General features: G+C 44.9%; 5 protein-coding genes across 6 annotated transcripts in view; 4 read left to right on the forward strand and 1 right to left on the reverse strand.

Moving 5' to 3' along the window:
- Nucleotides 1–4104: 4104 nt before the first annotated feature.
- On the forward strand, nt 4105–34005 carry LOC128276725 (sestrin homolog). Of its 2 annotated transcripts, none has more exons than XM_053015195.1 (8): nt 4105–4162; nt 5927–6547; nt 30999–31154; nt 31255–31437; nt 31527–31776; nt 31858–32164; nt 32391–32685; nt 32758–34005. In XM_053015195.1, exons 2-8 carry the CDS (start codon nt 6497–6499, stop codon nt 32842–32844), a joined length of 1329 nt encoding a protein of 442 aa, XP_052871155.1. In that variant the 5' UTR covers nt 4105–4162; nt 5927–6496; the 3' UTR covers nt 32845–34005. The 2 variants fall into 2 exon arrangements, with proteins under 2 accessions (XP_052871155.1, XP_052871147.1); XM_053015187.1 differs by having other exon boundaries at nt 4144–4162; nt 6442–6547.
- A 2480-nt stretch (nt 34006–36485) lies between these two features.
- LOC128268520 (uncharacterized) lies at nt 36486–37411 on the forward strand. Its single transcript, XM_053005640.1, has 2 exons — nt 36486–36515; nt 36629–37411. The coding sequence occupies exon 2, from the start codon at nt 36644–36646 to the stop codon at nt 37409–37411; it is 768 nt and encodes a 255-aa protein (XP_052861600.1). The 5' UTR covers nt 36486–36515; nt 36629–36643.
- Nucleotides 37412–37669: 258 nt separating this feature from the next.
- LOC128269112 (eukaryotic translation initiation factor 4E1-like) lies at nt 37670–40853 on the forward strand. The gene is made up of 4 exons (XM_053006477.1): nt 37670–37796; nt 38904–39308; nt 39391–39478; nt 39547–40853. Exons 1-4 carry the CDS (start codon nt 37767–37769, stop codon nt 39702–39704), a joined length of 681 nt encoding a protein of 226 aa, XP_052862437.1. The 5' UTR covers nt 37670–37766; the 3' UTR covers nt 39705–40853.
- Nucleotides 40854–41323: 470 nt separating this feature from the next.
- On the reverse strand, nt 41324–42286 carry LOC128278860 (fas-associated death domain protein). Its single transcript, XM_053017586.1, has 2 exons — nt 41941–42286; nt 41324–41876 (listed from the first exon to the last, which is right to left on the reverse strand). Exons 1-2 carry the CDS (start codon nt 42284–42286, stop codon nt 41497–41499), a joined length of 726 nt encoding a protein of 241 aa, XP_052873546.1. The 3' UTR covers nt 41324–41496.
- A 2007-nt stretch (nt 42287–44293) lies between these two features.
- Nucleotides 44294–71010, forward strand: part of LOC128278861 (uncharacterized) — a gene marked incomplete at its 3' end in the record, with an annotated part of 28640 nt that continues 1923 nt past the window's right edge. Inside the window, exons 1-3 of the mRNA XM_053017587.1 lie at nt 44294–44373; nt 68409–68640; nt 70850–71010. The exon at nt 70850–71010 is cut by the window's right edge and continues 105 nt beyond it. Coding sequence (XP_052873547.1) covers nt 44294–44373; nt 68409–68640; nt 70850–71010 — 473 coding nt within the window. The remainder of the gene's footprint in view (nt 44374–68408; nt 68641–70849) is intronic.

Raw genomic sequence — 71010 nt, forward strand, 5'->3', positions numbered from 1 at the left:
ACTTTGGCAGCGGCTTACCATCGAGGGTGTGCGTTGAAAAGGACAGAATTGACATCCAGGCCACATTGTTTTCGAAGATGGAAATTTAGGCCAAATGTAGACGGACTGGCTACTGCGCAGTGAACGAGGTTTACGCCGACGTGCAGTCCTTATCTTTTGGCCCGGCACGATTGCGGTTTGCCCAGCGAACGACGACCAGTGGCCGAAAATCGGACTGTCCGATAACCGATGCTTAGTGGGCATTACTTTGGGGGCAAACATGCGGATGCACTGTTGCTTGTTGCTTAGACGCGTCACACAAAGTTATCTCCTGCACGATGGAAAAGCATTATTTGTAAGTAGTTATCGCTTTTACCGTTATTCAAATATGTTTGGTTGGGTACGGAAAGGTACTTTCTTACTCATCTCGGTAAACTGTAAAAGATAGTAAAGTTATTGCTTTTCAGTTTCTTGCGATTGAGCTTTGTACTCTATGTCCTCTATTCACGTCAACAATGCTACCCATCAATCTAGGAACGTCCAACGTAGTCAAGTCTTCACATACTTCAGCGCTGTTTGCCACTCATAAGATAAACGTAATGTATCGAATTCTTATTAAGGTTCACCGCACTCATTTACTGAACTGTGAGTTTCAATACAGGACTTTTCTTGTGCATTAGTAGCTGGAGTTTCCGCAAACAGCTTGATAATTAAAATTCTTTGAATTTCCGTCACGATATCTTCTGTTATCCAGTCGCGTAATCCCCACATGCGTGTTACAAACATAATCTTGTTAAGTTACATTAAGTTAGTCGTAAAATGTAAATTGCATAAATACGGACAGTGCATTCTTCTTAGATTACAAAAACTTCAAAATAATTCATATTTTCTAAATGGAAAAAAGATTTTTGTCCATCGACAAAAATCATCACAAAGAGTTGGATCCCAATGTAGAGGGGGAAATGGGTAAATTACAACAAAATACAACCGACTGTACGATGTGTGCGTTTTCACTAAGCAGAACCATTGGCCGTTCGGTGCGTGTGTAACAATAATTAGAAACAGGTTCCCAAAGGATAGCGGTTAGAGGATTGCGATCCGCTTCGCTGTAATGCGCATTACAGGCCTTTGTGTAAACTTCGCTGAAGGCGCAAAACTACGTCGCCGTACGCACTAATACCAGCACGTGCCGCATAATAAGGGATCCCGATTTGCTCCAGGAATCGATTATTCTAACAAACCAAGAAAGACAGCATCAGCCCCACATCCCCCCCACGGGATGAGTTCCGTTTGTCGGGGTTATTAAGAGAAAGTAGTATTTGCTGTTCTCTTTTGTTCGTCCTATTTGCTTTACACCCCGAACGACCTTGATGCGTTGGCATTTATGCTGCGTTGCACCGGAATAGGGTAAAGTAGAACACACAAGCTAAGACGCAGAAATTCTGCGACTTTTCTAATACGGAACTGGATTACCTTGCTCTGAGAACACGTGCGCAGCGGTCAAAATCGGCAAAGAGGCAAGGGGGGCCAAAAGAAATAATAGGAATAACAAAAAACGCATCAAATAAAATGTGACAAAAGCCGAATTAAAAATATGCCACTTTTTAGCCGAACTTTTGTGGTATTTTGGTGATTGCAGATTGTACCTACGTTGGCCTTCTACGAAGAATGTTCTTTCCAGTTTAATGTGTACATTCCCGATCCACAACGCAATACGTGATGGCCAACCGGCACGCAATGCTTCCTAGGCACGTGCTATTGATTTTCAGTTTGCCATGCTTATGCTACCTATGCTGTTTATGCGAATGCGTAACTGCGAACGACGCAACATAAATAGCATCGCACATGCCGTATGCTTGCGTTCCTATTTGGCTTCCGCAGACCCATTTGCTGATGAGGTAGCGAGGAATGCGAGTCAATTGTAAATCTAGCGAATAATTTGCTTTCGGAAGAAAGCGGTCAAACACGTACTTGCAAGGTCACAGATAAACAGCCGTGCGTGGAGAAGGTCAGAATGAACACAAAGGCACGAAAAATGGGCAAGGGCGTTTCGAGGCCTCATCTTTCCTTCCAGGAAGCCACAGAACCCCTCAATATAATGTTGCGCCCATCGGCCCACGGCGGTCATTAAGCCTATGTGTCCGATATCGGCGTTTGAAGGATACAAAAAAGGCAAAAGGGTGAATGGGGGAAGATACGTCTTCTAGACGCGAGGCTCACGTGTCCTGGAATTGGTCGGAAGTAGGCTTAAGCGCTGTTTCAACAAGTTGTTCGTTGATGGCTGGACTTCCGAATCTGGCTAATGATGTTGCAAACAATGCGACACGGCTTTGCTTATGTGTGTTGATGCATGATTTCTGTAGAATACTGTGTGCCTTTCAAAATCCGGTTTTGTATTCTCCTTCGTTATCATTGTCTCAATCTTTCTCTCTCTGTCTCGTTATGCTATCACTTAAACCTTTGTTTATCTGCAATCTAACTATGTTGGCCTTCCCTGTCTGGTACGTTATCTTTGGTGCTTATGTTGACGATTGGTTTGCATCATCCTTGCGTGCGGCAGGATGTTGTTGGTGCCATTGCACGCTGCTGCACTGGTAAACAAAATACTTCGTGATCGTTCCTGTTGCCTGTCGCTTATCAAGCAATGTTATCCGTAAAAACTGGGTGTTGCGGGTGATTGTTTACGTCCAAGATACGGATGAGCATTCCCCTCTCGCTCGTACCTGTTCCAAATACGGGTTTTTTTGCTCATATTTTTCACTCTTATTTTCTTTCCACCGGTAGTGACTCACGCACACAATCATACAAACAACGAGTTTTCGTGCATATATTCTTTGCATTGTTCTTTGTCCGATCAAAGCGGCTCATCACTACGTTTTTGTTGTTTTTATCATTTGGGAGATTTTGAACTTCTTAACACGAGACCAGGGATAAATAGCTCATAATAGCAACAGCAGAGAGATAGAGAGAAACACAATTTCAAGAGCGTTCTCGTTCATCGTTCACGATCATCCGATTCCGACCTCTCTCCGGAGCACTCGACACCCCGCCAAGCACAATTTACGAGCCTTTGTTCGCTACACCACACTATGGCGAAAAAGGCCGTCATAAACCAACGTTAAAAAGTGACGTTTTTAGTTATATTTTCTTAAAATAGATAAATTATCTATGACCAATCCGAAATTTTAGCCTTCTGCGTTGCGGTGATTCCGAGAATTCTGTCTGTCAAAGTGGAAAAAGTAGTAAAAATTATCGCAATTTTTATGCCTTTTCGATGTGCATTATGGGTAACTAAAAATGTGTTTCTGTTCGCGCATATGCATTTTAAGGTAGTCGGTATAAGGGAAGAATATTTGCAGATCCTGAGCGTGCAAGTACTGTTCTCAATGTAGATAAAGATTTGATAGAAAGGATTAGTAATGTCTTAATAACAATTGGCTGCCAGAAAGGAATCAATGCCGCAAAATTGGACACACACAGAGATAGATGTATCAAAAACTGTTAGCACTTATAGTTGATTTAAAGTACCTGTTACTGGAGGGCCAGACGAACCGTAAATCCGAGCGTAAAACTAATTTATATTGTCAAATCGTTTATGCTTCTTGTGGCAGGCAAAATATGAAAACGGCAAAATATGAAAACGTGGTTACCGAAATGTCAAATGTGTTTGCATTTGTGTTATTGGCCAGAGAAAATAAAAATCGAAAAGGTAAGTTGGTTTCTGAATAATGTTTTCTATTTTTTTAGATTTTGTTGCTGTACCAGCGAATAAGAACTTACATTATCCTCTGTTTGTGAACAAACTCTTGGTTTCACGCCTGGTTTTACGTGTCCGCTGAGGCACAAACGGTTTGACATAAGCACATCGATGTAACATTAAACATTTATGTCAAATAGAGTGTTTACGGTTCGTCTGACCCTCCAGTAAGTGACCTTTATATCCTCTTTTAGACTCATATAAAACCATTACCTATAAAAGCATTAATCTTCCTAAAACGAAATATGTCCACCTGGGCGATACAAATTTCCCAGTGTGCGCTCAGAGCCCGGGAACGCAACAGAGAACGGGAACGTAGAGCTACATAGAAACAGAAATTATCAGAGAAAGAGTTGTTGCATTTCAAAAAAAAGTTCAAGCGTGCGGTTGTGTTTTGCCGGGCGTCGGACGTGTCTTAGTAGACAGGTAGTGCAAGATTTTCAGAGGAAGAGCGCGAGAAACGCGAGCTTCTCGAAAGAGGCTGGTGAAACAGGCACTAACCAAAGAAAGGACAAAAACTGGTCGATATACTACAACCGGCTACCGATGGAACTGCTGTGCGCGCGTTTGACTTTTCGCTAAGCACACTGGTGCACGTTATTGGAACAGTCCGGCCACATTTTCCATTCTTCAAGCGCACGGCTGCATAGGGAGTGAATTTTATTGATGAAAGTGTCAAGCTAGAAAATGATGCAATACGATTAACGGTTGCTAAAATTGCGCGTGTTGCGAGAGTGAAAGTGCTTTTACTTGAGAACCAAGTGAAGGTGCCCGTGAAGCCGAAGCTACTGTTTTACGTGTTGCGGAGTGCATTGTTTTACCCGCGCACCTGATGATCGCGTTAGGGCTCTGCTGAAACCTGAAAGAGAAATGGTGTTTGTCGTGTGTTCCATTCCGTAAAAATATGCTACCAATGCGCGTGTACGATTTATGCAGCAGTGCATGAGTTTTGCGCCGCTAATCTCAATTAGACGCAAACAAGCGATTGGCGAGTAGGATCTTCTCTTTAGCTTTTCTAATATGAATTACCTCAAGCACGCTACGAACGGATGATCCTTGCCAGGCGCGTTGATGGTCGATCGAAAATAAAATGGGTTTCCCGGTGCCCCACGCCACATTTTAAGGGCTAATAAGAGCCGGTAACTTACTTAGTCACTTTATCTGTTCGATCACATCGCTAACGATTTTATTTTGAAAATGAAAGACAATACAAATGCAAACTACTTAAATAACTACTAAAGTAACGGGAATCGCCATCGTCCAAGCCAACTGATCCACTGGTGGTCGGCTAGATGTCGTCCTTATGTCCTTGGGCTTAGTTCCAATTGCCTGCCAGTCTTCTTCCGCTCCAGGGTTGGAACCGGTTCGATGAACGATTGACAAAAGCGAATGGATGAAGAAAATCGATTAAATGCGGCATATTTTGGAAACTTTTCTGTTCCTATGTTGCGTATGTAAATCCCGGCATTTGATCGAAAAAAGAGGTCCTATTTCTTTACGTTGTGCGAGGCAGATCATCAAAGTAAAGCTAAGTGAAGCTAAGTAATCAAAGTAAAACGCCAAGATCTGACACAACACAACAATTGAACTCGCTTAGCGGGCGAATGAGGGCGGTGCGGGACGTCCCCACGTGCCTCTTGCTTGCCTTTTCGATGACAGCGTATCCATCGATTAAAGCGACCGGCAAGAAACGCACTCGGGATCCCGGCAACAGTGTGCCTTTAGTAGTGGTCCTCGCATGAGGGAACGGGACGCAAACACCGATTACACCGGTTTCGCTTTGGCCACAACATCGGGCAATATCGGGTGCTTTGCCGTAGCCGGTGCATCTCGTTGCCCTTCGGGACGGTCGAGCGTCTCCTAAAACAAGTATGGACAATAAAAACAAGGCAAACGCGCTGTGCACGATGCTTGAAACGTTGTATGCTCTAAAAAAAGGATTGAAGTAACACTAAAACGAGGGTGTTAAAAACTATCATTGTGTTAGTTGGCAGGGATTGAAGGTTTTGTGCGCATAGTCCTATGATAACCGCAAAGGAATGAGTTTTTGCTGCTCAGACACAGTGATTTAATTTTCTCTCTCGATCTCCGAAAAGAAATGCGATTAGTAGAAGTACGTTTACACGCCCTTTGGACAGTCATTTGTGGTCCGGTTTTATAAAGTTACGGAACGTGATTTTTCGTCCGCAGAAACCTGTAGCGTCAATCTGTGTAGTGCACCAGAAGAGTCCCACTAAAGCGCGGGGGGTTTGAAGGAACGCGCAAAGAACAAACTAAACACTTTTTAGCTGCTTTGGTGTCCAGATACAGTGACAGTGTGCAAAACGCCCGAGTAATTTCGTACGAAAATCAGTTCACAAATATTGTTACCCATTGCCATCGAACGAGAAGTGTAAGTGTTGCGTGAGTCGGGTGTTGCGTCCTGTTGTTTGTTTTGTTGTTAATCGATTTACAAATTGCGTTAAACACAAGCCGCCGATAGACGAGCGAACCCCTTAGCGTTTGGTATCGGTTTTGGCAAAAATGAAAATTTGACGAAGCCTGACAACTAGCAGCAACGTTCGAGACGTTCTTTCCGGCAACGACACGACACGGTTTGGTCGATTCCATCATCTGGTGTTGTTTTGGTTGTGATTTAAGTGAGCGCTCCGAGAAACGCTCAGCCATACACGCAAAGAGCTGATAAGAGGTGAAATCTCCCACAGCAGCAGCAGCAGTATCGTGGGACAAAAAAAGGAAAAAAGAACGTTGTAACAATTGATGTTCTCTATGGTCGATTACTACAACGATATGGGGCAGTTCGAGCAGGATGTAAGTATGGGTTTAGATCTGTTGCCCCTGATCCGTAGGATTACGATACCGGAGCTTTTATTTGAAGCCTGCAAGATTTCTAACCTTTTTTACGATTGTCTAACGAACTTCTATATTCTTTTAAATAAAACCTAAAGTGGAACTAATAGAGCTCGAATGTGCGGCTAAAGTCGTAAAGTATTTAAGTTAATAATTTGCCCAATAGACTGACAATGTAGTGTGTTCGGGGATTGACCGGCGTATGGCGCTCCTTACCCCAGAGGAGACGCCCCGGGGCCAATCATTCGAGGGTCCCAATTTGAACGCTTCGCTCGCTGCCTTCGTCTGTTGCTAAGCAGCCTTTTCAAGCCGGTCGGCCTACCTAAGCTTTAACGTTCCGTGATAAGAACCTGTGTTTACTGTCGGTACTAGCGGGGCGGGTACCAGCTGGTACGGGTACGGCAAACGCAAACAGACCACCAAAAGTGGTACACCCGGAGACCGCTAGATGATTACTACATGTTTTTTTCATCATTGGAACAACACAGATACTATACAGAGATATAGACACCGTGTGTATACAGGGCCAAGGTGTGGGGGTTTCTGAAGGCGTGTCCGCGTATTTGACAACAATCGTTGGCATCGAACATAAGACTATCTCAAGCGGCAACGTCTCCACTATCTTCTTCTTAACCGTTTCTCGTCCAATCTGGCAGCAGCAGCTCTGTTATCTCATAGGAGCCTTACTTTAAGTGTGTCGTTTGTTTGCAACTACTTTGATCATATCTTCTTTATGCCCTGCCGTTGCCTTTATCCGTTATGTCCGAGAAGCGCGGGGTGCGTAAATGATTTGTGCTGACGAATGCACTCTCCAGTGTCACAAGGTCACTGAGCTTGGTTCTTGTGTCCTGGCGTTGGGCATTGAGCTTGTGACAGCAGGAAACTTTTACCCTAGGTTGTATGGATTGTACCCGGCGTGTGGTACTCTTATCGGACATAGTTTCTTAGTCATACAAGTTGCTCTCACATTCATCTGCGTCCCGCCGTCCGTCCGACACATTGAGACATACACGGTGGCTACTTTGTGCCGTTTTGTATAACCAATAGCCTATGTTTGACAACAAATCGACCACAAACTTCAAGTGTTGTGTTAATCCTGTAACGGTTTGTTTGGACGGTTTAAAGTACAGAATAACAACGAATAACCAGAAAAGAAGATTTGCTACAAACTGCAGTGTAATCTGTACTCTCTCTGGGAGGCCATTGGCAACAACCGGAATTGAGCTCTCTGACAGTATGACCTCTGGCTTTTTAATGTCATACGTCAGTTGACGGTCAGTTTATTCGTTCAAACGAAGGAGTGATGAAAATAGCTGCCTGTTCCTCTCGTCTCCACCACCAGAGAGACTATTGAATCAATTACCAGTCGGTCGGTCGGTCGGTCGGAGGTTTGTCTCTGCCTCTGCGGGATGCGGACTTCGCTGCGGACTTCAGGCCACAGGCCATCGCTTTGCTTGCTGATCGCGAAACTTGTTATTGACAAGACTGTTCGGAGATTCGGCTTTCGGCTTTTTCGGAAAACAGTTCGAAACTTTTCCGATAGCAGCTCGAAAAATAAATAATGCAAAACTTTGTTTATGTTGTTTTTAAGAGCTGTCAAAGTGCTAGAAAATTAATGTCTTTCATGGCTTTAATTGGGTTGTGGCCACCCCAATTGAAGGTGAGCAAAACGTTCAATTAGCGACGATAAGCTTCGTCTGTTTCGGTCGGGAGGAAAGCGGGAACGCGCGGCTCCGTTATCACTCTGGCCTATGCAGTAGAGTCCTGGGCGGATAAGAATCGTGATTAGGTGTTTCTGGTGAGGACGCTTTCGATAGGCGCCCGACAGAGAGGGTCTCCGGGTGACGAGCAGTACCGCCGCCGACACGGAACACGCACTCGGAGACTGCTAGGCTCTGCTTTCTATCACACGTGAGCCCTCCCCGCCCGTGCCCGCCTCTTGTGACTGCAGCTGGACATAATTGGCGGCGGACCCGTTGTTGTCAAGTGACCGCCGCCCAAGTATGTGTGCTTGCCATTTTCATATCGTGCACTTTTATTTGTTCCGTTTCGCTCCGTCCTCCTGCGTGTCTATGGTTGTAGTAGGTCAGCGCGCTTGGTGCGTGTGTTTCGCTGAATCACGTCCGCGGTCTTCGAAGTACGGTTGGGATGAGCCACTGTTATGCACTTTTTTTTTGTTGGTAGATATCACGTCTTGCGGATCGCGCGTCGTCTTGACGCGCGTTGTCACTCCATGGTTCAGAAATCGTTCGTTAGAGAGTGATGCGAAATGTGGAGCATTGTTGCTTCGCACATCACACTACTGCAGCCGTTAGCACCGCGCCGGGGTCAACGACTTCACTTGTTGCCTTATCTGTCTGCTGCGCCGATACGCACCGCGTCGTGCCGCCGCCAGTCGTGCTCACACTTTTTTGTGCCGCGCTTCGTGTGCGTGTGTGTGTGTGTTGCACGATAAGTGACCGTGTTGAAGTTTCAGTTTAGTGTGTGCCCCATAGAAACTCGTGAGTACAGCTTGCGGGGCAGCTGCCTTGATTAGCATATTGCCTCACGTTGATAAGAGCGATAGCGCTGGTGTTAGTGACGGACGGACGGGTTGTCGGTGAAGATTTGGCCGCGACCGCAAACCGCCGATACTCAAATATTTCCAGTTCCATCGAGAGCTCTTCCAACGACGAAGCTGTGTCGCTGGTAAATTGTCCTTTGTCAGAGACAAAACCGTCCTCTGACCGTAAGCGCTTGTCATCGTTTGTGGCGCATCGTATTTTGATCACCATTTTCTTGGAATGGAAGATCCTCAGGTCAAAGGATCGATATTATTGCATTACTTTAACAATAATCTACAAGCAGGAACTATGTGTTCATTTCAAATGATGTGGATCTTACAGATAATTTAATTAATTAATTAGACAATTAATAAGACGTTCTTGATGAATTACTTGTGACTCAAGTAGATAATTAAATCATGGGCCAACATTTTATTTTATTACTGTGCTATTAATTGACGAATGGTTTTTAGTCAAAGTACATTATTGTTATTGTTATTTAAGCAGCAAACGATTGTTTCATATCGTATCTAGCATGTACCAGGCTGTTCAGTAAGTTTTGCGGTTCGAAACAAAAAACACAATACTTTTGATTTGAAACACCCTTTATTATTCAGTATAGTCTCCCTGAACATCAAAACATTTGTTATAACCTTAACAACTTCAACTTAACAATTCAATCCCTAAAGTGAGAAATGTAATGTGGAAGTAATTATTTGATGAAAACTCGTTTGGATTTTTGCCATTGTGAAAATGCTCTTGTGACACGGTGCATTGTCCGCGAGCCTGGTTTTCCGATTTTTTCCCCTTCTTCTACTTAGTTTTTTAATCTTAGAAGAACGGACAGGGCAGTATTTATTTCCTTCTTCTACTTCTTACTCGGCAACAACCGCTTAGCGGTGTTGGCCTGCACCAGAGACAATGTTAATCTTTGTTATTCACTGTAACGATGTGTTTTTACGAGTAGGGTTGTTGGCCCCACGCCGACATCAGGAATCGAACCCATCGGCCAGCTACGTGACAACGACGAGCTTTACGTTATCAACGGGGGCAAAGCTCGTCATTTCCTTCAGCATTTGCTTCAGCTGGTGTAAAAGGTTACAATGATATTTAGAATTTATTGTTTTACCAGTTTGCAAGTAATCCACAAACATAATTCCTTCCGCATCACAAAAAACTGATGCCACCAACTTCTTGGCTTCTTCTGGACGAACGAACTCGTTGAATAAATACTGTGACACGTCGATACCAAATGGTCAGTAAACAAAGAATAAATTGATAAATTAAAATGAAATGATAAATTGATAAACTTCACATACGTGCATATGAAGAGTGTACCAACATATTTAAAAAAATTAGGCTAGTAGCCGGTGACCTCTGATCTAGAACAGCTAGGACAAAACTTATTGAACACCCCAGTATCTATCAATACTGCAAACAAAACAAACAAACAAAAGAAGGGTTCGTTCGATATTTTACGTTAGCATTTTTGAATAAAAAATATGATACTAATAATTATTTGAAAAGTAGCATGGAATCGGAGCAAAATCGTTTAGATTATATGAAATGATCAACGAACAGTTCAGAATCAAACATAAAACATGTTAGTCATCATTCAAATAATAGCAAAACATTGAGTGTTTATAGATAGTGGCGGCAATGGAAATACCTTCAATCGTATCCATGTGCTCGCGTCGATGTTACTAATGCTTGAATACGCACAGACGCATGCGCATGCAATCATGATTAGTAAGCGATGGGTACTACTAAGCCCCGGGGGCTCAATCGAGCTGTGGATGACGGACAGAAGTCGATGATGTGTTGGTGTATGCAGTTGCAACACTTAAGCTCGTTGTTTGCAAAGAAAGTATGTTCAGCCGTTGTCTACCAGGTTGAAACTACCAAGAGGTACGGTTAGTACAATCGGGGGATACTTCAACTGCTATCCTAAACGTGCGTTGCAAGACTAGATTTTCGCGCTTTCATCAGGCGGCTTTTTGTATAGCAATACTCGATGTCTACATGGATTCCGTACCCTCCTCAAACGATTAATCAGAAGAAATTATTATCTTTATTGGACTACAAACTATAAAAGCTACTTATGGTCGGCTACTGCTAGAGTCCATCGTTGTTGCTCTGTCTGGACACACACATCAGGGTCATTCTGACAATTTGGCAACTTTCTTAACATTGTGAGAAACTATTCCGATGTATAAAAAGTTGGAAACGTCCAAAAACAATCTGCAACAAAGTGAAAGATCAAAGATAATGGCTGCCTCATAATGTTTTATTGCTATACAATAGATAGTAACACGTGCGAGTAGAAATGATAAAAAAACCATCATCAACGAAAACAGCGCACCGTGTGAACTGGTCCTGACCAACCCAACTACTACACGATGAATCTTCTCACCACCTAATCATAAACCCTCGGCACACACACACCTCATTTAGCCGGGCGAAGAGCGAACTCGATAATTGCTTAATTGCCGACCCAATGAGCAGGTTGCACAGAAACCGGTGGACCGCAAATGTGCGGGGTTGGACAGTTTGGGGATTGTTTTTGCTGATTCGAGTCATGCTAAGCATACGAAGAGAGGTTGAATAAGTTGTGGACGAACAGCCACCGGAGACAAAAGATCGCCGATCACCGATAGCCGATCGTCTAAATCAAGAACAACTCCCATTCCATCGAACCGCTATGCTATCCTTTGCGTGCTTGATCTTGACGCTGGTGATGTCACTGGATGTCTCCGTCTTGGGTCGTTCGGCACAGAAACCGGTTCCAAATGGCTTGCGACGTCTTGCCGATGGTCGATCGTCCGAACGCGTGTAGGTGTGTGGGGCACCCACCGGCAGTTGTTTGTGACGTATAGGGGGTAGCCCTTCTATAGTGTCTGGAGCCTTCAGATCGCGGTGGCGAAGGGTGCTGCGATGTTGTTTGCGTTGTGGAGGTCAACTAGCCAACCAAAACGGCCACAGCCGATGCCGATGGCCTACCGACAGAGACACTGATTGATAGCGTCTGAGGAGCATTGCAAAGCGTGGCTACTCAAAGTGCGGAAGTAAACCGACGGTTCCGAAGGAGGTCTTTTGATTATTTCGATCGAGCTAGCCAGCGCCAGCGATGACTTGCCGCGGGATGTGGAAACTTCCATCGCACCGGCGCCAGCCGAGCTCACCTGCCGCGCGCTGCCCAAGCAAGATCCCGTCTCCTGTCGGGTGGTTGCCGCGATTGCCGGTTTCGTTGGCACACCAAGAGGGGGCAATTAATATTCCACACACAGCAAACAACAACGGCCCTCGCCGATATGCTGTTTCATGGTTTCATGCGCTCTCTAGAGTCGCGTACCCGTCCGATCCTCTCGGTCCCCTGGGGCTCTGCTCTCTTGCGCCGGCCTCTACGCCCCCGGCAGTCGAGTTTTGATGACGGCACAACGGCCAAAGGGGGGATGAACGGTTATGGTTTCTCAAGGTTACAAATTAATTGGTGTAAATTAAGCTTTATTATCGTCGCTGAATATTTGAATATCTCGCGCGCGCCACGCGTGTTGCGTTCTTGGGGTGTGCCGGGGTTTCCGGGAACGAAGACCTCTAACAAGCTCTAACGGTCTATTTTGGGATCCATCAACCTTTTCGGCCGTCACTAATTCTCCATTTGTTTACTCTGTTTATCACGTTGTGCCGGCCAGCGCTCGCCAGCTAGTCGCCCGTTTTGTCAACCAAAGAACGACGTGATCGGAAGCTGAAAGCAGCATATTTGGTTAGGATATCCTCACGATATTAGCACTTCATGCTTCGTTTAGTCGTTGGTAAATATGGTTGACCTACAAAAGCGATCTTCCACTTCTGGAGAATTGTGGATTACTAGGACAATGCTTCCAACTAGAGGCAATTGTCGATGCCATCTTCCGAACTAGATTTACTAGAGAACCAATCTGCTAAAATACAGGGTGGCAACGAGAAAGTGATACACTCATTCGAGTGCCCATCGTTTTAATTTTGACAGCTATAGTTCCGATCTTTGTTTACTATTTGAAGAAGTACTATGTTTACAGTCTATTCATACGTGATAAAGTCAGTGTTTGTATTTCGTTCATCAGAAAATTGTAATGGATTCCTAAAGAGAACAAATCAAGATCTTGCATCTTCAAAACATCACAAACATTCAGATATGGAGGAAGCCATATGGTCACATCTGAACTTGACCAGATCGACGAAATCCGGCCCGGATTTTTCAATCCGGAAAAATGTCACGTGAGATGAAAATCACACACATACAGTCACACCTCCACGCAAAACGTAATCAAAAAGGATCTTGGATATAGCCCTTTTAAGAAGCAGAAGATTCATGGATTATTTCTCAAAAATATTGCCGATAGGGTTGCCAGATCTCGGATGCTCCTGAAGACGCACGCTGCTCACAAGATAATTTTTCCGGACGAACATTTTTTACTTCAGAGGCAACTTTGAACAAGCAAAATGATCGTGTCTATGGCGGAAGTCTTCGTGATGTACCAACCGAGGGGTTGAGAGGTACCAAAATGCATCAGCTGTGATGGTTTGGGGAGCAATATCAGCAAAAGGGAAACTACCACTGTTATTCATTGATCTGGGCGTGAAAATCAACAAGAAGTACTACTTGCAAAACGTTATCAGAAGCCATTTGCTTCCTTTTGCCTTCCTTAAAAGTTCCTTACTTTTTGGAGATGAAGATTTTTGCTTTCAACAGGATTCAGCACTTCAGGTTGGTTGTTCAGAAATGGTGTAAACAAAATTTGCCATGTTTTATCACTTCCTCTGAATGGACCCCATCGTCTCCAGATTTGAACCCACTCGACTTCAGTATTTGATGATACATGCTAGGAAAGTTAGACGACGTAAAGCATATTAGTTTGGATACTTTAAAGAATCGTTTAGTCAAAATCTGTGATGAAATGCCGAACGAAGTCGTGCGTGCGGCGTGTGATGCTTTCGAAAAGCGACTTCGGGCCGTAATCAAACACAAAGGCGAAAGATTTTAATTGAACCAAATAAATTGTAAGTTTACTACTGTAACATGTTATTAAAACAGCAAGAGGAGTGAAATAAAGTATATCCTGATTTTTATGACATAATTTAGGTGTATCACTTTCACGTTGTCACGCTGTAGATCAACTTCCTCCACGACGTTGAGCATAAACAAAATGCGAGCGCAACATTTATCTGGCAAAGGATAGTGGCCTATATTTGATTTTCTTGGAAAAAAGTATAGATATAAGTTGGTCGTGTGTGTGTTTTTGAGTAGATTAGCGATCTTGAGTCCCCGTCGCGAAGACGTTTTAGTAGCCACACACGATCCATAAAGAATGGCCACAAAAATACAAATTGCTGGCGTTATGCACAAGAAATTTATAGCTCAATGTAGCTCAATGTAGCTCGTTTTGGCCTTTTTGGCTCAAAAGGTTTAATATACAATTGCTGCACATCTAATAAATGCCCAAAATTTTTTGTTGTCCACACTGCCCTAAACCGTATCATTTTGGGGCTTCCTCCGGTTCTACGATATACATATCTCAAGAGAGTTCTTGGAGACCACATGTTGCTATCTTGCGTGAGAATCGGGAAACGCTTTTTTTCTGAGTCGTGGAAACACAAAACACTCCGGCCGGTTCGCCGGGGATCATAAGTGTGGCATCTACAAGAAGTATTATTAAGCCAACTGCGCCATAAAACGGGGAATCAGCCAGCCGCGAGTGGTGGTGCTCGGCGCGGAATGGTATCACGTTTGGTAAACATACCCCCCGATTACGGTTTTCAAGTACTCGAGTTGTCAATCTCAAATGGCAATCTCAAGTGTCGGCATTACGGTTTTCAATTAGAGAAGCTCCGAGTGCTAAATGTGCTAAAATGTGCTAAAAAGCTTAAATGTGAAAGCTTTTCAAGCTCTTTGAGTACGAACTGTCATTTCTGGTGCATTTTTGTAAACATTGCACACACAGATACACATACACAGGTAGCAGTTCAGCTGTGCGTGCGATTTTTGCTATTACATTTCTGAAATTTTTAGATGTGTAAAAGGTTGTAACTCGAAATATTGTAAGCTGGTTGATCACCGAGATCACGAGTACAAGTTCGCGCACGAAATAATGAACGAAATGCGCGACGGCCTGTGTGGTTAGTTCCGGGTCACACAGCGAGTTCGGCTGCTAGCAGGTCCCGTTTTCCAACGCGATGAAAGTGATCGGCAAGCAACGTTCGGATTCGGTGCGGCTCTGTTGCCGGCCATAATAACGAGACAGTTGTTGGTTCAACGTTTACGCGTTTACAATTACGCGTTCTCGGTGTACATGATTATTTGTTCTTGTTGTACACCAATGTGTGAGCCACTGAGTTCCCTATCTATCTATCTATCTATCTATTGGTGGCGCGAACGCCCGATTCGGGCTATGGCCGCTTGTATCGAAACCCTCCAGCTGTCTCGGTCTGCTGCCCTGCCTCTCCAGTCTGCTACACCGAGCAGGTCCTCGCTGGCCTTACGGACGCTGTCCTCCCATCGGGCTCTTGGCCTACCGACTGGTCTCCTGCCGTGTACCGTTCCCAATAGCGTTTTCTTTGGTATCCTTGTTTCGTTCATCCGTATAATGTGGCCCGCCCATTGCAATTTTTGTTTCTTTATCATGGTGGAGACCTCTGGGTCATCGAACACTGCATAGATTTCACTATTATCCAGTGCTCTCCATCCTTCAGTGCTCTCCATCCTTCACTGGGCCTAGTATCCTTCTGAGGATCTTTCTCTCAAAGGCATTAATTTTGTTTTCTTGGGACTGGGTTAGGACCCTGAGTTCCCTATCACTTATCCTATTTGCTGTAAAGCAGGCTCTTAGTTAGGCAGACCTACTTTGGACTAGCGACAGTGGCAGTAAAGGAACTGAAAATACTAAGATTCTTCGCAAAATATTGCGATGTAAATTTGACAAATTGAATTTTTCATCACCAAAATACAAACTATCTTTGAAAGTATCACTATCTTTGCACGGCGCAGCATAAACAATACAAAATAATTGATAAAATCAAAGACATCCTAACAGAACGGCACTTTCCGTTACAAAAAGTTGACGGAAACTCGATTGTCAAATTCGAGTCTCCGTTTGAAAACCATAATGCCGTGACAACTCGATTAATCGAGTGAACAAGTTCATCCAGCCGAAAGCTTTCCACAGAGAGCGTTCATCCAGTTTGCGTTTGAGCGTTTGAGAACTCAAACGGTGCGCTAATACCAAAGTGAACTCAGATGACCGCTTGAGTAGTCAATTAGAGAATGATAATCAGGCCTATAGTCTTGTTTCAGCTGCGCGATGGCGCGGCTATTGATATCGTTGGCGGTGCGTTTAAAAATAGTGGACGCGTCCAACGTCTTTGAAGGAAGGAAAGTGAAACGAAATACACACAAACGACGACGGCGCGGGGGTCAGTTGGCCCTAAAGTGTAAACATGATGATTCTAAATCATCGGTTCAGCACATTGTAAGCAATCATCATCGTCATCGTGTGTTGGTTGGACCGATATGAGTTGCTAAGGTTCAACAGGAACCGTTTCGGAGCACGATAACGAAGGTGTCTTCTGTCGCCTTCACCAAATGGGTTCTATAGGAGTAAAGAAGAATATATCTCGTGGGCAAATTATTGTTACTGTTATTGTGTTTCTTGGGACGGGCGGCGCTTTATTATCATCAAATTAAACTCGTTGCAGTCAAGTTGCTATCAGGATTCGAACTCTGACACTTCCGAATGGTAGCAGCGTGTGGGCTGGGTTTTGTTGGAGTTGGTTTCGCCATCTTTTGTTTTGGTTATGGATTTGCTCTCGTTTTGCTTCTGATCTGGCGGGCCAATTCTGAGGGTGTGTGTGGAAAATGAACACCCTGCGGGGCGTCGTGCCCGTTGGTTCAACGAACCCATTTGTGAAAACTTTATAACACCCGAATCACCAAACAGCCGAACCACCACCATTCTGCCTCTCCCCGGGTCCGGGTCCGGGGCATCTTCAACAACAACCACAACAAGCCCCACCCGCGAGGCAAATGAAACGAATCAAAATAAAACAATTTACCATGCGTAGAAAGCTCGCTTAGCACAGACGTCTTGGCGCACTTGTTCCTTCACCCCGGGGGCGCTGGCTCCGGCCGAGAGAGCCGATTAGCGAGGGGGTGGTGCGCCGAGGGCGTATTGTTTGTGTTACTACTACACTCTCTGGCTGGGTTAATTCGAGTGAGTAAAACGAGCGTCGCAAAGTAGGGCTACGGCGCGAAGCTGCGGCGAAATGTAAATAAATTTAATCAAGTGCCAAGTCCCTTCTTTTTGAACAAATCGAGCCAAAGGAATTCCACGGCACGTCCGTTCCGCCCCAATATTCGAACTCAACTTCGCTGCGGTAGTAGAAAGTGGCGCAAAATTAAAAACCGAAACCGAGTAGAATTTCCCAACTATTTACAGTTAACGAACTCTAAAGCATAACTAAAGCAATATTGTATTAGGTACTTGAATTGAAACTTACGATTTTACAATAGATGGCGTTACTCACTAAACATGACAAATATTTTTTTTATGAAATATGTGCTTGATAGCTACTGTCATTACGCATCTAACACAGTATAGGTTTTTTTTGTTAAAGTGTAAACAACACTCGTTTAAACATTTGAACATGTCAAGTTTTGTTCCTTTTCGAGTGTTTTTGAGGGGAGTACTTTTTCATTACTACTCGCACGGCAGCAAAAGGGGTTCTTGTAACGAATCGTCACTGGTGATGAAAAGGGGAGTTATTACAAGAATCCTAAACATAAAAAAACCCTGGATACAGCCTGATGAACTAGGTTCATCGCCACCAAAGCGAAATATTATGGTGGGATATGAAAGGTGTGGTATACCTTAAACTTATAAAATCTAATGAAATTATTGATGGACAATCCCATCGGCAAGAATTAATGCGTTTTAAGCAAGCTTTGGCCAATAAAATGATCAGAATGGGATAAATGACATGATAAGCTGATTTTTCAAAGTGACAAAACTCGACCCCAGATTGCAAAACCGGTCAAAAACTATCTCAAAAATGTCCGATGGGAACTGTTAACCACCCCGCTGTATTCTGCAGATGTTGCCCTTTCGAAATAGTATTTGTTCCGTTAAAACTTATTATGAAAGTATTGACAATAGGGTCTCTGATTGGATCGCTGATAAAGATTAGAAGTTCTATCGACACGGAATCGAGGAACTATCTAAAAGATGGTAGAAAGTAGTGGCTAGCGGTGGCCAATAAGTTAAAGAATAAAAATAAAACGTTGTTAAACAAAATAAATCGTTTTTGTTGGGCCAAAAAATCGTAAATTTCAATGCAAGTACCTGATAATATTGATGCTCATATCAAAAAGGGAGTTTCCGAAGACGGCAAATGAGATGCTTGGGCTGGATTGATGTTTGAAACAACAATGTCAATTTTTCTCTTTGATATTTTCATCGTGAAATTAAATTGAACTAATCACATTCGGGCCAATTCGGGGTCTACTGCTTCTTTCAAAATTAATTAATGTCCACAACACACTATCTCACATTCATTCATGCAATATTTTAATGACGATATTTTGCAGTTTTAAAAAGGTTTTAATCTTCCAAATTGCTGACACTCGTAGGCAAACGGAGCCGTTACTCAATTGCTTGATACTTCAAGAAAGCCAGCAATGTGACCGTGTAAAAGCCACACCAATCTCCAATATTCACGGCCGGGCCGCGAGTGATCAGTTCCTTCTCTTCCGATACACACCATAATCGGACGCCATTTCGGTATTTCGCCGATACGGATGCTGTTACGGTGTTTATAAGTCGCGCATGGGTCGCGAAACCATTCGCCAAAATGATTATTTTAAATCTTTCGAGTTTCGAAAACTCGAAAGGAATCCGTGCCAAGCGACAACGAAAACAAAAAAACGAAAACGGAAAAAGGATGGTTTGGGACAAATAAAGCCGACGCCGCGCGCTCTCGGGGCGCGCCACTGTGTGGTGTTGTTGTGACATAAGGGATTCGCGAGAACTGGTTTGTGACGAATAATAATGCGTGGCGTACCTCGGTTTTCGATGGCGACGAATAAAGATCGCCGACGGCCTGGCCGGCCCACAAACGAATGCGGCGGTCCTCTGGTCCTCGTCGTCGTCGAATACGTGTCGCGGGGACGGCGTTGGTTGGCGGGAGCTGAAATGAGCTCTTTTGCTAAAATATGTTTCTTCTTATATACACATATTTATATCGCTTCTAGCGCCGACCTTCGTCCGCGCGAAGTGTTGTGGCCGTATTTTTGTTTTTATGTTTTGTCCACTATTTCTCGGGCTCTTGAGCGCGGCGGGATTTCCATTTCCCACCGAGACACACACTCTCTTTTGAAAATGATCTCTGGAGGAAACTCATCGGGCGGTCTTGACCGCCCGCGGCACGAAGAAAGGTGAAGGTGAACCAACGAATTAAACGAATAATATTGTTTCAAATGTTTACGCGGCGACGACGACGGCGACGACCGAGAATCACACATCGGAGATCAAGGAAAAATGCGTCCCAATGAGCATCGGAAACCAAGCAATCCTTTTTTGCACAGAGGAGCAAAACAAAACACCGCAACTGTCACCGCGCTGCTCATGGCATGCTTATGTGCACGTGTGTGTCTGTGTGAGAATGACAGAGAGAGAACGGCGGGGTTTGCGTGAAACGACACGCGATGTGTTGTGATCCAATTTTGAATAGTTGTTTACCGTCGTTCGCGGCCGCGCCAGTTGTTGCTTCGGTGTGTATAAATAAATACTAATTATAGCGTGGACCACTCTCCAATACCCCACCCCCTGCGCACTCCTCTCCGAGAGGCGTTGATTATTTATTTTATTATATTTTCTTCCTTGCCTCTCGGCTGGCATTGAATCGTGGCACGCGGCGAAAGGGGAAGAACCAGGTGGTGGCGATAACGAAGTGCCTTTTAAATCCTGTTTTCAGTACCCCCCCCACCCGGCTTGAGGATCCCTTTTTTGTGGAAGTATTTGATGGTTCTGTATCAAATCCGGTTTCTTTCGCACCAATCGTCCACTTGATGGCTACTTGGCGGCGCCTCTAGTCACGGGAACTACCTGCGGATGGTCCGAAAGAAATCAACGTTGAGACGAAGGAGTGTAGAACGACCGCCCTCAAACAGCCGTCAATGCGCTGTGTGTGTGTGTAAAGGTTTCAAGACTGGGACTCCAACGTGACATCCGTGTACTACCTCCTTTAAGTGGTTGTCAGGCGCCGCTCTCTTAACAGAAGAGAAACATTAACCCCGGGGGAGACTCGGGAGAGCGCGACGGACTGATCTTGGCCGGGGTGGTGGTTGTTTACCAAACCGGAATCGAAGACGGTGGAGGCGCCTGGTCGCAAGGCGCGTTGTTGACTAGCGAGGCGCTTTCGTGATGGTGATAACGCGCGCCGCTGGCCATGCTGCTGCAATCCCGCGGCGAAGTTACATCATCCGTGCGCCGCGCGTTGGAAATGTCCTTAAGAAGTTTGCTGTTAACGGGCGTGCGTTTTGCTTGCCTCGCCTCTTGGTTTGCTTCTGTGGAGTGCGCCAATTACGTGTGGCACTCGACGAAGCGCGCGACTGTGTTCGTCACGGTTGACCGAGACAGCCGAGAGGAAGCGGCGCCTAATCAAACTGACCTAGTCTTCCCACTAGCGCACTTCTGCTACGAGCCTCACGAGTGGACTGGATGTGGGAGTCTGCCCTGGGAGGGGAGCCGCAGCCCTCGGATTCATCGGTCCGGAACCGGGGTCATGCGGAACTGGACTACGCATTTGGCTGGAACCAACCAGCAACTCTTCACCAACAGATACGGAATTGTAGCCTCGACTCGGTAGCCTCGTCCACAGGAGGGCGCGCACGCACTGCGGAAGACTCGTCGGCGTATGCTAATCGAGAGACCTTCGAAAGAATAACTTTCTGACAGCCGAACGCACCACCCCGCCGTCACCCACACACACCTGATGGAGCGGAGTATAGAGTCGCCGCTTAACAGGTTTACTTTGTATTCTAATCATCCAACGCTGGTTTTGCTGTGGACGGCGCCTGTTGTCCCCGTCCCTGAAGATCCAACAACCTTGGGCATAAATTGCCCATCAAGGGGCACGGACTGGGGCACCAATCCCGCGTTGCGGGGCGGAGATTGACGGGTGGGGACACCCCCGTTCCGGTAGATGGTTTGCCACGGTTTCGGAACCATAACCCGTATCCTCCTCTCATCAAACAAGCCCCATTGTGAGGTCATATTGTCACGCAAACTGGACTGGATTCCGGGTCTTGGCAGGTACGAGGGCGACCGCCGCCTGTGGTGGTGTTCCAATTGAAAGTCCAAAAGTCCATTCCGTGAGGTCCGTGCGATTTCCCATCGCATACGCAATGGGGCGTTTGCTCTGCCGTCGGTGTCACGATTTCTGCGGCCAGAACAACCCAGCGAGCTGTGGGATTCTGTAGGGCTAGAGTTCCTCTCGTATATTCGGTTCGTTTTTTTTCAGCCAGAGTTACGCTCGAGTACACGGCCGTTGTGTTCTCCATCCTTTTGAGATGTTGGATAGAGTTTAAGTTTAACGACAATAAAGGCTAGAAAAGTTCGTTGGACGAAAACTTAACAGAGTACAATCAATTCAATCAATCTGTCAGATCTGTCAGATGCTGGTCGAACTTATGCCACTGCTTCCCCATACCGGTCCTAGCTAAGTCTGTATGTTTTTATCGCCTGTTGTGTTCACCACCTTAATATTTTGAAGATCCCAAAACCGAGATATTAATCTCGCTTACGTTGAATACACTGTGTTCTATGTCATTGTTTTCCACAACCCTAACACGCCAGTGATCTCTGCTGGCAGATGATCCGAGGCATGCCGTTCCTTCGGAATACTGGAGTGTACAATAAGTTTTGCCGTTCGATACCAGAGTGCGCTGCTACGAGTTACTTCTTATGTTGGTACACTCTTCATATGAACGTATGTGAAGTTTCATTTCAATCGGTCACTGCATTCTATTTTTACAAGCCATTTAGTATCGACGTGTCACAGTATTTTCTGACAAAGGAAAAAAATGAAGTATGGTGCTGTAGACCTCCTGTAGCGCGGCACAGTGTTAACGTAGCTTAAGATCGAGCTCTGCTGACAAACCTATGTTCACGTAGCTTAAGATCGAACCCTGCTGTCAAATATGACATTTGTTAACGGAAGGAGAATAAAACGCACTTCATCGTCGGAAGTCGACCGAACCAGATGTCTTTGTCTTAAGTCTTGTGTCCCTTTGTTCTCTTATGTCCACGTGTTTGAATCTTGCGTTTTCTGTCCCGCTGTCCTTTTTGTTCAAGTGTTCGAATAACTGAGATTCAACGTAATTTCACGTGTTTTACGCCATCCTTTACAGAGCAGTGATTGAATTTTTATTTTTGGAAGGTTTAAAAGCAAATTAAATTTATGAACGAATGTTGAAAGTGTATAAGGACTTTTCGCCTTCAATTAGGACATTAAAAGTGGGGTTTCTGAATTTAAACGTGGTCATACAAGCCTCCAAGACGTCCAAAAACAGACACAATACCTGAAAACGTAGAAAAAATACAGGATATCGTATTGGAAAATCATCGAATCACTGAAAGAGATTTAGTATAAGGCCTAGCCATCCCATTGAGCAGTATAACCAATATTTTGACTGAAGTATTGGGTTTCAGAAAGCTGTTTGCAAAATGGGTGCCGCATTCGTTAAAAAAGGAACAAAAATGCAAACAAAAATGGAACAAATTCGAATGCAACTTTCTCGGCAACATTTAGAGCGTTTTCGAAAGGATAAGACCTGGATAAAGACCCGGTTTGCGAAAGCAAAAAATCCTTTTTCATCGGGACCATACACCGTGTTACAAGAGCATTTTGAAAATGGCAAAAATCCATGAATTTGAGTTCGAATTGATGGAGCGTCCACGTATTCACGAGATTCGGCACCTTGCGACTTCCATCTGTTTCCAGATCTAAAAAACTGCGGCATGTGTGGCAAGCGAGTTTTCATCCCTTCTAATCGCGTAATTTGAAGCCCTTCCAGTTTCTCACTTTAGGGATGGAATTGTTAAATTGCAGTTTCGTTATAACAAAAGTATTAATGGTTCAGGGAGATCATACTGAAAAATAAAGTGTGTCTCATCAAACCATAAAAGTATGTTTTTCTTATCGAGGTTACGAACCTATTGAACAGCCCAGTGTTCGTCGATCCCCCAATCCTTACGGCGGATGCTGCCTTGCTGAGAGCAGGCGGGATTGGCAGGTAGCGCGCGCCCCTTGTACCCACCGACGCATTGTGTGTCGTTCACGTTTGGGGTGCAGCGCGCGCTCTCCATAGCAGTCTCTAATGTATGTTAATTGGTGTGTCGCACTCCGAAATTAAAACAAAAAAAAGGAAGATAATCATTCGGCAAGAGCGATCCAAGCAAAACGTGATCATCGTTGTTCGCCGGGGGGCGGCCGGCATATTATTATTCCGCGCCATGCCGAGGCGAGGCGTTCCTAGGCGTGTTTGATTGGCGGTGAACTATATGGACCCCCGTGGCGACCGATGCGATCTCCCGCCATTGATGGCGCATGCTGGAAGAGTCCATTTCTGGGAGGGTGCCCTAAATGTGTTGCCGGGTTCGGGTTGATGCACCACTCAACCAACCAACGCCGGGGACGTTTAAGGGCAGCAATGCATTATGCATTCTCCCTCGTTTGCATTGCCTCTCACAAATAGGCGATCCACTGTCAAAACCCCGAACACTCGGATTTTACGATCGACCCCACTGGTCGGCCTACGCTTACCCTCCGATGATGCACGTGCGCGCGCGCGGGTCCCCTATTGTCGCATTCTACATTGTGGTACATCCAAATGACGGTCCTCTCGTGGTTTGCAGGCAGGCAGTCGGGCGGCACTACGTGTCTCGCCTGTTCGATGCATAAAGTGATTTATGATTGATTGTCTATTGTGTCTGTCGCGAGCGCGCACGATGCGGGACGAATTGTCGAAAGTAATGGATTATAATTGTAGCTGAAATTTATCGTCCATCCCCACCGTAAGCGGCGCGTATCCAGACCGATCAAGTTAGAGTGTCGTTAGCCGATCGAGTGGAGCGGGCAGCAGACAATCCCATCACATGAAAAGAATCGACATTTACTACGCAGCAAACTACGACGGCCGCGGTGGGTCGATAGCGGTGGGATCGGAAGACATAAATCCCGAATTAGGAGTGGACGAAGCTCGCTCCGCACTGTGTAACTCAATCTGCGAGATGCGACCGAAACAGTATTCGGTACGCCAACACGTGCGCGTCCCAATTTTCTGGAATGGACCCGGAATCGTGTGGAGCAACTGGCGGCCGCCGACAGAAGCATATCTGCTTCTCAAGGCTTTGGCTTTGGACTGTTTCGGTCGTAGCGAATTTCGGTCCGAATTCGGTTCGGTTTGTCGGAATTTCGATGATGAGAGCGAAAAGAGACTCCAACTTTAGCGCATCTTTCATCTTCATCGTCTCCGCTTCTTTTTCGGTGCCTCCGGACCAACGATCTCCGTTACACATAAGACCCAACTGTGGACGTCGCTTCGGACGAGGTTCAAAGTTGCGCGGCGCTGCCATTTCGCTAGCCGTTCATAATTTATCGCTTTGTTTTGATTTTCCAACCGTATACGAGACGGCGCCACGGCCGAGAGCCGCTGATCCTCGCGCTGAGAACTTGACCGTGGACCACTAAAGTGTCGCGTTTGAGGGTGCGTGGTCGTGGTCTGTGAACGCGGGCCGTTGTGTCGTGATCAGCAACCGGCAAAGTCTGTGTAGAGAGAGGCGCGCTATTAAATAACTTTCTGGTCGGCTCGTTAAGCCCCCAACGGTCGTCGCCGCTCCCCGCTAGATTATGCTCAAAATGTGTCGAAGGTTACCCATCCAACGAGAGCTGGCGAGAGAGAGAGCTACGGATTTCCGTACACACTCCTGGGGGGGGGGAACCAGATCTTCACGAAACTTTGTTCTATCGTTGACACACATCCTTTTAAGGTTAATTGAAAAGAAGTGTTAAATTTATTCAAAGCGACAGACTGAAAAACTTTTTTGTAGAACCTCTTTATTCACTGAAATCTGATAATCAGGAGGAGGAGCTCAAAAATTATAAGTCTTTCTTTCTCCACTGTCTGTCGCGAACTGGTGCGATGCTGCTAGCGGTTAGGACGTACCATGATATCTGTTTTTTACGCAACAAGAAGAGTTGGTTTTTTGAGTTAAATTTCCATCCTGCGGTCCCCGAATCCGGTGACCAAACTGTGACCGACGACCCTGTATGGTGTCCACTTTTTTCCCAGTATCTTCAGAAGAACCATTTGTGGGGGACTGGAACACGGAAGGCGTAGAAACCGTTCTACGCATGGGTCGTGCGGCAAAGGTTTGGTCTAGGAAAACAAACATTGTGTGTGTCTAATGGACTGATGAAATATAGAAGTTAAGTCGACAACCCAGCTCCAACTCCGCGTCTCTCGTCCGCCCTGGTCCGCAGTTCAGGAAACCAATGCGTCGTGGGCCACTTAATTGCGTTACCTTTGCGAACGGCGGCGACGCAAACAAGACATTTCGGGTGATCTCGAAATCTATCTACGCCACGCCACGCCGCAAACACAAACAGATTACCACCTGTGGTGGTGGGGAGGAAACGGACATTCAGATTGAAGGTTATCGCCGACTTGAAATTGGGATCTTCTGGGGAACGGGTCAAGTCGAGGATTGAGTGGTTGGAAGTGGTCGGTGGAGCCCTTTGACATGTTTTCCCTCCTTCTTAGGGGGTAGATACTTGCTACGCTAAGCGCCAGCATCTGGTGCCCATCTTGGCCTGGACGCTTCTTCCTGTCGCTGCTGCCAACTTTTGGCGCCATTAATCGGTCCGACTGTTTCTGCTCCACACAAAGAGGACGTCATCTTTTTTGAGTGAGGAGGTGCGACTTTCCTCTACACTCCCTTTAACGTATCTCACGTCAGATACCATTTAAATATCCGCCACTTGGAAGAGTTCCAACCCAACACATGCTGTGTTTACTTGTTGTTCTGACTTTCCGACACGTTAGTCCGAGTGATTTCCAATTGAAACACCACCCTGGGGCGTGTGGCGCATTATCTTAATTGTAGGACTCGTGTTGTGTGTTGGGTTCAGATAGTGGCATGTAGTTGCATTTTATCGCTCCGTGTAATACCGGCGGATTATCACCGTCATATCCAGTAGTGGTACGCTAGATGCTTAGGGACACGGAAATCACGTCTTGCTCAAGGTACATATTTTAGGATGGCATCTCCGCGGGCAAACAATGCGCTTCTTGGCCTGGAGCCGTTGTTGGCTTCAATTGGCCCACGTGTTTTTCCACATTGTAACGCGAGTCTTGGTGAGGAGAGGCACCACCGAGGGTTGTACAATAAGGAAGTAATCGTGTTGTTTCGTCTTCGTCGGCGGCCCGTGCCCAGATCGTAAATTATTTCCCCCTAGAGTTGCCCTAGTCCGCGCGGTGTACGTGCACCGGAAGCCAACCGCATGTGCATATTTTGGCACATGCCTGATTGGCACAATTTCGCTGGTCAGACATCTGGTGGGCACATCGGCGCAGATGCCGATGCACACGTACCGATCATTTCGTGCCGCGCGAGGGAGAATCAGATCATAAACTTTTATCGCCCCGCTGGTGAGGTGGTGGCCACCACCTTGCAACAGTGCGGATGAAGAAGAAGAAGGATATTGTGCAAAGCGTTAAATGTTGACAGGCGAACAGTGTCCAGCTGATGAACACAGCTTGCGCGGAAGTGCCGACATGTCAACCTTTTTGCCTAAATTGGCCAGTTTCCAAAATTGTCGTCAACATCCTCCCTGGGGTTCCAACATGTCGCTCTTTCTTTTGGCGGTTCCTATCTACGTAACTCGCATCATTGTGGTCGGTATCCATATGCCCCGGGCGCACTGTGCAGATGTGGTCTCAAACTGGAAACAGGAAAGGATCTTTCAACACAGCGCAATCGTGTGATAAGCGCAACAGACTCTCTCGGAAAGAAAACTACGAAACAAAACCGACATAAAGGGTGTCAAAAATTTAACTACTTCAACGTATGACGTTGACGTTGACGTTCAACATTGACGTATTATTTTTCAAAGTGCATCAAAAAATCCTGTACAGCTCTCGTTTTGTAGATGTTGTTGTATAATACGTATTATTCGGATTTGACATTTGCTCTTCATTTGTGGAAATGGCATCGAAACAAGAGGAACATCGTTTCAAAATTTTCCACCATCAGCTCGAAAATGCGAATTACTCGCGCGCCAAGTTAGCGAAATTGATGAATGTGGCAAAATAAACTGTCACCAATGTATTAAAAGTATTCGGAGAACGTTTGACGACAGTCAGAAAGACTGGATCAGGTGCAAGTCGAAACCAGGAGACCACGAAAACGACGAAACGGGTGATCAGTTGTGTCAAGCGGAATCCCAAACTCTCCGTCCGAGATGTCGCAAGCAAGCCAGAAGTATCGTCTTCAACCGTGCGATGAACTAAAACACGAGCTAGTCTAGCATTCTAGAAGAAAGTAGTGACTCCAAATCGTGACGACAAGCAAAACATGTCGGCCAGAAAACGGTCGCGAGATCTGTGCATAAAGATGGCAACGAAATTTTCTGCGTAGTGCAGGATGATGAAACCTACGTCAAGGCAACTTTAAACAGCTTCCTGAACAGGAGTACTATAGTGCAACTGAAAGAGAAAATGCAGGAGAGATTTGCAAGGACATAAAGCTGTCGAAATTTTCAAAGAAATATCTCGTATGCGGGCTTTCTGTTCCTATGGTTTAAAAAGTGGAATTTTCCTCGCGATCGGGACCATCAACCAGGAAATTTAAGTCCGAGAGTGCCTAAATAAATGCCTGTTGCCTTTCCTAAAAAAGCACAATGGTGCTTTCCTCTTTTGGCCGGATTTAGCATCTCGTAATGGAGTGGTATGCCGCAAACAACGTCCAGGTGGTGCCTAAAGACATGAACCCCAGTAACACCCCAGAGCTCCGCCCAATCGAAAAACATTGGGCCATCATCAACCGGAACCTCAAAAAGACTCGTAAAACAGTTGTCAGTGAGATGGAATTCAGAAAAAAACTGGCGTTCTGTAGCAGAGAAAGCGACCAAGAAAACGGTGCAAGAGTTGATAAAAGAGGTAAAACGAAAAGCTCGGCAATTCGCATTCCTTAGGACGGAGGGTTGAATGATATTTTTTACATATTCTGTATAAAAGGAGCTTTTATAAGAAATAAAACTTGATTTTTTCATAACTTTTTTTGATTGATTTACAAATTTTTTTGTTCGTCCAATTTTTGACATAGACACCCTTTAACCACTGCCCCACCCAACGTCGCCTCATGATCAAATCCGGATGGTAATGAACCTCTACTCTAGCTCCGCCGCCACTTCGGGGGGGCTAACCGGTCAGTAGTCTGCTCTGTCTGGCTAGGGTCAGCAAAAATGATTGATGGCGCACAGTGCGAAGGTACAATCACTCCCGCTCTACCACCTAAACAGCTGGTGGATATGTTCGGAATGCGGTGCACTGTCTGGCGTTCCGGAATCGGAAGCAACCGTTCTAATTCTGGAGTGAGATGTTGTTGATGAGCGTGCGATGATAACACGCTGGCCACTTCGTGTGTGGTGTTTATTTTGTTGTCGCGAATCAGAGAAACAACCATTATCGATTGAGGAGGAGTGTGATTTTTGCCAACAACACGTAGCTGTGTATTTTTGCACTTAATGCCTGCGGCGGCGGATTGCCCAATGGATAAACACAGAATTTAAACACAGCTGTACACGCAAGTAAGGACCCCCGAGTTGTGACCTGTGTCCTGTCTTGGGAAGCAGCTTTCGGTGTGCTGCTTTGCGATTGTTCAATGTCCAGTCTTAATAAAGAAATCTGAGAGGGGGTCAACGGGTCAACGGCGAGAACAGGCTCCACTCAGAGGTTCGGAGGAGTTGTTGGTCACGTTCGTACTACTAGACACAACCCGCGGCCCCAGATAGTTATGCTTCCGATGCAATTTCTGTAAGGAACACATACGTGTCCCGGCTCCGATTCCACCAGTCCCAGAGCAATGTGCTTCCGTCTAATCGCCCGGCGGGTGCAACATCCCTCGAACTGTGACGGTTTGGGACGCGTGATTTGTTTTGCAAATAATCTCTTCCACCGCGCGCTGTCTCTCTTTCCCTTTGGGTACCTAAAGTGGGTTAATGGAAGTGGCCACGGCGCGACTTGTGAGAAATCGCCCACCATACATTGTTGCTGTTTGCACTGGACTGTGCACGGCCAGTCGCTGCCGCAGCCGCCGCCACCGCCACCGCCACCGCCACTGCCACCGCCACGCCTAGTCTCGAGAGTAGAACGCTGATGCAACCATGTTTGCCTGCGCGCTTATCACCTTCTGACAAGAACGATGCGCTGTGCGCTCTGGCCAGCTCTAGTGGTCGGCGCGCCGAGCAGGCTGAGAGGGGCAGGGTTGCGGAGCACCAACAACAAGTCTCAGCTCTTATCTTACCCAACGCTCAAACAGTCGAACACAGGACTCTCCGTTGTCGGATCGCGTTGTTTTGCTGAAGTACGTCGAGGTTCGCGTCAGTTTGCGGAAGGAGCGTTCGATCTGATGATGTAACGAGTAAAATAAGTTTCATTATAACGATTTGGATTTCGGGATTCTACAATGCATTTCCGCAACAATACTCTGATCAATGTATGATTCACTGATCGGGTCGCGATCGATAGAATAGTCCCGTCGTTGCGTGGCTGGCCCGGGGTCGATTGCCTAGACAAGCGTGACGGTGGGGTTGGCGCGGGGCCGACAACCCCGTCCATAAAAACGTAACGTTACAGTAACGAATACAGATTAACATTGTCTCTGTTGCGGGTTAAGATCGGTCGGTGGTTGTAATTGCCAGATAAGAAGAATTACTTATCCCGACAGAGAGAGGGCTAAAGAAGAGGAAGATCGCTGTCGCTTGTTTACGCCAAGCAAAGTCCCGACAAAGTCCCTTCTACTTTGGTGTTCGATGATGTTCGCGGCGTTACAATTTCCCGTTACTTCCGTTAGCAATTAAATTATTCACTCGTTTTCTGAATGCATTGAGTGGAAATCTAAGTTGCCATTATGCCTGTTTTCAGCCCAGGACAACAAGGCAACTTGCGCGTTTCTTCATCAAGTGATGGGCGAAGCATCACCCAGCAGCAGCTTATGTTATCATGCTCCTGTTATCATCTCCTTACCGATAGGCACTGTTGTTCACCCGGGACAAAATGGTAATTGGTTTGAATAAGAAGGTCGACAAATCTTGCGCAAATCAATCGAACGAGGAAGCGAGAAAATTTCCCGACCCGACCGAAAAAAAAAAACGATGGCAAAAGCGCAAATCTTTCACTAACCGGCGGCTGTTGTTCCCTGCCATGACCCATCATCATCGGGTGGCACACGACGCCATTGACGTCAACATTCCGGCGGTTTATCAGGACATTAGCACGCTGCGCGGTCGCTGCGGGTCGACGAACGTCAAGATAATTTATGGCCGATCCTCATTTTTGCACTTTCTTTCCCTTTGCACAGTGTTTTCGAACGTGGTTTTGTGCTTGGTTTTTTTGGTGCGCTTTGGTAAAATACGATCGCAACGGGGGCGTGACTGAAAAAGGACGAAAAACATTTGCTGATTTTTCGCGCGCATTTTTTTTTGTTGTTGATTATTTTATTGTTGCACCGCTGTCAGCAGTGTTTAATATTGTGCTCTATTGTTTCTTCCCCCAGTACGGCTCGAAGAATTCGCCAACGGATTTGGATCATGTGACCAAAGTGATCGCCTACCATCCCCGCTACTTTAATCACTTTCTCAAAACTCAGCGATTTGTAATGCAGTCCGATGGCCCGTTACCGTACGACTATAGGAACTACATCGCAATCATAGTGAGTGGGCATCAACATCTGAAGAGTATCGTACGACCCGCCCGTACGATAGTCTCGCGTGTGGAGTGGATCTTTCCATTGTTGATTGCTTCGTTTCTAGGCCGCTGCCCGGCACAAGTGCACGTACCTGGTGAACCTCTACGAGGATGTATTTGTGGCGAATGGAGGCGATCCGAAGTGGCTGAACGGACTCGAACACATCCCGGCCAAACTACGTGCCATTGCAGACATCAACAAAATACTCGCCCACCGTCCCTGGCTCCTAAACAAGACACACGTGGAGGTAGATAAACATGCGCCTAGAATGCGTGTACCAAAGTGTAAAGTCACACGAGATCAACTTGCTTACTAATGCATTTTTTTCATTTTTAGCGACTAACGAAAGGACAAAACAGTTGGTCGTTGTCGGAGGTGGTACATGCGATCGTGCTGCTCGCCCACTTTCACTCCCTCTCGTCGTTTGTCTTCTCCTGCGGCCTGACACAGGAACTAGATGCCGTTACTAGTCACAAAGTAGAAAACAACAACACTCTCACCCAGAAGACTGCCTTCGATAGTCTAGACGATCTGTACAATGCTCAGCAGCAGCTCGAACTTTTGCCACAACACGCCGATGATGGTGGTAAGCTATTTGTCGTTTTATTTTGCAATGTCTCAAATAATATAGATTAATCATCGCTCCCTCCTCCGACCACCTGTGCAGGAAATATCCGTCCAGAGGTAACGGTCGATGCGCTGATGCAGCGTATGAAGCGGCTGTCGGAGAAGAACGACGAGTGCAGCGAAACCGAGCTCAGCAATCGCTTCAAGCACGTCGAGATGCAGACGGCCGAACTACCGGCAGTTGTGCGAGAGGCACCGACCGAGGTGCCGCAGCAAATTGGGCGCTACGTCGACGATCCGAGCTTCATGTACCAGGACTTTGCGAGGCGAGGGGCGGAAAACATTCCGCAAACGTTTCGGATACAGGACTATTCGTGGGACGACCACGGATACTCGCTAGTGAACAGGTAATATGAAACGTGACTGGCCGGAAAGCGGAGTGGCCGCGACGTTCTCATGCTACATCTTTTTTACCGCTAGTTAGTCGGCACCGAGTGCGCGTAGGCCCTTTTCTGTACTCAAAGCTATTCAACAGCTTCAAATAACAGACATGCTGATTGCGCGTGTTTATTACCTTTCATCCTTTTTACCGTTCATGTGGTCGTTGTATTTAATACGATGATTCTGTTACAGGTTGTACAATGATGTAGGTTTCTACCTTGACGACAAGTTTCGTGCGGCGTACAATCTGACTTACTACACGATCGCTGGCCGTAAGAACGTCGATACATCCAAATTTCGCCGTGCCATCTGGAACTACATCCAATGCATCTTCGGCATCCGGCACGACGATTACGACTATGGCGAGGTGAATCAGTTGCTCGATCGCTCGCTGAAGATGTTCATCAAAACCGCTTGCTGTTTCCCGGAGCGAATCACTAAGCTGGACTACGACAACGTGCTGGTGGAGCTACAGCATAGTGAGAAGGTAGGCAAAATGGTGAAATGAAAGTAAATTAATTATTACTTGAACTTGAATCGCTTCACTTGTTTGTTGTAGGTGCACATCAATCTTATGATCTTGGAAGCCCGAAACCAGGCGGAGCTGCTGTATGCCTTACGAGAAATTATGCGATACATGACATGATGTGAATGCGGCGGCCGTCGCCACTCGCAGCAAAGAAGAAGTGCCTTGGCCAGTAGCGAAAGAAGTTTCGATGATAATGCGTGATATGAGACTAGATGGAGCACGATGAAGGGATGGACAATGAGAGTGTGTCATGGTAAAACGTATAGACGATGCGCGGCGACGAGAGACATTTTATAAAACAGTCAAAGCAAGAAATATTCTGTTATCGTTTTGTTTGTTCCCAAACGAATCACAAACTTTGTTGGCTCCTGTTGAGTCGCTGTTTTTGTTGTTGATTCACAGGAACGTGTTGTGCGATTCGAAGCGTGTAGTTGAGTGAGAACAGCAGGTGTGCAATGAGCAAACAGAAGGATAAAAAGCGGTTGTTGCAAGCAACAGGAAATATGCAGTGTGCCACACTCGTTCGTCAGCATGCGTCGGATATTTAGAAGGGTGATATAGTTTTAATACATTTTTAGAGGTACCTTTTATTTGCTTTTGTAAGTCGTGCTAGATTTTAACAAAATCAAAACGAAAACCTACCAAACGTTAGGTCACAGAGACACATGCAATAAGCGGTAGTACGGCAAACGGCCGTTTTATGTCACGATTACGTTTCGAACGCCAGTAAAGCTTGGACACGTTTTCACCGTAACCTCAGGGCCAGCGAAAGATCAGCCGTACAGAGAATAGTCGAACGTGGGAATGCCAGTTATCCCGAATGTTGAACCTTTAACAAAAACGGTAGTGCAAATTGAAACAGTACGTGTATCTTGATGCAAAGTTTCGGAAGAGGTCTTGAAACGATGCGATACGAAAAAAGCTGAATGTAATTTAGATATCATTTACGTGATAGTTGACAGAGAGATAACCTTTTGATCCCAGATCACGATTGCATCGCAAACAACCAACAAACCAGAATTGCCTCTAAACCGACGATTATCCGACATGCATTTCATGCATGCGTTCTGATGCTAGTTTTCTTTATTTCTATTCTTTTGGCTTCACAATGCGATCTTCTATGTCCTATGTGGCGTCGAAAAAAATTTCTTTTCGGTTTTATATTAAATATTTGCTCTCATGGAAAAACAAATTTCGAAAAGTATAACATTAGTGTGATTTGCTAAGCTTAACGATAAAAAAAAATCTGGAATGTGTCGCTAGATTAAATAGTGGCACTTATGCAAGCGAAAACCTGCTCTGATCTCACTGTGATAAGGTTTCTCTTTGCTTTCCACTAGGCGCACCAATTCTGGCGTCAGATGATATGATAGAAATTCAATAAAAAGTCATTCAAACTGCCAGGCTTTAATTTTATAGCAGAGTAGATGATCAGTCAGCGAATCTTTTGTAATTTCAAGAAATGCTTTATAGACTTCATTCGTTATTAGCGTAAGTTTGTTTGAAGCAGATTCCGTTGGGAACAAATACAACTGCATTATAGCGCACACATTAATAGATTCTTTTGTTATGTAAACAAGACAGGAAGGCCAACCGTTCATGTTATGTAATTGTAACGTTTAACAGTTTTTATTGAAACCCCATTGGTTCCGTTGACTCACTTCTTATGACTGAAGGTAGTAAGTTGCGCTTGCTTTAGATTTCGTACTTCATCACGATGTTCGTGGTAACAGAGAACATGATATTAATTTTGTTTCATTTTGTTCTGCTGTTTGGTTGAAAGATCTTACCACATCTCATGCTGGCCCGCAGAAGGACCCAAGCGAAACCACATGCTAGTCTACTGTTGAGAAGAGCAATTATCAAATTATGTCTTTTGTTGGTGCCCTTTTGCAGAAAGGTGCGGGTGCAATCTATGATGAGTTGATAATAGGACTGGTAATTCGTACCCCAAAACCTGTACCAATCTCTATGCCTAGCTTTGAATGTGTATTACTTAAAATTTGTAGAACCGAACCGAATCTACCGAAGGCCGTTTGTCGTTCAACACGTTTTAAAGTCCGTTTTCCACTGTTTCGAAAAGCAAATGTTCAAAATACACATGAACTACATCCAAAAGGCGTTTATCGTTTTGTCGTCGTTAATCGTCAAGAACGCTAGTGCATTACTGTGTACAGCGAGCGTGATGCAAGCAAACTGTGTTTTTAATAAAAAAAAATCCACTGTAAAACTATGCAGGTTTTATTTTTGTAAGTCATCGCCATCGCATGTTGTTTTCTATCGCTGGTGTATCGCATAAGATGAATAAACACATTTTTGTGTATAGGGCTCGTTGTTATCGCAATAGACAGACAAAGAAAACCGAACCACAAAGCGGTGTGGTATTCGACATGTGATTTTATTTGTGCCAAAAGAAATAAACAAAAGCAAACTATGCAACTCGCGAGATAATACAGATGATAATGAATATTGTGAAATAGAATGTTAGATTCATCGATAGAATCTACGAGTTTGCTTTGTGCTCCGATAAAGTATTTTTATAATGGTGTACTACGTTATCTAATAAACATAGCATTTATGGGAACAAAATAGCAGCCTCAAGAAGAAATCAATGCTATGGTTTTATGTCTACAGTGCCTTTAAGGTCAATCTGTGCAAGCAACCGAAAACCGCTACCGATAATGAAAAGATTATCTTGTGTGACCGAGTGTGAGGCGTATCGATCAATGAAAATCGGATATTAGCAGCAACACACTTGATGCCTGGCAGACTTGGCAGCGATGTACAAAAACAAAATGTTCAATAAAAAGCGCACCGTTGGACATAAACATGTTACAATCATTTCATAATGAAATACGAATTCTACAGTCGTATGTAGATCATACCAGATGATATCAAATATAGGTATGCGCTTGTTCAGTGTTATGTATAACGAATAAAAAGTCATGTTTTCTCAAATATCTGTCTTTTAGCGCGAGTCCTTGTCTTTTCGCAAAAGACAGTTCGAATGCCTTTTTGTAATTAAAATCACGAATTTCATGCCTGCACGAACGGCATGAGAAAAATGAAAATGAAATAATTTTCGACGTGTTGTGTTACATCAAACTTCGAGGTTTTGTTTTGCACTTCCAAAAAATGTCTTTCCAAATTGTTTAGGTAATGTACTTTTTATATAAATTAATCTAAACATTGATTAGATTATCGAGTGTGTGAGTGATTATATTAAATTGGCGCGCAATCTTTATCGATTAAAATGATGATGATTGCACAATACATACAATTAATAGCACACACATCAAAGCAAAATTGGAATGTTTTTTCTTGACAGGAAACCAAATCTTAACATCAAGTATCGTGTTGACAAACAAATTGCGCAACTCATGATGATTGATTCATGTGGGGTTGTTAATGTAAAAAGTGATCGGTGGACAGTGAGTTCAAATCACGCGTGCCAGACTTTATTCTAAAGAGCACAATCGTGAAGATTAAAGCAAGAACACGAGACACGTAAGGGTATTCTCAGGTGTTTGTAAGTAGGTACCGAAACTGATTTTCGGGTAACGGATAGTTAGCCTTTTTTCTTCCTATTAACGTTTATTACAGGTCTACAGGCAGAGCTTGGCTCATATTCTAAATCACCTTTACATTCAGGTAGCGGCTGTTTCTCGTATGCGTAGTTTGCAGATGTGCGGAACTCATCCTGTGTTTGCTTCTCGCGACAGCCCTCAGTCTTCATACAGTCCTCCTTCACGATTCATCATAGTACTTAGAACGTTTCCCAAATCGAGGTAAGTGGCACAAAAAAGTAAACTTGTTTTTGGCCTGCAATCAATCGGGTGTAAAATTTTCGCAAAACCTTTGAACTAATGGATAAACTGCATATTTTGTTAACATTTAATAGACGCAAACTAAGCCAATGGAAAAGCAAACCGTGCAACAAGAGGAAATTGCTGATCCCATCGTGATTTTCCGCTATAGCGATTCACCAGGACCAATGCAGCCGAGCGAATGCGCAGGCCAACGAATATCGGATCTTCTCGATTGGTCCCGGCTGCGGCGGGAAGCTTCGCTTGTTCCACTACCATCCGATCGTGATCAATCCCTGGAGGACAAAAATGTTGATTTATCGTTGCAATCAGCTGGAACGACCAGCGACGAGAGTGTAGCAGATGAGAGGCGCTTGCAAATTTCCTGGGATGGTGAGCACAGCGAAGGATCGTCGGAATCGAACCGTTCCACAGTCGTTTCTCCAGCGTTTCGGAAACGCTCCCGATCTGTTCCGTACACAAACAGGCGGATGTTGAAATCCTTGCCGGCAGATATGCTGTCCAAGGTAACCCGTAAGGCTTTGGTCTCCACATCACTTGGGGAGATGTCGCTGGTGTACCATGGGAACATGGCTCGTAAATTTCCAGGTCTCGAGAACCGTACCCCGGAACAACAGAAGCAAAGACAGCGCAACACCGAAGCAGCACGCATTAGTAGACGCAAGACGAAGCTCCTTGAACAGCTCGTGGAGAAAGAAACGCAAGAGGTTTCGTCCACAAACACGCGTAGCAAGCGCATGGTGGCAGCACAATTGGTTTATGTTAACACTCTGACCGATCTGCTTGATCTGCCGCGTATTAGACTGAAAGCGTTCGATGGTCACGCAACTGATGATATAATTATACATGAAAAATAAAATCGCATATTATTATTGCAATGTGCTTTATCCTACTAAAAGCAACATTTAGCTATAACTACGGGTAACAGCGGCCGATCTTGACTGTTTGAAATAAATTACGATACCCGTTTCCAATGAGTAAATTTGAATCCTATGTCGACATTTCCCATGGTTCCTACGGAATATGACAGCCAAATCGTTTTTAGGTTCTCTAAGCCGTAACGCCGGGGTCGGCTGAATGACGCTGTCAAATGATGTAACGCGGCGTAACGGTACGGTTGCAATCGTCGACAATTCTAAAGTTTCTCCCGCAGTTCTCAAAGCGAGCAAAGAAAAGTGTGTTGTACTGCTGCAAAACGTAGTGATTATAAATATGGCTGGAAAATCGAGTGAGGAAGTTGAGGTAAAAACTAACTTTTGTGTCATTGCTTCGACAGGCAATGACTGCTTCTCGAGTCGTTCGCAATTTCTAAATTGATAAAATGTGCTTCGCTGGCAAAATGCAAGATGGGAACGCACAGTTGCCTTTAGTACGGGCCGTTTTCTTTGCATAATGTTACATCGCTAATCAGCCCAATGAATCATGGTGTATGCGATTCGGCCCCAATTATGAGTACAGTAGTTGTGCTGTGAAATAGTTCGACATATCGGATAAAATCGTTGCTATTGCTATCGTTGCTGCCGCAGCAATCTTTCGGTGTCATGAACCATGAATCACTAGGCCCTACCAAATATGGCATGAAATGTGCGAAGTCTTCCACCGGCAGATCCTTGGCATTTGCGAAGAAAGTACAAAATTGCGACAATATTCGAAAGTGTCAGCGGAAGATAGCTCACGCACCCGGTTCCGAACCACGCGACACCCGAGTGACTGGCATGTATTCCCGGGCTTTCTCAAAGTGGACTTTGAGGTTATCTTAGGAGCAGTCGTGCCATTCTCGCTCTCCGGTCCACCTTGACAAGCCGACAGGTCTACGCCTAAAAGAGAGAGAGAGAGGCCGACAAAGGATGTAAGAAAGAGACGGAGAAACTCACTTGGACAAAATGCACATGTACGAGATCATGTCGGCACAAAAAAGGTCTAAAGGATTTTAGCAGTTTAAATACCCCTTTAGAACCATTTCGGTTGCTACGATATTCGTCCCAGTAACCTTTGTACTGTTGTAACCGTTCTATTACACACTTTGCTTCAATTGCAACTCAACCGCGGCGTGCCGAACAGAGAATATATTTTCATCAAGCGTGTAGTTAGATTGAAAAGCTTGAAAAAGATGAATATGGGAAGATTTGTTAATCGCAAGACGTCGGTGTTGGGGAGATTTAATACTCCTCCGAACCCAATTGCCGTTTACGCCTGTGGCGAATCAGCATTATTATCAAGCCAAATGCTCGGATCCCGATTCTATGCCTATCGACCGGTAACGGAAGTGAGGAGTTTCACAAAACTGCTAATGGAGCTAATGGCAAAGACAACGGTTTCTCGATTTATTGCCTTTTCTTTTTTTTGCAGCAACAACAGCAAGATCAAAGCGAAAACTCGGAGCAGAGCCAAGCAGAGCCGTCGGCGGAGTCGAGTGTCGTTGCTGCTGCGGCAGCTGCACCGGAAGCAGTTGTTGATCCGGAATGTCTGATCAAGCACCCATTGCAGCACACCTGGACCCTCTGGTATCTAGAGCTGGATCGTTTGAAAACATGGGCCGACTCGATGAACGAAGTAACCAGCTTCTCGACCGTGGAGGATTTTTGGAGCCTTTACAATCATATCCGCGGTCCGTCCGAAATCAAGGTTGGCGGCGATTACATGCTATTCAAATCACATATTCGCCCGATGTGGGAGGATGAGGCAAACATCCGCGGTGGCCGGTGGACGGTCAGCATGAACAAACATCTTTCGGACAAGTACTGGCTGGACACAGTAAGTAGCTGTTTGGGTGTACGAATTCAAATTGAATTTGCTAACAAAAATTGACAATTCTTCTCTTCCCGCCTCTTGGCAGGTTTTGTGCCTGATTGGAGAAGCGTTTGAATATTCGGACGAGATTTGCGGTGCTATTGTGAATGTTCGCCAGAAGATCGACAAAATATGTAAGTTCCCAACTTTGTTCCAAAGTAAATAATTGAGGGCACTAACTTGTTCGAAATAATGTTCCCAGCTATCTGGACTGCAAACTCTCAGCATCGTGAAGCAGTGATGGACATCGGACGCACTTATAAAGAACGGTTAAACCTACGGGGAACGATTAGTTACCAGAATCATAAGGACACAATGATTAGGACGGGCTCAACGACAAAGGCCACCTATTCCGTCTAAAAGACCAGGATGAATTTTGAACGGTTTAGGTTTTGCTTTGTTTAGGTGAGAAAAACTCGGCAAACTGATGGGATTATGCTCTGCAGCTGATGGCAAAACCCAAAACATAAGGAGAGAGACCAGGAGCAGAGCAGTAGATTTAGATTTAACCATAGAAATGGCAGCCGAAGGCATGGAAATAGCAGAGGAAGAAATACAAGAATTTTTTTACCATCAACAATATCCTTAGCTAGAACGAGGAGCGAATTCGGAGCGCAATGTTCAATGCGCATTTGAGGGGCTCTTAAGTGTAGCTCAAATGGTTTGGCACCGAAAAGCTGGGAGCTACGTGGCGTCGTATCTATTCCTTGTTGCTCAGAGCATCTGCTGGATTCGAGACCGCTAGTGCGCATTGCACATTGTAAGGAGCAGGTAGTGAATCAAAAAAAGTAGGGTAGGTCGCTGAATCGAATTTAAACGGTTTTTCGCGGATCGTGACTGAGCGGCCCGCGTATAACGACGACCCGTATGTGTGTTCAATCAGCAACATCTCTGCCCCATTTTATCGCTTTCTCTTTACGTCGTTTACGCTTCGTGGCAATGGTTTGTATTGCAAAGAATAGATGAAAACCTCGTTGATCTTTGCCTTGTGTTTGGTGAACCTGCAATCTCCGGTTTGAGAAGGTTAAACCCAAAATTAGTAAGCGTTTTTTACGCCACCGGATTCAGGTTGATAAAAGGTTGGAAAATCGAATAGAAAAGCGGCGGAATTTTGGGTGCGGAAGATTTTGATCCGGTAAAGCGATATGCAACGGAACAAACGACGGAAAATTCACTAAAAGATGAACGATCCGTTTCAGTCGAAAGGTCTTGCGCTGGTACGTACCGAAAACTTGTTTAGGGGATAAGTAATGGAGTGGATTTTGTGGTTCATAGAAAACAGAAGATGTAAAATGAAATTATCGCTATTATCACCGCTATTGTTTACGAATAATTTGAATATACATATACACAACACAACATGTGCATGCGTATAGATGGAAAGGCAGAATGATATTGAATGATTGTGTAATATTTTTATATTACTTATTAGTTTTAAATGAATTGTAACGTAAATTATTCAATTTTGAAGATAGCTCGTTACAAATGAATTATAGCGCTGGAAATAAATAAAACTGAAAAAAGGAATTTGGATGTTTTAAACTCTATAAGAACTTTCAATCATCTTTCGATTGTATTTCGTAGGATCTCCGCCTGACGAATCTTTACAACGTTGGGTAATTCGTTACAATGCTTAAATGAATGCGAACGTACAGCATGAAACTCGAGCCGAGGCACTTCTGAAATTGTTTTAGTAAATCTGGTGTACCAGCAGGCCGAATTGCTAGGTCACTCCAGTTCCAGATCCAAATCAACGATAAACCTTTACGTTGACAACGAAAGCAATCTAGCAGTCGCTGAAAATAGTAAACCGAAGCACCAACGTTTCTGATTTGAGCATTCAAGCGGTCCATGATCGTTCCAAATCTCTGACGAAGGCATACAAACTTCTGGTCCTCATCCCAGATTTAACACGAGGTTTGTCCGAGCTTATGTGCATAAAAACCCTTACTTGCAGTATTATTTATTCCGTTTTTTTTTAAGTATTACTATTCTTCCTCCCTACGTAGCCTCGACTGTCCATATTATCCCCGGCGCCTTCATAGCGGAATCTGTATTATTTACAATTTTGTAACGGGCCCAGCGGGTAATTTTCCACATTTCGGCATTAGTCGAACGAAAAACCTATTAACCATAAATACATTTAACGAAATTATGATAACATTTTTTCAAGTTTCCGTTTCAAATCATTTCTTCGACACTTTGACAGAGCATTTTTCAAGTGTTCTACAAACTGGTCCACAGCATCCTCTCCGAATTCGTGTTCGGCCCGTTCTAATACCGCCCATATTCGTGCTTTTAGGTCGTTTTGGTGATTCATTTCAATTTCGTGCAGCTCGGTAGGGGATAGTTTTAGTGATCTACCCAGCGCGTTCCACTGTTTTCCGATTTCCTTCTGCAGGAGCGCGTAAATATCGTCGCGTTGTTGGAGAAATTTAACCGTTTCGGTCGTCGTTGAGCCATTGCTATCGTGAAGTTTAATCTTTTCTACTTCCTTCTCGACGAATGTACGACGGTCCCGATGGCGCAGAGCTGCAACAAGAGTCGGTAAGCATTAGTTACCATTTCGGGTTACAAGACATGTTCCATTTTGTACCTTCTAAAAAGAATCGTCTTATCGTGGTACGGTGCACTTCGATGATCTGGCGGTACTCGTCGAAGGCACTGGAAAGCTCCTGTGAATCCAGAGCCGGCTTCCATCGTTCGATAGGTTCCGGGTTCAGTAGACTGAGAAGATTGCGCTGCTCAAGCAACAGCAGAAGATCGGCCATGTTTTGCACTCGACTCAGTCTGCGCGTGGAATGTATATCGTCCCTCACCAATTGTTTACAGAGCGCCAGTCGTTCGGGGCTGGTGCAGGCATTCTGGGCCAGCAGTTTTAAATTCAAAAAACGTTCACAAACGTTCTGATAAACGGAAAGATCATGCCCGAAGCTTTCCATCGTGCAGGAAAAACAATGTTTGACGTTTGTGTGTTGCCATAGCCGACATGAGAATTTGCGATTTTAAACAGGGATGAAATACCGTCAATACCGTAAATTACCCCACCTTTTCAACATAAAAAGTCTCATCTATGGCTAGAGATGCAATCCAGAAAATGATGATGCGGGAACACTTTCCTCATTTCATCCTCTCGAACATTCACAAGCCGCGGATTCGAGCGTATAAACAGTCTCAGCTACGCCAAAGATTTTCCCATTCGGGCTCTCACTGGGGCGCCACACGGTGCGTAACTCATAACATGCAACGAAAAATTTGACATAACATCGATCAGTTTCTCTCTCTCGCCCCGCTCTCCGCTCTCCGTTTGTCTTCGGGATTTTCGTAGGTTGACTCGGATGTCAGGTTCGTCATCAAAGTTAGGTTCGCAGTGTCAAAGTGAGGTTCAAAAATCATGATTCATGAAAACAACATTTGACGTTTCGTAAACAAACAAAGCTAGAGAATCGTGGAGCAGGGAAAATCGTTACCCATCATCATCCGAGCGCACAATTATCGGTATTGACGAACCGCGCGCGTGATAAGGGCGCCCTGTGATGCTTTTTCAAGAATCATACCCACCGCTTAACTGAGGCATTAGCCCGCATTCGGAAACGGAAAGTTATTTGCGTGCATCGAACAGTAGCAACGGGAAAACGCGAAGGCAAATCGATATGTCTACGGCATTCGGGCAACGGCAAGTGCACAACCGGTAAAAGCTAGAAGCTGGGGTTCCGTTCCGGTGAGCTGCGATAATCAGATTGTGTTTTCGTGCGTTTCTGTGCCACGCATATCCGCGGCCTCGCCAGACTGTCCCTCGCGGTGTGTGAGCGCAAGGTTTGTTGCGCTGGCCACGCTCGCAGCGTGACGTCGGCGACCATATTGTGTTACCCTCGTCTTCGATAACGACGAGGTCAGCAGATATTAACGCAGCGTGTTCTCTGTACGTGTTCAGCTGTTCCAGCAGCGCCCAACCGTGCGGGAAGATGCGCACGAGATACTGTGTGTCGCGGCGAGCGTTATGGAAGGCACCGAACGTCTGTTGATGTCCATTTTGCGTATTGCAGCATCACACGCAGAAGAGAGCAATCGATAAGTTGCGCAGCAGCAGCCGCCGCATCAGAGGAAGAAAGGGACCCGCGGGTTAATTTTATTCCCCGAGGCTCCACTCCGGTTTTCACCCACCGAGCTGGATGTGACACACGAGTGTAAACATTTTCGCCAACGCAGCCCACTTCACCACCACCCCCCCCGAAGGTGGTCAGAAGTCGAGGGTCCACCGTGGTTTTATGTAACACACGGCAACCTTCGGTAGGCGAGAAAAACGTGCCCTAGTTAGAACTTTGGAGGCTTCCAAATTCTTCGTCGGACCTATCTCCGTGCTCCGTGCCGTTGGTCCAGCGAAGCGTGTGGGCGTCGGCGTATCACCAAACGTCACACAAATGGTGCTGCGTTTTGCTTTTCAACAGTACTGCTAACTCCTTGCATCCCTTCTCGACCGAACCAAACAAGCTACCGACCGACCGCGTTTCGATGTTTACGATTTACAAACAGGGCCCGAGAACGTGCGCGCTAAAAATACATCAAATTAATACATCTGTTCCGTGCCCGCGCCCCGACAGCATTTTCACCGTGAAAACATCGACCGATAAGTGTGCGTGTGTGCGTCAGTGAAAATCCGTGTGTACGGAAGGAAGTGAAGGAATCCTTCTCGGCCACCGTGTCTCACGTCAATGTATCGGCACTTCTTGCTATTCGCACGCCGAATAAGCGATGGTCGCCAGTGAAGGTGAAACCGTGTGTATCTAAAGCGTCCCAAGCCCGTCCCCCTTACCCTCTTTGCTCTTTGCGTACCTTCCGGGGGTACGTTGGAGGACGCTTCACGCCACGCCGGTCAAACCGCTGCAGTCCGGTCCGGTTCCGGTTTGGCAATCGCGATAACAAAGGAAGGTTGGAAGTTGGTGCTCAACATGTCGATCTCGAACGGCAAAACATCTTCCGACATCGAGAACGTCGATTGGCATTCGTCGGGAATGCTAACTCACACCAGGTAAGAACACCCGGACCCCGGACGCTCGCGGCTATTCCTAGTTTCAAGTCCCTCGGGATGGAAGAACCGGTTCCCCGTAGCGCTCGCAGTTGGTTTGTGCAGAGGGAAGTTGGACGGAAAAGTATCATTTTGCCGCTGCCGCTAATCGGTCAAGTTCTGTGAGCTGGAACGCCAGGAACCGGTGCAAGACTGTGGTTGTTTCCGTAACGTTTCCTTTGCCCTAGACCTGGCTTGGGTTATTTAAAATCAGATGGCTTCTAGCTTTCTAGGGAAAGAAGATCGTACACTTTGTCCCTCAAGATCATCCGGCATCAACGATTACGAACTATGCGACAGGCGTTCGAACCGTGACAGTTGGTACCCCGGTTCATTGGCCGCCCCATGCAGGCCGCCACAGCATAATTGGTGATCACCGTCCTACGTTCAAGATGTTTCGGAGAGAAACGGTTCGAAGGAGTCACGCAATTATTTTTCGGTTGCCGATCGATGAACTGGCCCAATCGACCACAGCCATCTCAACGTGAGATTTCTCAGGATTGAGCCAGGATTGGTGGCCATACGGTCTTAGCACTGTGCGGCTTAGCGTAATTTAACTTGAGCCAATTCGAGGGCCAATTCCTCCGGTGAGCTTCACTTTTCACAAACGCCTTCGAACCTATGATCAGGCTCTCGAGGAGGATGACTCGGGGTTAGCGTGGTAAGACCCAAAGAAGATATACGAGCGTACATATTCGAATCTCCCATCGGACCCCGGCCTCCCCGGATATCCCGCACAGGTGCGGACAGAATTTTGTTTTTGACATAACGTGATACTTTCCGATGGTTTGTGTTTTTGTAGGTTCGAATTGTTACCACCGCCGATGTGTGCCAATTGGAACTTACCCAACGCTTAACCCAAGTAACGCTACTAAGACATCGTCGCCGTCTCCAGTATCTCGGTGACCTTGCCCATCCGAGACAGGTTGTGCGCAGCAAACGCAACGTTGCTGCGGAAAGATACAGATACAAGCACAACTGAAAGCGCCAAAAGGGCACCGTTTGCACTTCCGCATTTCTGTATCCTTTTGGTCGGCCACCGACAGCTTCCAGCGATTCGATACAGGCTGGCTTGCGTGGATTGAAATCGATCTCAGCCGAATTTTTTCTGCGCCGTTACGACGCACGCCGGGCGTATTAGTATTGGCGCAACGTTGATCCGGGAGCTGGTAATTGCCAGTTCATCCGAGACAACCACGTGCTGGAACACGTGGAGCACTGTTACGGTTTGTGGGAAAAGCATTCCTGACAGCGATGTGATCGAGGTAATGCGCGAGGCTGGAACGTGGCCTATCCGAGGGCCGATGATATTACTCACCCAGGTACGAGCGTGGTTGATACAGATGGTCGCATAGCATCTCAGAAGCGGGCCATCGGTTCCTATGGACTGGAGCTTTAGCGCTGGATTTGTTTTAGTTTTACCCATGACTCCATGCAATTATCTCGCGGCTGCTGGGTCAATATGGGCTTGACTGCCTGTGTCATATTAGCCGCCAGTTCCAAGCCGCGCCAGGTGGAAGTCGCGTGCCGCGTGTTATCGCAGTGCAAACGGACGCAAAAGCAAACGAAACGGACAAACGGATTGTTTTATCATCAACACCGGTAGCAATTCCTTTGCTGCTCCGGCAAAGCTGCTGATAATGGGCAAAGCATATTGAGATTTTCACTGTTTTATTTTCGAGCTCCGGGATTTCGATTGAACAAGAAATTTTTCTCTATTTAAAAGCGACATTACTGGTCGGGCGTGCTTGTTCCGTTGCTGAGACACTCTGGTTCAACAAAATGGTGTTGGCCTGGTGATAAAGGAAACTGAACGGAACATTGGAAACGGGTTGGCTCCGAATGCTCCCACTTGAGCCAACCTGTTATCGATCCCGACCCGAATCTGCTTATTTGCAAAGGAACTTATTGTTGTGCAGAAACCCATTGGTGGTGACTGAGAAATTGTCACTTATCGGCAAAAACATCGCAGGTTCTTATCTCAACCGATTACGGTTCTCTTGAACCGCTTTCCGCTTGCACTGGATTGTGAGTGGTCCCCAATAATGTCAAGCCTTATTAGGTGTTTGTTGAAACAGTCCGTGTTACTTTGTGCTCTCTTTGGGAGGATATATCACTAATTTGGTAATATTCTCACATTTTTGCAATTGTTGTTACAGCTCTTACGGGATCGCTATTGTTCTTTGGCCGCTAAATGCTAACTGTCTCACAGTTGAATGTACTTGATCGGCTAAACGAGGTTGCGTTATCAGTTGAAGGACAATGGTAGTGCACGGCAGTCAAACATTCTTAATCGGGTTACAATATGTTTTAGCAGATTTGCTGTTCTTTGGTACTGATTCTTCGTGATCACAGAGTGTTTGCATCGTTATCAATATGAATATTGCGGTTATCATCCTGTATTTGACATCTTAATTGCATAGTGAAGCTTTGGATTAACACATCGTTCAATAAGTCGCGAGACTAGTGTTGAGATGGCGCTGATAATGCTATTTATTTCCAACTGCCAACTTCCAACTGGATTCCAACTGCTTCCTCATTCTTCGTACTCGCCGGTTCTGGCCACCAGCGACTACTGGCTCTTTGCGGATCTCACAAAGATGCTCCAGGGAAAAAGATTTGGCTCGAATGAGGAGTTGATCGCTGCAACTGGGGCTCATTTTGAGTCAAAAGACAAATCGTTCTACAAATATGGCATTGAAAAGTTAAAGAAGCGTGGAATGGTTGTATTACCCTTGAAGGAGATTCTTTTTTTATTTTTTTATTTATTTATTTTTTTTTTGCGCTACGCTGAGCAGTCTTGGCCTGCACCAGAGACAAATGTTAATCTCTCTGATGCTCTTCTGTAACATTTAATTTTTACGGACGGGATTGTTAGCCCCGCGCCAACCCCCCTGTCACGCCGGTATCGGGGATTCGAACCACGGCCACCTGCGCTGACAGCGAAGAGCGTTACCGACTGCTCTATCAGCGGGGGTAAAACTTGAAGGAGATTATCTTGATGAATAATAAAGAATTTTGCCGATAAAATGTTGTTTTCATAGTTAGTCTCGGGACTTATTGAACGATGTGTTGCCGAAGATTTGGAGTGGAAGTCTGATGGAGCCAACTCTGGTAAAATAGTTGCAATAAGGCATTAAGCGCCGACCATGGATGAAGCGTTTTGGTTAGATATTGTCTAACATTTTGCCGTTTTACTAGGCTGCTCATTAAATTCGGAACCTCGACAAGAAAGAGCGCTGCTACGAGCCTGATTTTTTTTGTGATATTGGTACACTCTTCAAATGAACGTATGTGAAGTTTCATTTCAATCGGTCACTGACTTTTTTTTTACAAGCCTTTTAGTATCGACGTGTCACAGTATTTTTTACAATGGAAAAAATCAAGTATGTGCAGTGATTTAATTTTTATTTTTGGAAGGTTTAAAAGCCAAGAAAAATTATGAACGAATATTAAAAATGGACTCTTCACCTTTAATTAAAGGGTTAAAAGAGGGTTTTCTGAGTTTAAACATGGTCGTAGTAGCCTTTAAGACGAACCATGTCAAAAACATGAAAAAAGGCACAACACTGAAAGAGATTTAATATAAGGCCTAGCCATCTCATTGAGCAGTATAACCAGTATTTTGACTGAAGTTTTGGGTTCTTAAAAAATGTTTGCAAAATGGGTGCCGCATTCGCTAAAAATGGAACAATGCACCCAGTGCAACAAATGGCAAAAATCCATGAATTAAAGTTCAAATTGTTGGAGTATCCACCCTATTCATCAGATTTGGCCCCCAGTGACTTTCATCTGTTTTCAAACCTAAAAAAATCCTGCGCGGAAAGCGGTTTTCATCAAATGATGACATCATAGCAGCTCTAAGGAATACTGTGACGTGACAAAAATACTGTCGATACTAAAAGGCTTGTAAAAAAAAAGTAAGTGACCGATTGAAATAAAACTTTCCATACGTTCATTTGGATAGTGTACCAATATGACAAAAAAAATTAGACTCGTAGCAGTTATCGTATCGTAGCCCTCTGTTATCGAGGCTCCGAATTTAATGAGCAGCCTAGTAGTCAAGTTTTAAAGTAAAGTAAAGTATGTAAAATGGTCAATTGTAGTTGATATAAGGCTGGCTAAAAAGTCATCGACGTTTTTTGGGTGATTTTCAAAACTACATTTAACAGGTTCCCAATGGTCCGATTTGCGTCAAATATGCACCATTTTGTTGGAAAATTTGTTGTCTTTTCAAAGGTAGGCTTATAATGTCTCTCTTGTAAAAGGATTAGTCGTTATTGGCAAAAACCTCGAGCAATCCATTTTCTTAATCCTTTTTTGATCTCAGTTTTTCATCACTCAAAAAATTTTATAATGCGCGAAAAAGGTGTCAATCGCTTAGTGCAAGGTCCGGACTATAAGGTGGATGCATTAAAACATGCCAACCAAGCTTCCGGACTTTCTGGCGAGTCACTAAAGACGTGCGTCACATTTCGTTGTCCTCTTGGAACACAAAACCTCTTCCGGTGGCCAATTCTGGTCGTTTTTGGTCAATTGCCAGTTTCCAACGGTGCAATAATTGACAGTAGAGATCTGAATTTAGTGTTTGGCCACACGAAAGCAACTCATAATAAACGATTCCTCTCAAGTCCCACCATAAACCCAGTAGAACCTTACTGGTCGTAAGTCCTGGTTTGACCACCCTGTAAGCTGCTTCACCACGCTTAGACCACGATCATTTCCACACAGTATTGTCGTATGTATCCCATTTCACATCCCCAGTACCTATCCGTTTAAGAAATGGTTCGTTTTCATTCCGTTTAGCCAAAATTTCGCCGATGGAAATTCGAGCCATCATGTTTTTTGGTGTAAATAGGGTGGCACCCAAACATCGAGCTTCTTTCTAAATCCAGCTTTGCGCAAATGGCTTTAAGCTGTTCGATTGTTGATCTTTAGCTCCTGGTCGATGCTCTGACTACTAAAATGCCGATCTACTTTGATTATTTCTGTGATTTTATCGACATTTTCGATGACGTGTCTGCCTAGGCTTTAACATAAAAAATAACGAAAACGTGTCAACGAAACCAAAATTTAACCCAGCTAACTGTTAGAGTATCGGCACCACGAACACCATGCGAAATTTCAGCGGCCTAGCTTGAATTTTCACCTTTATCGGACAAAAACTGTAAAATGTACCTAATTTTCTCTGCGTTGACCTCTATTGTTAACACCCTGTAACTCACAAACAAATGGAACAAACAAAAAACAATGAAAGCAGTTTTTGAAGTGTAAAGAATCAGCTTTAAAACGAGCCTAAATTTATAACTGTACGATCGATGCTTCACGAGATATCGATCACTAAAGGCATCTATCGTGAAAAACGTCGATGACTTTTTAGCCAACCTGATATGTTGATATGTTTCTTAAAATTCATGTAAAGTTCATGTAAAGTCCCCAGATAGCATTGATTTTCCTTCAAATTTAAATTTTAAACGTTTTTCCCAATCGAATAGATGGTCATTTCCTTCGCGAGTTAAGTTTTACCAAGTTTTTACAGCAAACTTCAAATTACTGCTGCTGAGTGAGCAACTTTTTGTAGTGAGCTCTCCGCGGCTGAAGCTGTAAACAAATTATCAAAAATATCGATAGATTAATGAGCAGCGTTCTTCGGGAGCGCATTAGTTAAAATTAGTCAAGACACTATTCTAGGTCGTTAAAGCAATAATGATGATTAAAAGTGGCATGCAAATGCTCAATGCAGTATTGTGTCGTAAATTGCAGTTTAAAGTTAACAAGCTTTGGCACCATTAGGGGGGCTCCTTCCACTTTACGTAATGTATCGGTGTGCTCACCGGTACGATGAGTGTAAGAACGCATCGGATCGGCTCAGCAGTTGACGTCAATCGTGAATTTGTTCCGGACCGACGCCGCCGCCGGACGCCCAGCCACCCAGCCATCTCCGGCCAAACACCTGTCTGGCGTACCTGTGGGGAGGTAACGACAAACCCGACACTATCATTTTAGTGGCTTTGATTAGAAAAGTGAGTGGTAGAGGGTAGAGATATTTGTTGTCCGCCTCAGCTCTAGCCGGTGTCGGTTACTTTGCTCATCGCTTGCCATCGCCTGGAATCTTCTCCGTTTAACGGGGTCATAGGTAACCTATGATCTTCACAAACTGAGCCACTAACTTTTGCTAGACTTTTGTCCAATTTCTTGATCGCTGTTTAGCGTCCATCGACTGGAGAGAGATAATGCGGTCTTGCCGCTTTTAGCTTATTATCTAATAACACCATGAGTGGCAGCATTGGCGTGTTTTGGCTTGAGGGTGTCACCTTAACCTTCGCCGAAGACCTCGGTCGTAACGAGCTTTCCTGTGCCGTCAAAGGCATGCTGCTGACAGTATGGGGTTACTTCAAAGTTGAACGTTAGCCATTAAGTGGCCATTATCGTCGATATAGAAAGTGGCTTTACACACGTGTCAGAAGGGGTTCTAAAAATTCAAACTAAATAATTCTTATTTCTCAAGATGGGGACGATTTTATTATTTAAACACTGTGGCCTTTAGCATGTTTCTCGAGCCGTGCAGGCGTCATTTGCTTCATTCTCGGCGATCGAATTCTGAATGGATGGATGGATGGAAAAGAAACCAATTTTCTCAAGGCATGTGCTCAGTCACTAAAAAACAAAACGTCACGCTTTACGCCTGCGGATTTCAAATAATGCACCGATTTTAGCTGCCACTTTCGCGCGGTCTTCACTTCAGCGGCGGTTTCACCTGAGAGCCCCTCTTGGCGTACCACCCGAGGCCACTCTGTGGTGAGAGGCGGGGGGGAAACGGCGGCCGTACCGTAGCTGGCTGCCGCTGCCGGTTAAAACCGAGCCACTAAACTTGCCACGGACTTTGCTCGAGCATCGCTCTCCGGTGCCCGGTCCCGGTTTTCGGCCTTCTGTTTGGCGTTTCCCTGCACTTCCGGACCGCCGCCTATTTGTGGGCGCAAAAGTGAAAAGCATCTTTGCACGCCACCAGCGGACAAAGGCAATCCAGTTTGTACATTACAACACTGGCTACAATTAAGAACCAAATCCTGACCTCATAAAGTGCCACCGTTGTAATGTGCATTAGTGCAGCGTTCCGGTGAAATTGTCGACCAGTGAAGTTACCCGTCAATTGGCTCTCGGCCAAGGTCAAGGCTGTCGGTGGCGGCGGCGGCGCGTTCACTGTTTGCTTTCACACCGTTCCGACAGCCGGAGTGCCTCGGAACTGAGACATGATTTCTAGCCCAACTCTTTTCTTTCGTGCCCATGCCCACGGAGAGCGGAGCCGATGGCGAAGAATGGCCGCAGAAAATGGGGATCGCGGTTTTAGCGAAGGTGCGCGCGTTTTTGTTGGAGGTCAAAGCCCTTGCAACTTGCAGTGTTGGGCGCGTGTAGCCCTCCACCACACTCCATGGCCATCGAAACGGTCATCGGGCTGCGGCCGCGTGCTGAGGGGCAGAGCTTTTCTTGATTGCTCTGACAAGGGGCTGTGGACTGACGGATCATTTATCGTCCTGAGGCAATCGCGCCGACCGAACGTCGAAGGGGGTGCCGAAAACGAGGTTTCGGGTGAGGGCGAGAGTTTTATGCTCGGGCAGGTCAAGTGACACGAGTGAAAGGTCAAGTGCAGTGTTCGTGCGGCTCATAAACGGTTAGCAAAGACAATTTGTCCGATGTGCTAATTGTCGGTAAATGTTTGGTTCAGCTTGCCGTGCTGGAGTCAATATCGACGGTGTACTCTTCTTTTTGCCCGTTTCCACCACCGCCGGTGGTAGTAAAATAGAAAACAAATCGAATATTTGTTGCAACACTTGGTGCTGTAATACATCTATATCACATCGTTCAAAAAGTCCCGGGACTAACTATGAAAACAACATTTTATCGGCAAAATTCTTTATTATTCATCAACATAATCTCCTTAAAGTGTAATACAATCTTTCCACACTTCTCTAACTTTTCAATTCCATGTTTGTAGAACGGTTTGTCTTTTGACTCAAAATGACCCTCAGTAGCAGCGATCACCTCCTCATTCGAGCCATATCTTTTTCCCTGGAGCATCTTTTTGAGATCCGTAAAGAGCCAGTAGTCGCTAGGCGAGTACGGAGGATGAGGAAGCAGTTGAAAGCCTAATTCGTTGAAGTTAATCATCGTTTCAATTGAATTGTGCCATGGTGGCTTTTGTTCCAATGTGCGCAAACGCGGCACCCATGTGGAAAAACTCTTTTTCATATCCAATTTTTGGTGCAAAATAGTAAATGCACTACCAGTTGATTGTTCATCATCCTAGCTATCTCGTGCACTTTCATTTTTTGTCTTCCATCACGATTTTCAATACTTGCTTGATGTTTTCGGGAGTTACTGCCTCATTTGGCCGACCCGAACGTTCCGCATCATTTGTATCAGCACGACCGCATAGAAGTCAGCAAACCTCCGAAAAATGGTTGGTTTTGACGAAGTAGAGTCCGGATAACGTTTTTCAGGATTGCAAAAGTAGCGTCACTTTAACCACTATAGCTTTCTTGGTTATGCTTCGAATTACATCAAATTTTGACACAGCTCATCTGAAGGTTGGTACTTCCGAACCCTGGTATATGAATGGCATTATTAGCGCCATTTCTATGGTAGTCCCGGGACTTTTTGAACCATGTGATACTTAGCACGTAAAAAGTTTGCACTAGCTGATGTGAGAAGTATTTTAATTTATTAGGATAGCGTTGATCGTCATGTTGCCGCCGATGTTGCCGATGCCATTTTGCCAAGTTGGGGCCAAGTCGTCTGATAGGTTCCCGATAATTGTATCAGTTCTAAAATGGCAAAAATTCAAGGCAATGAACCATGAAACCTTTAGAGATATTTTTGTAAAGTTAATGGTTCGGATACTGTAAGTGATTGTGGAACTCCGACAGAGCATATTCTTTAAAAACGCCACCGAACCGAACTAAGATAGTGTGATGCGAATGGTAGAATTTGTAAGGACTGGTTTATTATGAGCGACTACCATTATGTCGTTGCTGGCTGGCAAAGTGATTTTTTAGCAGTTTTACCAGTAAGTTTCGAGGAGCAATAAAGGAAATCATTTTCAATCTAACTCAATATACGTGGTGTAATCAAAAATTTTCGCGGGCTACGTTTATCCGATTTTTTGTGGCGTTAGGTTGCTACACATGTCAGTGACTTATGGTGAAAAGCTCGGCCGTTTTTAGTAATCAGTCAATTTTTGACAGCTGTTTTGCTTGGGCAAGATTCGGCTCATCGGCAATTTTTGTTTGTTGTAAAATATGTATGGCAAAGAATCTTTATCAAATTTTGTGTGACAAAGAAATTAGAAATTAGAAATTAAGGGCGCGGACGCAATCGAAATGTTGACTGTGGCTTATGGTGAAGCTCTTAAGACCAAAAGCAGCGCTTATCGGTGTTTCAACATTTTTTCCGAGGGCCGAGAAGATGTGAACGTCGAAAAACCAAGTTTGGTCGAATGTGAATGGTTTTGCTTACAGTTTTCTTCGATTGCAGGGTCGTGGTGCATCATGAGTTGTTGCCAAAAGATAGAAAGATAAATGAAGAATGTTTCCTGCAAGTTATGCGCAATTTGCCCGAAGCAATCCGTCACAAACTCCCGAATTTGTGGGAAACCCAAAATTGGCTGTAGCGCCCCTGCTCACACATCGTGGTTCCTGCGCGAATTATTGCCCGAAACAACACACTAATGATGCCAAAGCTACCGTATTCTACAGATCTGGCCCCCTGTGACTTTTTCTTGTTGCAGAAACTGATGAAGGGCATGAAAGGACGACGCTACGATGCAATTTAGGTGATGAAGACGCCATCGCCGATGAGCCAAATCTTGTTTCAGAATAAAAGGTGTCAAAAATTTACTGATTACTAAAAACGGCCGAGCTTTTCACCATAAGTCACTGACATGTGTAGTAACCTAACGCCACAAAAAATCGAAAATCGAATATACGTAGCCCGCGGAAATTCAAATGTCGCGAAAATGTTTGATCATACCACGTATTTATAACAATGCCCGAGAAAGTTAATGGCTAGTGAGTGGAAGGTTTGAGGAAAAACCGGTTTGCGAGAATGATTTGGAAACGTTTTTCGACGGAAAACCACAGAATTCTACTCCGCTGGAATTTCAAAACTACCTACAATATCATAAAAAAAACATAATTGGTGAATTGAAATGGCTAATAAGCAATGACTTAAAAAACAAGTTTGAAATACAACCCAAACGCGGCGACTTTACCCATGGTTTTTGGTTTCAGCATAGCTAAGATTGGTTAATCTGGTAGATTAAGAAGTAGGTCGGGCGGAGTTCAGCAGTTAATTTTTATTGATTGGCTTTTGGTATTAATCATTTTCTGCATCTACATACATAGTATACACATAGTTCTATAGTAGTTTTACGGTTTTTGAGAGTAAATAATACTAATTTGTATTTTGGTTTGAGAGCACTTTTGAAATTTTATAAAAGATGAGATAAGATTGGTAAGGCTAAAGCACCTAATATATTGGGTTGGCTTTTCGGTGAAATTCAAAACTGTATTTAACAGGTTTTCAATAGTCCAATTTACGTCAAATATGCACCAATTTGTTGAAAAAATTGTTGCCTTTTTTTAAATTCAAAATGCCTCTTTTGTAGAAGGCTTGCTCGTTATTGGCAAAAAACTCGAGCAATCCATTTTCACAAACCTTTTTTGATCTCAGGTTTTCACCACTCTGAAAATTTTGTAATGCGCGAAAAAGGTGTCAATCGCTTTGTGCAAGGTCTGGACTATACGCTGGATGCACTAAAACTTATCAACCAAGCTCTCGGACTTTCTGGCAGGTCACTAAAGTCGTGCGTGACATTTCGTTGTCCTGATGGAACATAACATCTCTTCTGTTGGCCGATTCTTGCCGTTTCTGGTCAATTGCTAGCTTCCAACGATGCAGTTATTGACAGTAGGGATTTGAATTTAGTGTTTGACTACACGGAAGCAACTCATAATAAAAGGTTCCTTTCGAATCCGACCATATACCCAGTAGAACATTCCTGGCCGTTAGTCCGGGTTTGACCACCGGTTAAGCTGCTGCACCATGCTTAGACCATGATCATTTTCAAACAGGATTGCCGTATGTATCCCATTTCTCATCCCTAATAACCATCCGTTTAAGAAATGGTTCGATTTCATTCCGTTTGGCCAAAATTACGCAGATGGCCATTCGATCCATAATGTTTTTTGGTGTGAATAGAGTGACGCCCATCGAGCTTCTTTGTAAATCCAGCTTTTCGCAGATGACTTAAAACTATTGGATAGTTAATCTTCAGCTCCTGACCGATGCTCTGACTACTAATTTACCGATCAATTTTAATTATATCTGTGATTTTATCAACACTTTCGATGACGTGTCTGTCTAGGCTTTAACATCAAAAATAACCGAAACGGGTCGACGAAACCATTGTAAACTGTAAGCCACTGAACTAGTTCAAAATAGAGCATTTAAGCCACAGAATGAATGTTGAACATTTGAATTAAATGTTTATCTTTATCTGCTTTTTTTTTTAAATACAAGGCAAGGTGAACACATAAAATAACGCAATCAGTAGCAGCTGATTCAAATTGCCCCTGGGCGTTCGGATTTTTGGCTTTGGAATTAACTGTTTCTTCCAATTACCTTGACAATTTCCGGTCCGAACTGGTGCCATATTATGCTTTGCGCCGTGATATGTGCTTCATTATATGTCGTATGTTTCTGCTTCGCTTATGGCGAGATCAATCGCCAGCGCTCTTGCCAACACGACGACGGAGGCTATGCGGGTTTTCCACTGCGTCAAAATGGGCTGGCATTGAATTCTTCACAGTTCTTGCCTTGTGTGTTTTACAACGCGGTTGGAGCGCGAACCTTGTTCAGGAACGGGGGGTCCTTTGTGACCTTCAAGCAGCGCTGGCCGGTGGTCTGTCGGAGGGCCCCAAAAGCTTCCGGAAGCGTGGGACTTATCGCTTTGCCGCTGCTTTGTACCGTCGAAACCCCCGTCTGGCTGTATTAAAATTCCTCTCACGGCACGGCCGTCGTGGCGCGATGCGCCCAGTGGTTGACCGTGAAAGGTAAGCGCGGAACCCGGTTTCGATATGTTGCACTTATCTCGCCGACGAATGATGGTGTCGGGCGGGCGCATTAGTGAAGTGAACCCTCAGTTTTCCACGCACTGCCAACGTCTAGACTGGACCAGGTTTATAACACATAATATTAATGAAAAGAGCTAATGATATCCTGACGCTACGTGGGCCATAAGAATCAGAGTAAATGAAACAATAATGAGCCATTGTGTGCTAATCATGCTGGCCATTTATGCTTCAGGGTCGTCTATTAGCGCCAGCACTAGTTTCAATTTCAATGGAACGTCTGATGGATGGACAAAGAGCGCCAGGTTTTCCAAGTGTCGTGCCCGTTTTCCGTGAGAACATGAGACTCTGGAGTTTTGCTAACTTCAGCCAACCGGAGAACTAACGAAGAGGTGCCAATCCGTGACGTTCCCATGAAAGTGCGTCATTCCTTCGTTCCTACTCTCGCCCGTGGTTGCTGTGCTGTTGGTTGGCTGCTGAAAAGAGGGTTAGTCGGCCATATTGCTTTCCCCTGGTTGCCTGGGCACGGGTGACAAATGTTGTTTGTGGTGACGGTTCGTGTTCAAACACAGGGGTTGAGCCTTGAAAATGCAAGGTTAAGATTGCGACAACCGACGAAAATGTCACCGCGCGTTTTGTTGATGTTCGTTTTGTGTTGATGCCTTCTAGCCGATGCCGTCCGTCGTTCGTGAAATGCAAGACAGTAATTGCAGTTGCAGTTTTTAGGATTGTTTCCAGGGTGGTAGAATGTGATAGAACACCAAAGCAACAGGAAAGCTACGGTGAGAAAGTTTAACGTGCCGGGCCACTGACGGCTGTTCGACACATCACACATGAAAGCGCAGTTCATTTATTTAAACACGATCGGGCGGATCGGAAAACACATCGTGGAAATCCGAGAAAGGATTGCATGAATGAAATATGGTTCCGTGTGGTAATGTGGTTTCCATGTTGCGGCGCGACACATCGGATCGGCACCTAACTCGGTACAACTTTTAGTGCGGCACGAAGTTGTGGTCACCGATGAGTCTCCGCGGCCTAGACACAGGCGATTGGTGACAGCGGCTTATTTATATTTCAAAGGTTAATGTATTGACATTGGTTTGACAGCACGCACGCACTGGCGGAAGCGTGCGCGTGTGCGTGCAGGAGTTTTCGTATACGCGACAACCCACAACGGGAACAATAAAAATTGGTTTCTCGGTCTCGGCGACACTCATTTAATTTCGTCGGCGATCGATGGCATTGGCCGTAAATGGTTTCACGAAACACTTGGAAGTGCGGTTTTCATCGGCACACTTCCGTTTTCACTAATGTCAAAGGTCGTCTAGGACCATCGATCGACAATCGGGAAAATGATTCCGTGGGGTGAAACATCCGCCCGCCTGATGGTGACGAAATGAAGAAGCAAACTATTTTCCATTTTTAACAACCTGTATTTAGTATTCTGACGATCGATAGCATGTGACGATAGCGGGGGCGCATAGCATTAATAGCAACATGTCATCAGTTAACGTTCTGACGCACCCGGCAGCAGCAGGAGGGTGTTTCCGGTATCAATGGACTTGGGGCGCACTTTTTAAGGCAACATCAAGTGGGTCACTTGACACAGAACTTGACACCTGCCGAAGGGAGGGTGCTTACACAGCAAAAACACCGATAGAACTTGGTTTCTCATATCGCACGAATCGGGCCTAGAATGTTCTATCAGGTACTTGAATTGAAATTTACGATTTTTTGGCCCAACAAAAACGATTTATTTTGTTTAACGAGGATTTGTTTTGTTCTTTAAAATATTGGCCACCGCTAGCCACTACTTTCTGCCATCTTTTAGGTAGTTCCTCGATTCCGTGTCGATAGAACTTCTTATATTTAGGAGCGATCCCCTCAGAGACCCTTTTTTGCAATACTTTTATAATAAGTTAACCCCTGTGTTGCCGAATCGTTACTCATGCAACGGAACAAATACTATTCCGAAAGAGCAACATCTGGAGAACACAGCGGGGTGGGCTAACAGTTCCCATCGGACATTTTTGAGATATGTTTTGACCGGTTTTGCGATTTGAGTTCGAGCGATGTCATGTTGAAAAATCAGCTTTCCATGTTTTTTATTCAGTTCTTGTCGTTTTATGACCAAAGCTTTGCTTCAAACGCATTAATTGTCGTCGATGGGATTGTTCATCAATAGATTAATTAGGTTTTAAAAGCTCAAAGTATACCACACCTTTCATATCCCACCATATGCACAGTATAACCGTTGCGCAATGAATATTTCGCTTTGGTTGCGGTGACATGGTTCACCAAACTGTATCCAGACCTATTTGGGTTTAGGGCTCTTGTAATAACTACCCTTTTCATCACCAGTGACGATTTGGTACAAGAACCCCTTTTGCTGCCGTGCAAGAAGTAATGGAAAAGTACTCCCCGCAAAATCACTCTATCAGGATCAAACCTCGACATGTAGTGGATATGTAGTATGTAAGTAGTGAGTAACGCCATCTTGTGTAAAATCGTACGTTTCAATTCAAGTACCTGATATAAACACCACATTTGGTGTTTTGATCATTTGCGTTTAGGACGCGATAAATGCGCAAATTCAAATAAGTGGGGCAATTTAGATTTTTTTTACCTTTTCCACTGTATTATTTCGCTTTTCGTGCCGCAGCACAGATCGCCGTGATCGTTTTTTGGATTTCAAACGGACCGGCGTTTCACAATTTTTACAGCAATCGATACAAAAACCCGGGCCGTTTGGGGCTTTTTGTTTTTTGTGCTTCGAACCATAAATTGGGTCATAGTGGAGACACACGTTCAAAGCCGGTCGGTCTGTACTTTCATCGCCACCACCACCACCAAGTGGCCAGTGGCATCCTTCTGGGCGGCAGGCTCTCGGAAATGATCCGGGTTTGGCATAAAGAGCAAATAAAAAAGTCGGACCCGGAGCAGCAGCAATTTTATCGATTCAACGCCGCCGTGTGGTGTGGGTATTATATGTGTGGCCAAAGCCGCCCTCCGCCCGGAGGGGTCCGTTTCGGGAAACACCTCCTCACGGTGTCACCCGGTGAAATCCTGCTGCTTTATGGAAATCCGCTTTCGGGCGCGCACTCGCAATATGGTCGCGGCCGGCCTATGGTGCAGCATCGCCGTTGGGGATTGCCTCACTCAAATGCACCACTTTTCAGCAGATCCACTCCGGAACGAGGGACACCCCAGGGATTATGGGTTTTCTTCTGACAATTCGTGGATTCGCTGGTATCATGATTTGGATAAAGAAAACCTCACCTTTTGAGTCACCAATAACTTTAAACAGCCCAAACACTGGATTGCATTAGATGCCAATTAGCTAGAGACATTAGGCAGCAAACCAAAGTTACCTTTGAAAAAACGCACTTTTACCGGAATCCTTATTTCCGTGGGGCCGTGAAATATGACAGATTCACTGCCGACGGTTTGGCCGTCGAAATAAATTAGCACCAACAAATCGCCGTCAACAAAGTTTAGCATTCCGTGCACATAGAGTATGCAGTAAACGGATTGGAACCCATGGCATGGCGTGTGCTTGGCTCACTTCACGACGACGGATGTGCACCGTTCGTCCGATTCGGTTTACGCAACCGGGCCTCTTAATCGTTCTCCCCGGCGAAGGGAAGGAAAAGTTTCCTTCCGGTTACTAACGGCGTGGTTTGAATTGATTTCAAACCGTTTCAGCAGATTCCCCACCTGTCGATGGTGGGGCGCGCGATGGTCGCAGACCAAACACCTTTCGGTCGCATTTCGTAAACAAATCATGTGACGGTCACCACGACGTCGTTGCCGATATGCCACGCATGACACGTATGCGTTGGAGCATTGTTTCTCATTCACACATTAGTTCATAATTTAGCAGCTTGTTGTCTTCTCTTTTTTTTTTGGTTACTGTTCACCTTGGGGTGTGTGAAACACTTGCTAAATTTGGCAATGAACTCTACAAACAAGTTAAACTAAATTATCTTCGTTTTATCAGTCCTCTTCGAAGTGTCACATGAGAAGGAAATGAGTTTTGGTAGTAATCACTTTCGGTAGTAATCGCGGGGCTAACAATCCCGTCCGTAAAAATTAAATGTTACAGAAGAGCACCAGAGATTAACATTGTCTCTGGTGCCAGGTCAAGACTGCTCAGCGGTTGTAGCGCCAAAAGAAGAAGAAGAAGAAGAAGAAGAAGTAATCACTTTAATATCTCACTAATCGCAACAATCAATCAAATGGAATAATCGAAATTATTTGCGATCAAGTTCCATCAAATCGGGAAATGCTATTTCTGTATTCGATCGTTTTACATGAACCAGCTGATGTAGAAAACTCAATTTTGGGTTAATACAACAATTAAACGGAATTTTCAACCCGAATCAACCCGAATGGAACTCTATCAACCTGCTCATGTCACTTCCTGTTTCATTCTACGGCACACACGGTTAACAGCGAATATGAGTTCAGCTTTTAGCCTGATGTTTCTAGTAGTTAACATTAATTTGCCAAACATCTAGAATCAGTTTCTAAAGTGTTTCAGTTTCTTCTGAGTAGAACCCTTGTCCTCGAGAAAGATGTGCAAATGTCAACTGTTGCCGTTGACGAGGCACCTTGAAATTAGCTTCAAAAGGTCCAGTCAAGAAACAAAACGGCGCATATTTGATCAGTGTCTCTAATTACTAGTGTGTTCATTAAGTTTTGCGGGTCGATAAGAACACCTTCTTGTGCGGTTTCTGGGCACGAACTTGTTTCGGAACCGAAGAACCAGGTTCACACCACTCCTTAGTCTCTTGTTTTGATTTAGGATCATGCTGATCGATCCAAGTCTCATCCATAGTGATCTTTATCCTATCGAAAACACTCTAAATGTTACCGTGAAAGTTGCATTCAAATGCGTTTTCGTTCCATATTTAGCAAATGCGGCACCCATGCTGCAAACAGCTTTCTGAAACCCAATACTTCACTCAAAATATTGGTTATAGTGCTCAATGGGATGGCTAGGCCTTATACTAAATCTCGTTCAGTGATTCGATGATTTTCCAATACGATATCCTGTATTTTTTCTACGATTTCAGGTGTTGTGTCTAATTTGGGCGTTTTTGTCATGGATCGTCTTGAAGGCTACTACGACCATGTTTAAACTCAGAAACCTCCCTTTTAACCCCCTAAATAAAGATGAAAAGTCCTTCTACAATTTCAACATTCGTTCATAATTTTCCTTTGCTTGTAAACCTTCTAAAAATAAAAATTAATTTGTCAGAAAATATTGTGACACGTCGATACTAAATGGTTTTTGAACAAAGAATGAAGGGACCGATTCAAATGAAACGTTCATATGAAGAGTGTACCAACATAACAAATCGAACTGCAAAACTTAATGAATACCCAAGGACATACAAAAATCAGAAAATATTTTCCGATTGTTCCAATCCAGAAAGCGATTATCAGGCAAAGAATAGTTTCAATGTTGCAACTCAATCGAATTAAAACGTAAATTTAAGTCAAAGTAGTGAAACGATCAGAACGAGCAAATAAATTTCGAAGTAATATTGGAAACAGAGAATACACGTCCAGGGACGTGTTTTTGGTTGGGTGTGATTAAGTTAAAAGCATCTGCGCAGCGGAACCTGTAAACGCGTCGTCAGAACGAGATTGGAATCAAGATAGGAGTTTGACTCCTGGTGGGGCAGCAGAGAGTGTAAGAACAGGTTCCTGCGGTTCGTTGGTCAGAGAGACCGGGTGACCAATAAGTTGCGCGGTTGTCACCGCGTGCTTCACGTAACACATCGTTCAATAAGTCCCGAGACTAGCGTAGAAATGGCACTAATAATGCCATTTATATACCGACGTTCGGAAGTACCAACCTTCAGATGAGGTGTGTCAAAATTTGGTGTAATTCGAAGCATAACCAAGAAAGCTACAGTGGTTAAAGTGACGCTACTTTTGCAATCCTGAAAAAATGGACCAAAACGAGTTTCGTGTGTTGATAAAACATTGTTTTCTAATGGGGAAAAAACACTGTTGAAGCTCAGCAATGGCTTGAAAAACGTTATCCGGACTCTATTCCGTCGAAACCAACCATTTTTCGGAGGTATGCTGACTTCTATGCGGTCGTGCTGATAAAAATGATGCGGAACGTTCGGAGCGGCCAAATGAGGCAGTAACTCCCGAAAACATCAAGCAAGTATTGAAAATCGTGATGGGTGACCGCAAAATGAAAGTGCACGAGATAGCTAAGATGATGAACAATCAACTGGTGGTGCATTTACTATTTTGCACCAAAAATTGGATATGAAAAAGGTTTTTTTCGAATGGGTGCCGCGTTTGTGCACATTGGAACAAAAGCCACCATGGCACAATTCAATCAAAACGATGACCAAATTCAACAAATTAGGCTTCCAACTGCTTCCTCATCCTCCGTACTCGCTGGATCTGGCCCCCAGCGACTACTGGCTCTTAGCGGATCTCGAAAAGATGTTCCAGGGAAAAAGATTTGGCTCGAATGAGGAGGTGATCGCTGCTACTGAGGCTCATTTTGAGTCAAAAGACAAATCGTTCTACAAACATGGCATTGAAAAGTTAGAGAAGCGTTGGAATGATTGTATTACACTTTAAGAAGATTATGTTGATGACTAATAAAGAATTTTGCCGATAAAATGTTGTTTTCATAGTTAGTCTCGGGACTTATTGAACGATGTGTTAGGAGTGTTAAGTGAATTTCAAATGAAGCGCGCTGCGTACCGCGTCCCGATGCACTCGCGGTAACGCGGTCAACCGACGAATCGGCCAGCAGCACTATTTGTGACGGCAAAGATATATTTTATTTGCTGTAAGATCTGACCGTGGCGAGTGAGGCAAAAACTGTACGGCGACGTGTGTCCATTTGAGGCACCCGTTCGCGACCCATTCGCCCATTTGGCACGTGAGATACGCAATTTTGCTATTTTCTGATCCCCGGATTGCGGCACCGCACCGGATAACCGGTTTCTTGGCCGGTTTTCTAGCACTAGGTTGCGGCCGATGGTGATGATGGTGATGATGCTGATGCTGAGCCGATGTCGTCGGACACATTGACCGCAACGCAGGACTAATCACCAGACGAGAGTTGCGAAAGCTTGCCGCCCTCACTGGCGCCGTGACTCTTCTTGCTTCCACGGGACTTTCGAGAATTGAGCTTTTGCAACGATTACTGGAACGGCCACATTTCGCAGGCTGACCGCAAGCTTCAAAAAGGTGAAAAATGCGTCCGATTTGTGGACGACGACACTAACTAACACTCCGTTTCCGTTGGAGTTATGGTGGTGGAAGTCGTATCCCTCGCAAGCCGCCAGTCCGCATCGAGTGGTCTAATGAAAACACAAACATTGGGCTGGGGCGGAGCAGACATTATATGCTAACTGGCCGGTCGGTCGGGTCTTATCGCTCAGCATAACACCACGGAAAGTGCATCGTGGTTCTAGGAGCGTAAATTATCTCTCGGTTTACAGTCAAAGTCCTCATCCTTTCCTCGATTCCTCGATTCAATCGTGTGCGTCAACCTCTAGCATACTGATTGTGGTGTAAGATCAGTGTGATCAGCTTATCGGTTCGCGGCTTGTTGACCCATTAAATGGGACCTCTCTACAGAAAACTGTCGTTCGATGATGCCCCGTACTAATCAGCATTATCTCATCGTCCCATGTCTGCTCCAATACCGGAAAGCTGATCGCACGGTTTGCTAGAACATTCTAATAACATTCTTATGTGTGCAGTTCCAAACAACCTGGAATTGCCTTAATACACCTTTAAGTAAAAAAAACTTCTGCAATTTATGGAAATCATCCTTCATATCCCCCTTGTCGTTCATAATCCCCTTGACCTGGTTTGCAGTGTGCGTATCTTATCAGTATGTTGTGGTCCTCGGAATTTAGGATTTTTTTTGCATCCAAATTTAGACGGCCAGCGCAACGGTGCCCTGCCCAGGTCTGGGCGACACGTTACGTCATTGCTAGAAAATAATCTTTCCATTCCTCGCTGTCACGTAGTAATCACGGGTTATTTCTTCCGTTTGCTTGCCTGGCCGTCAAACACGCTGGCGATTTGTTGTGATCGATAGATAGATTGTTGAATGTTGGCATATTGTTGAAGCGTGTCGCGTGCGTAAGTGAAGCAGGCTAATTCCTGGTTCTTCTACTGCGATTGGAACCGAGTTTCTATTATTATCCGTCTTTTCCATCATATTCTACACACAATTCCCAGCACTGAGCACTGTGAACCGCCCATTTGGTTTGCGTGGCGCAGAATTAAACTATACAATGTCGTGTCTCATGATGATGCCAGAACGAGGTCATCCGATGTCATGGTCATATTCTGCATCGGGAAAGGCAATTAGATGGAAACCACGAGGATAATTATGGACCGAAGGAAGGTGGAGGCTTTATCGTTACTGTAGGGCTTCAAAAGCTCCTCTGACAGTTTCTAGTTCATCGGAAAGGACATCGCTTCAGTGATGATTTATGAGCGTCTAGCTGTGTGTGTGGTTTGGCAAACGAGTATAGAACAAACAATAGATTGCACTTTGCTCGCGTCTTAACTTGTTTACTTCACCGTTCTGTTGTTAGTGCTAGATGACGTTTCGATCGTTAGACTGACCTATTATTAGAACTAAAACATAATATTTCTTTAACTACTTTTAGTTTTTAATCATTTGTTTTTGCTTCATATATCTCTTTATTCTTATTTATTAAGATTTTGGAAATTGAATTTAAAATTGATTTGTCTATGAGTAGATTTATGAGGTAGTAAATGTTACTGCCAACGGCCAAATTCATCTGACCTTTTTAGAGATACAGAATCAGCTTACATGGCAAAAACAGCATTGGAATTTTTGTCTGTTTGGCTTTTTTAAAACTTTTACAACTTTCCATCCGATTAGTGAAATCGTAAACTTAATGTTTAGCACAATTTTCTACTTTCAAATCACCTTCCAGATAAGCACTTCCGTGTTAAAGTTAATGGGTAATTCACATGTTATTGCATGGTGATTGATCTGGAGCATCAACAAAATACGAGGTGTGTTCAAAAAGTAATGATAATTTTGCATTTACGCGGGCTACATAAGTCCGATTTTCGATTTTTTTGTGGCGATAAGTTACTACACATGTCAGTGATTTATAGTGAACAGTTCGGCCATTTTGAGTAATCGGTCAATTTTTTACATTTGTTTAGCTTGGATTTGACTCATCTTCGATTTTTGTCTCTTCCGAAAAATGGATGGCAAAGAATCTTTATAAAATTTTGTGTGAAAAACGAAAATATTCGATTGGAAGCAATCGATTTGTTGACTGTGGCTTATGGTACAATCTATTAAGCTATTAAGACCAAAAGCAGTGCTTATTGGTGTTTCAAATTTTTCTCAGTGGGCCGAGAAGATGTGAACGTCGAAAAGCCTACTTTGGTCGATTGTGAACAGTTTTGCTTGCAGTTTTCTTCGATTGCAGGGTCGTGTTGCATCATGAGTTGTTGCCAAATCAATAAAAAATGTTTCCTGCAAGTTATGCGAAATTCGCCCGAAGCAATCCGTCACAAATGTCCGGATTTGTGGGAAACCCAAAATTGGCTGTCGCGCCCCTGCTCACACGTCGTGGTTTCTGCGCGAATTTTTGACCAAATAAAAACTTTAATGATACCAAAGCCACCGTATTCTGTAGATCTGGCCTCCTATGACTTTTTCATGTTCAGGAAAGCAAAAGGAGGCATGAAAGGACGACGCCACGATACGATTTAGGCGATAAAGACGGCATCGAAGATGAGTCAAATCTTGTCCAAGCTAATTAGCTGTCAAAAATTGACCGATTACTGAAAATGGCCGAACTGTAACATAAACATAACATAAACATAAACATAAACATAAACAAACATAAATCACTGATATGTGTAGTAACTTATCGCCACAAAAAATCGAAAATCGGACTTATGTAGCCCACGTGCAAAATTATAATGCAAAATTATCATTACTTTTTGAACACACCTCGTATATATTCCATGAAGCGTCGAATCCTCTTAAACACAAAACGCTAATTGCGTCCGAATGTCAATTGTACTTCAAACACATCCGCAGCGGAACGTCGCAATAAAATTCCAAAATACGGATGGCGTGCCAAGCAACTGTTGAAGTAAACTTAGCCGGAATTCGACTGAAAATCGAGATAAAAATATGATTAATTGTTGAAGAATGCGGCTCACTAATGTTCACACGACGAATAATTTACACATAAACTTAATTTGGCTCAAAAACATTGCTCTATCGCCGCACATTTTTATCGATTTCAAATCGATCGACGACGATGTTAGTTCATTCGTTCATTCGACGATTCCACTCATCATAAGTAAACGTCTGTATGCCCGAACGAAAAATTCACTCAATTTTTCATTTTTTTAATCGCAGAATTTCAACTTTTGAGAGTCCCTCTCACTATGGCCGTTTTAGGGCTATAAGTGACGTCATCGTACAGTTATAGGACTAAACGGGCCCTTACAGCCCTAAAATTGAGGGCCCGCCGTGAGCGCCTGGGTGGAGAAATTTCCCCTATATTTTTATTTTTCTTTCTCTCAATTCATTTCCCCTCATTAAGCTGTCACTTGTGAACTGATGTAAACAAACAGTTGTATTTATTAGTATCACAAAATACAATTTTTCTACAATTATTTAACTTTTTGGCTTCCACCATACACTTTTCACTACGCTCTACGTGTATATTAAGCACTACGCCGCAGCATTTCATGTATCCGCTGTATCGTCATTGCATCGTTCGCTGGCTTCGCTGCGTCGCTGCGTCGCTGGCATCCAATGGCACGATGACACTGCTCGGCTAAAAATGTAAACAAATGCGGTGCACTTTCATTATTTAAAAGTAAATACTTATCGAGAAATGCTTCCCGATGCTTAAATTTACTTACCGAGATAAGCAACAGCTTAAAATTCACTTTTAAACACTTTTATTACGACGATGATCCGATGTCGATTTGTTTACACGTCGTATCTTGGACGCTTCGGCAAGAACTGTTGAAAAATTTTCTAACAGTTTGAGTGGCGGACTGGACGCTATATTAGCGTGACAGAGAGAGAAAATACTGCTCACTGTCGCGTTCTCTTTCTGCCCCTTGGCGAGAAAACAATTCGCCGTGAAATTTTTCTTCTCAGTATGGAGAAACTGAGTTACCATTTTGTTCGGGTGATTCCCAAAATTGAGTGGAACGAAGTCTGCCTGGTCCTTAGAAACCTTTTCCACGTTGCACTGTCTGTTTTTTACATATTTTCCATTCATTTAATCACTGATTCAGCCAAACATCATATTTTAATAACATTACATTACGATAATATTATAAAAAGCTATTTTGTACCGGTCACCACCACCCCGAACTGCTACTTGTCCGCTACTCCTTGGCATTATATTGACAAAACTGGGGAAGCCCTTCAATGGTAGCCATATTTGTGTTCAGCTCTTCAAGGGATGCCGCTTCGCTGTGCCACAGTTTAGGTGCACTATGAAAATTATGCGCCATGTATCGGCCATGACCGAGCTGGCTTCGAACTTCAAAACAACTCTGGGTTTCTTCTCGGGTTCTTTTTTGTGACACTTTGAACCTGTGCGCCATCGGGACATTCTGATTAACAGGGCGTGACGAGATCTTTCACGGATCTGTCGACGGACGTAGTCAAGTGGATGTCAGTCGTTGTTTCTGCTGCCCTTCTGCCTTCAGCGATTGCGGCTACCGCATAGAAGATGTGTCATGGAGTTTACTGGTTTGTTTTTCCAATTTTCATCTCCTCGCTCACTCACTCTCTCTCTGTTTGCCTCTCTGTCTCTGTATCACCCCCTCTAGGTATGGCTCCACCAGCAGTCAGGTGTCGCAGAGCAGTGGCGACATATGCCGTATCTGTCACTGCGAATCCGACACGCTGAACCCCCTGCTGACGCCGTGCTACTGCTCCGGAAGTCTAAAGTTCGTGCACCAGACATGCCTGCAGCAGTGGCTGACTGCCTCGGAAACGAACGCCTGCGAGCTCTGCAAGTTCCCGTTTATTATGCACACCAAAATCAAGCCATTCAACGAGGTAAGTGCACGTAACCGGACCCCAGGGGCGGCCAAGCCTCGGCCTCTATCTTCATCCTTTTGCGCTGCGTCTGCAAACCGCCCGAACCCCACGCGGGTTTTAGTTAATGTTCGCAGCGCAACAAATGTTCCGTTAGTTCCTTTTTTTGCGCTCTCCCGAATTCTGATTCCCTGGCGAAATTCATAATCGCCCGGGCGGACCTTTCGCAATGTGTTTTCCATTCCGTCTTTTGTGCCGCTTTTCAATCCGAAGAAGTCACCACGATATGTTGCAATCGATCAGTTGAATGACACGAGCGCGCGAAGGTAATTCTTCGAAGGGCTCAGGGCAGGGAAGAGCGCGCGACCATTGACCGACCATCATCCACTTATCCGACTAATTTCACCCCAGTATGGCGCACTGATATCAGTGGACGGGTAGAGCCGTACGGCTCACTTGTCTGGTGCTAATAAGCGGAAAACGGTACGTCCTTCAGAAAGTGTTAGCATGCAAAATGGCGTTGGCGTGTTGGTCTTCAGAATCTGGAAGCCGCAGGATGGGCCGAGCAATAGCCGGGTTACATTGACCTACTTTTGCAAGAGCTATTTCGATCGCCACCCCGTACGAACTTCGTAGGCAGGGTCTGCATGGTGGATGCATAATGAATGCTCTAGATGCTTGCTTTGGTCTCCCCTAGGCGAAGGGTTCCCCCCACCGTCGGGGAACTAGCATTTGAGCACTGGTAAACTCTGCAGACCAACGGCAACGGTGACCCAACAGTTTCACATCCAACAAACAACATTCGTTCCAGATCATTACCACTCGCTCCCGAGCTCCACTTCTGTACGTGGCAACCCGCGCGGACACTAAAACAAGGACCTAAAAAGGGTAAAGCTGGAGGATGTGGTTACTCTACCTAAGTGGAGTACACTTTTGGAAGAAACTAGGTCAAAAAAATTGGGAAAAACTCAGAAATTGGCAATTTACTGGCTCGCGGAAGTCTAGCGCGCTCGGCTGCGAAAAACTTGGCCACCAAGTGGGGTTAGAGGGCGCTGAGACGGAAAGAGAAAAGGGGCCAGAGGGTTCCTCGCAAGAAGCAGACCCGCCGCCGGAGCATTCTTCGTAGAAGTGGCTGGCAACACTTCTTCGCGCGGTTCAGAGCAACGGAGATTTTCCCGACCGGCGCGCGCTGTCCGGAGAATGGACGTGATTAACAATTCATGCATTTTTAACACTCTCCTCGTTTCGCCTCGTTTCGCCGGGTGTTGTTCTATTCTTGTACGGGACGTTAAAAGGACGCGGTTCCGAAGGACGAACACTGGAACGCTGAGTCTTTGGATTGCTTTGGTACTGTCTATCTCGCCAATAAATCATCTCGTGCTCCCGAACTCCCGAAAGCGTAACATGATGATGCCTAAAGGTCAAGCTGTCAGAACGCCCTCCCACACTCGATGGTCAGACGTCGAGGCCTTGGTATATCGTCATCGCTATGCTGCGTGCAAGGTTTTGCGGGTAAAATTGTGAGAATCTCGCTTATCATGCTTTACGCTACCCCGGTCTCTATTGTTTTTGTTTTTAACCTGGTGTTATGTTGCATTCTCGACCACCGGTTGTTCGGAGGGAGCTAATCACGCACCTAATGTGGGGCCGCAATATGGTTCCTTGACACGCAGTGGTCGATTTGTTCTGTTGTTACCAAGTTCCACTCCGTGCAATGCTGGGTTGGTGGGTTGAGGCACAATAGACCGCGTGTTTCGCCAATGCTGCTCAATGCTGCTTCCTGCACTACGATTGATGTGGTTTTGAGAGACTGGTGCGGTTTCTCAGTTTGTGCAACATTTGGATCGGGTTTTAAAGCGTTCAAGTTCACACCGCTCCAACTAGTCCTTGTCTTTTACCGCAGGGTCGATTAGCGGTTGTGTGAGTAATGAATGGCTTGATTCCGGAACAAATTGTGTTCCGTTTACTGTTGTATCTACTATGAGTGACTAGGGGGTCCGTTAAAGTTTAAAGATTATGGCTGCGACGTATAGTATTGGTTGAATCTCGACCAGATGACAGTTCTTGGTCGATATGGTTTTCCTCAAGAGGAAATATGCTGCTCTAGCGTGAATTAACGGCCATTAGTTAGCGATCGAAATGAATTAGATTGGGCGCGTCGTAGTATTTACTGAATCATCGGATGTCCAGATTAAAACACTTTTCCGTCTTTCCTTCCTTCCGTGTACAGTGGCGCAGCTTGGACATGTCTGGCGTAGAGAGGCGGCGCCTGTGTTGCGCGGTACTCTTCCACTGCGCGGCGGGCCTTTGCGTCATCTGGTCGCTGTGCGTGCTGATCGAGCGGGCCGCCGAGGAAGTGCGGCGTGGTCAGATCGGGTGGCCCTTCTGGAC

Source organism: Anopheles cruzii, chromosome 2 (assembly GCF_943734635.1).
Source record: "Anopheles cruzii chromosome 2, idAnoCruzAS_RS32_06, whole genome shotgun sequence".
Lineage (NCBI taxonomy): Eukaryota > Metazoa > Arthropoda > Insecta > Diptera > Culicidae > Anopheles > Anopheles cruzii.

Excerpts from the sequence above, each read along its gene's own strand:
- LOC128276725 (XM_053015195.1), top strand. The coding sequence starts at position 6,497 with ATGTTCTCTATGGTCGATTACTACAACGATATGGGGCAGTTCGAGCAG. Across the intron at positions 31,155-31,254 it reads GGAACTACATCGCAATCATA|GCCGCTGCCCGGCACAAGTG; the intron begins GTGAGTGGGCAT and ends CTTCGTTTCTAG. Across the intron at positions 32,165-32,390 it reads GGATACTCGCTAGTGAACAG|GTTGTACAATGATGTAGGTT; the intron begins GTAATATGAAAC and ends ATTCTGTTACAG.
- LOC128268520 (XM_053005640.1), top strand. The coding sequence starts at position 36,644 with ATGGAAAAGCAAACCGTGCAACAAGAGGAAATTGCTGATCCCATCGTG.
- LOC128269112 (XM_053006477.1), top strand. The coding sequence starts at position 37,767 with ATGGCTGGAAAATCGAGTGAGGAAGTTGAG. Across the intron at positions 37,797-38,903 it reads AATCGAGTGAGGAAGTTGAG|CAACAACAGCAAGATCAAAG; the intron begins GTAAAAACTAAC and ends TTTTTTTTGCAG. Across the intron at positions 39,309-39,390 it reads ACAAGTACTGGCTGGACACA|GTTTTGTGCCTGATTGGAGA; the intron begins GTAAGTAGCTGT and ends GCCTCTTGGCAG.
- LOC128278860 (XM_053017586.1), bottom strand. The coding sequence starts at position 42,286 with ATGGAAAGCTTCGGGCATGATCTTTCCGTTTATCAGAACGTTTGTGAA. Across the intron at positions 41,877-41,940 it reads AAGACGATTCTTTTTAGAAG|CTCTGCGCCATCGGGACCGT; the intron begins GTACAAAATGGA and ends CTCTTGTTGCAG.